The following is a 72089-nucleotide window of genomic DNA, read 5'->3' as shown; positions in this document are numbered from 1 at the left end:
TGTTTGAAAATGTTATATTTGTTTTCCGTCTACATGAATGCATGGCTGCTGTTCAACCTGTAATTTGAGTTACTTTTAAATGTGAGACAGTTAGATCATATTGCGTTTTGGACGCTTCCTCTAGTATAAGAGACACGCCCATCTAATAAGAGACAGCTGTGTGAATCGACATTCTTTTATGTGGAAATTTTTATAGCTGAATGCACATACGTAAAACATATATGTTTGTACGTACACATAATGTGTCACTATAACCCTTTTGATATACTGCACTAAGCTTGCTTGAAATTGAAAACAACAGAATTACATAGTCGAGTTTACAACAGTCATCCTTTCTTGGCCAATAATATTCACCAGTGCAGTCATCATAACCCACAAACCTTATAGATAGATAATGTCATATTTGCTCACTCAGTGCGTATCACTACTGTTACCAAGAACCTATCACTAACTAGCTGAAAACTCTTACGAAAGTTTAGTTTGCTTTCTCTAAACTAAAGGTGAATACTCACTGCCGTCATATCTAACTTGTCCATCATGACACTAAAAACGTTATGTTTATCTCGTAAAGTCAGCGTTTTTGATGAGCGAGGCATTGGCAGAATATTCTTATCCCGTGGCTCACGAAGATGTTCACGAGCGGGAGGGTGTACAGTGGAAGTATCATAAGTAGGCAAAAACTACCTCGCTTGCCAGACAGTAAACAGATTTGCACAATCATCAACACAGAATATTTAAAATCCTACACTGAGCGAGGAGGCTTCAGCTCCCTATTCTCCCCCGCTTACTACGCCGGATTTATCACAGCGGAGTAGCCAGACCTAAAATTTGAATGTCAAATTACTATTTAACTAAGGCTTTTAAATATTGAAATTACAAATTTAATGAGATCAGTATTATAAGCTATAGCTTGCACACAGAACGCTATCATTAATTTGGCAACTACTTTAGGTGTATGGGCGATATATGCACGACCTGCTGCATGACCAGCTTCATGTTACGGACTTTTTAAAAGTTTACTATGCAAGTGCCTTGGCATGATTTTACGATAACGTTACCTAGAAGAATAAATCAAACAAAATGAACTTAACTGGTATGAATAGACTTCACGACACGTTGATAGGTGTAAGTTCGGCGTCTAGCGTGTACACTGTACTAAAATTAAATACACCTCCCTATTTCGGATAATTTCCACATTTCGTCTGCTCAATTCTTTTGCCGCTGATTGCTCAAAAGTTACCATCCCGGTTGTGAGCTATAGAACGGACTTTGTAGCACATGCTAGAAGGTGCTCTGGACGTCATTTTCGCATATTAATGTAAAATAACAAGGATAAATTATTTCTCAAGCAAAACATGCCATTTTAGGTAAGCCTTAATAATGACGAATTTTCAAGAAAGTCTGGCGGAAAGATAGCTCTAGATACTGACACCATTTGCTCTAGAGAAGATTGAAGAAATATTGACGATAAGTACGGCAGATCTTCATGTATTCGTATTACAAAAGCACTGCTCGTACTTGGTCAGGGAAGCGAACAGTATGTATGTGTGTGTGTGTGTGTGTGTGTTTGTTTGTTTGTTTGTTTGTTTGTGTGTGTGTGTGTGTGTGTGTGTGTGTGTGTGTGTGTGTGTAGAGAGTAGCTTAAATTTCAATTGACTCTCTTTATGAGATCTACACTCTTTTAATAACAAATTAAGTCTATTTTTGTTCTAGAGTCTCTTCAATTTTTTTCTGTTTGCAAATTGCATACTTCAACTAATTAATTAATGTCATATTCCATACTTGTAGCATTCGTTTCGTCTAAATGTTCGTCTGTCACAATACACGTGCTAGCAGAGTTGTGTTACGGGTACTGTCAGTGGGAGGAGGTACATGCACGGCGTCTTGAGACAATTGACTCACGTAATAATGATTGGATAAGGCGCGGTTTTAGCCGTAGTACAAATGTAATGATGAGAGAAGGTTTCGTTAGTCTGTGTCTGTCACTGTGAGTCTGTGTGAATCTGTTTCACTTTAGTAGAAAGACGGATAGATGCGCTGAAGTTATTAGTGATTCTCTAATCGACTACTGAGTTCTCAATCTAAAGGGCAATCTAAAACCGACTAACTATGCGCTAACTTTCCATTCGCACTCAACTTCTGGGGCTAGTTGCAGGCTGGGAAGTATGTTAGCAGAAATACAAAAGTACGTACGACGGTAGCTTAACGTGATGGAGCGACTAATTGAACTAGGAAAGAAGATGAACTTGGAAGGTAAGAAACTGCAACAGTTTGTTCGGTAATAGCAAATTTATTAAGCCATTGAAAGAGAAGCGAGGGCCGCGACATGGAACGAGAAGAGAGAACGAAGAAACAAGAAGAGAGAAAGACAACCTATCAAAGAGGGATGAGGAGATTGCAGTTAGAAGCAGAAGAAAGAAGAGCCGAAGAAGAACTCGAGTTTCGAAAAATGGAGCTAGGGATGGAGAGCGGCGTGAAAGAACAATAGCACATGCCGTGGCGAAGCCGCAAGTGGTCGCGAGACAAGCCCGTACGCAGGCTCTTGGGCGATGGAGTTGCCGTGTGATATGCAGTGGTGCTGCCGTGTGATCTGAATTTACGTTCTGCAATATCTTAAAGAAAAATGACGTCTATCTTAAAGGAGGAGTCTTGGGACTCAATTGCAAATTCAAGGAGGTGCTACCAGAGTTGGCGGATTCTGATGCAAAAATGGTGTTTGCCCTGTCAACAGAAAATCTGTTCTCAGACTCTTCAGTCTGCTGACGCTTTGCCGCAAAAATCACATCAATGCTTTTGCAAGCAGAACCAGTCCTCTTCCTCCCTTTCTCCCTCTCTTCGGGTCGACCCATTCTATTGGTGGCAAAAGTAGTATCCGGTTATCCGGGGCACTATAGCTGTCCTCGTGTGCCCTGTTATGAATCGCATCTCAACACTTCGTGTCGTTTTAATTAATACCATCCTGACACGCGTCGCCCTGCAGAAATGCCTGATATTTAATAATGGCTTGTCCTTTTATCATGTGTACACTTAAAAGAGCCTTGTGTATGTAATTATGTTAAGGGACACCATGTAGACGTTGGGTAGCGCAGAAATTCTAGATACAGCGTTGGAAGTTACTCAGTCGAATGTGTTCATGTCATTGCCTCAAGCGGCGAAACACCAAGGAACTGCGGGGGTTTTGTACGGACTTGCGAGAGCAAAGCTACCAAAGCTGCCGCGGCCATTCCAAGATGGTAAGCATGAGTTGGATAGTTATTATTAATTATTCGCAGTTGTTTGAAAGATTCTTCAGGACCAGTGGCTAGGGATATAAGAGCAATGAGCGCCACCGCTCAGCACATTATTGACATGTAAGGCTCTCAAAGTTTATTCGCAACTGACGGATGCTGCGGCGAATGACTGACTATACACAGCACCGAGAAGCCTTATTTAGACGATACGTAAAAGAATAATTTTTGAATTCGTGTCCCAAGGATCTTGCCGCGCATTTGAGAGAGAGAGTTAGCTAACTTTAATGACATGGCAGCTAGCGAATTAAGATTCCCTCGTGATTTCACGGTACATTTTGTCCGGTGGCGTACCGTCAGGTGCGGAATCTCGTAAACAACCCACATTCCTTGCTCATCTCAATGTCATGTCAGCAAACGCTGTTTCCAGAGTTGTGCACGAACAAATGCAGACGGCCAAGCCATACGTTTAGTTAGTCTGGTGGCACATAGCATAAGGTGTCAAATCCCGTATGTGCGCGCCACGTCACATGTTTCGGCTTCGAGGGTTGCAAAAATAGAGCAAAAAAGCCACACGCCGTAGATAGATACGTGTACGTAACGCGTACACCGTAAACGTGGTAAGATAGCAAACTCAGCGATACTATATCTACTTGCGTGCTACGTTTTCTGTAGAGGTTAGAAGAACCTGAAGACGATAGTATAAACGTTGACAAGAGAGTACGAACTCACTGAAGAACGTACGTATATAGACTTCCAATAGCGTAGCGTAGTGCTCTTGGAACGATGGCAGTTTCGACGTCTTCAGCTATGTCGCATCATTGCAGACAAAAACGACGTTTCCAAAACTGATTATGTATAACATGGAGCCAGAAGTACCGAACGGGTATGCAGAATTCTACGCGGATGCGTTTGTAGCCAGGGCGGTCACAGAAAGCAATGAAAGTCTGTCTCTCTCTTTATTGCTATCTCAAACAATAAGCATGGCCACTAGTCCAACTATTTTAGTAATTTTTTAGGTGCGTTGTACTATTATCACATGTCATATGTAGATAGAGCCATGAAACCTAGCTGGCACTCGATCGGGCATCCTCGAACTAGCTGTGTCTTTGGTCGACCTGTTTGTGCAGTAAGTGTATCCCAAGAGATTCGGTTTGGCAACACAGAAATACATGGACACTGTGTACCAACTTCAAATGGCTGCGGCATGTCTAACAATCTCAAATGACTGCGGCAACCCAAGACAATAATTTTCATCAATTAATTTTAATCCACTATCACGTGGTCCTCAACTATAGATCTGAATGGGAAAACGGACGGCTTCATCCACACCCAAGCCACTTTGTTCTTGTGTTTGTGTATCTAGTGTGATGCACGGGCTCGCTCAGATGTTTGAAAATGATGTGGTGGGCTCAGAGTGTGTACACACTCGCTCGCACGTCTCATTGCTACAGTTATCGAAGTGTTGCAACGTCTTTGCTCTCAACCAGATCTCAAATGAACGCAGAAAGAATGCTTATTACAGTATATATATATATATATATATATATATATATATATATATATATATATATATATATATATATATATATATATATATATATATATTTGCCACAGCTAGAATGTCTAACCAGATGTTTCCAATGTCAGGCAAATTCGAAATTGACAGGACATGTTATCCTTTTAGTCAGTCAAAGACTGTTTGACCGTGCAGTAGTAGGACATTTTACTCCTTCCAAAAGAATTTAGATATATCTGCTAGGGTCAATTATAGTTCACTTCTACCCTTTTCAAATAGCATAGGATATTCGTTCGTCTCTAACATAGATAATACGCTTGGGTCAAGCGACACCAGATTCACTGTCAGTGAAAGAGGAAACGGTCCTTCTCCCCCAACATATTGCAGCCTCCTGTCCTAATTAGAGCACGCTTCTCATTTACATTAGCGCCCATGAGATATATAGCAACTCCCTTCTTTACTCCAAAAATGAATTGGTACAAGACATCATGGCGCACTTTCGTTAGAACCATAATTTGCACACGTTCCAACGAGGTAGAACTTTCCCGGATAATTTCCGCAGAAACACTCACACGCGTGTCAGTCTATATACTGTACTAAATGAACTCACTTACACGCGTGTCTATACCTTAGTTATATAACCAGTTCTTGTATTTCGATTATTTTAATTGACGATGAAAATTTCTAACCTAGAGGATAGAGTGCACTAGAACATTCTATCCGGGCAGGATAAAAACCAATCACGATGGGATAAAGTATCCTATAGAATCCTTTATGCGGAAGGATAGTGTATTCTATTCGCGGTAATAAAAATGTGGTTGAATGAATAATACTGTCACACCGGTCATCAAAACAAGCGCCGCAGTTCCGAAGTAAGAATTATGAATTTCAGTCAGGAGCCGGTTAGAGGAACTTCTGCCACGTGTTCGATTCAAGCCGACGCTTCACATGATGACACGTCACCCGATCTCCAACGTGATATAATATACTAGTAATGCGTGAACCTCCGTCGAGCGTAGCTTCAAATGAAAGCTACGAAGCAATACTCATTGGGAGTAGCTTCTATCCGGAGTGGAAAAAATTTATCTCCGCCCGTCCCCCCCCCCCCCCCCCCAATAAAGTCTCCTGTACGTACGCAGAGTGTATCCAAAAACCGCAGCTGCCGACTGCTCCTTCTGTTGACCGTAGACAGAATACAAGCCGGCTCTAATTTTTCCAAAGCTATAGCTATAATTTCTGTATCACTTTGTGTATCGCGTTACGTACATTAGCTACGTACGTATCGGTAGTTGACAACGCGCGTTAGCAAGGAATTCCCGTACGTTACACGCGCAATACTCTTCACGTTTGTGCATACTACGGCAGCAAGATTAGATGCTCGTAGATTTTCAGGTAGCGCTACTTGAAATACAACGTTTCTGTTGTTTCTGATAAAAAATTGACGTCTTTCTGGCTAGATGTACTCTCATGTCGAACAGCGCGTAGTGATTGGCTGCCCGGCCATTGTCCTTCGTTGCCGCGTGCGACACAAAGAAGAATAATGCGTCGTGATTGGTCACTCGCCTGCATACCATACATTCCTGAAGCGTGACCCCCATATATGGTCATTTTTGGCGTACATAGTCAGGCAGCCAGCCACAGAGATTTGGGGCAAATAGAACCCGGTTAGAATACCGCTCCTCGCAAGTCCCGTTCCTTTGACTCGCAGCTTTCAAATGAGGATGGTTGGTTAAAATTAGCGAACGGACGCCGAGTTCCCTACTTCGATCAGTAGCGTCTATGCGAAAAGTTCAGGAATGCGGACAGAGTATAGGAAAATATGCCAGTGGTTTGTGGTCTAATCGGAAAGTCGTTAGGAGTATTATGCAAGACACGCGATGTAGCGCGTTGTAGTAAAACAACAACTAGTGAAACTAATTCAATTTATTGATATAAACATGGTTTTATGCTTATGACTGATAACACAGTGCGCAGGATAACTATGGCAATGGTCACGCTGAATACGCCGTATTACATTTGCACCGTGGATGCATTGCGTCCGTCTGACGCATTGTGTGACGCAATCATCGGCAACATTCCTTGAGCGCGGGCCGCAGAGGATCCTGACTCAACGTGAAGTGAGGCCAGTGGTCAAGGCAAAAGAAAGGTGTGAGTCGCACGTTGGTCGTATCAACACTGTCACGTACAGTGGAAGGACGTAGATTGCGATGAGATACCATGCACGATTGCAATGAGAAGACACATGAATTCAGAATTATATGACCAGAACTAGTCCCATCTTCAAGAGAGATCAGGAGTCACATTCCAAGAAAGAGATAACGTCCTTTATCGAATTTATATAGGCATACAAGGCAGACAAAGTAAAAATAATAAGACAAGTGATTGTATATCTAAACCATTGAAGAATCAAGTAATGCAAGTAGCCCACGAGTCAGTTAGGGGAGGACATTTTGAAGCCAAGAAGGCGATACAAAAATCTTGAAGAATTTCTTCTGGCCCGGAGTTAGAAGCGATGTTTCAAGGTTCTGTACATGTCGCTTGTGTGAAATAAGTCAGAAGACAGTGGCAAAGAAGACAAATGCTAGAGCACCGCCTGGCAAAAGGCCATCAAATATTGCGAGAGAAGACCCAGAAAAGCCCGGCGGAAGTACAAGGTACACCATCATCGCAGCACCAAGAGACACACGTTCTCTGCGTGAGACGAAGTACTGATATTGCTGCCAGCAGAGAGTGACAAGCTACTAATGATCGAGATGGAGAGGACCGTATACTCCTTAATTCGGATCACAAGATTAACGTGGACGACAAGGTGAAGGTGTACAACGTCAATCCACTCAAGAGATTTGTTCAAACGGCTGAATCACACGATCGAGTGGTCTTCTCAACGGAAAGATGGAGAAATTAATGTATATACAAGACTATTCGTTCCTCATAGAAGCCATTAAGGGAAGTTAGAACAGAGGAGCTGAAATTGTAAGTCAAGTGACGTAAGCACTGTGGATTTGATTTGAAAGAAACTGTCGCCAGTGTTTTGATCTGGAGGGGAAGTATGTGACAATCCACGTGCTAGCTGAGTTGTGTTGCGGGTACTGTCAGTGGGAGGAGCTACACCGGCATCTTGAGACGATTGACTCATATAATAATGACTGGACAGAGCATGGTTTGTGTGCGATGAGAGATCTTCGCGTTAGTATGTGTGAGTGTGTGCGAGTTGAGTAGAGAGATATGGATAGATTCGATGAAGTTATTAGTTATTCTTTAATTGATTACTTGGCTATTGAATTCTCAGTATCTCTCAAGTGCCAGGTCACATCACAATTAAAGTGCAATCTGGGTGTTGCACACATACTGGCACCTGCTTAGTAACAGGAAGAGCGTCAAAAGGAGGCTGGACAAAATGACCGACACGTAGGATTGTCGAAGTCTGGCACGCGAATTAATTAACACTATCGATTACAATGCGCTGCATTCATATTCGTCGTCCTGTCGTCAGTCCGTCGATCTGTCCACATAGGTATTGCTGTAACTCGCTTCGGTTTAATAATATTTACATTCAATTATCTCAGTTGTGCAAATATTAATGCAACCAAACTACTCACCTGAGCACCAGGAGGTCCAGCAGGACCAGATGCTCCGCTGTCTCCCTGTAATAACGACGTCTAATATTGTAATATCAATATCTGTTTAGAAAATGAAATTACTTTGGGACCGGCTGCTCCCAATCCGCCTTTGTGACCCTAAGAGTATAAGCACAAAGCACACATGAGCGATTCCACGCAGTAGAATGCATTGAAACATTAATTAGTAAACTCACTCTTAACCCCCGTATTCCAGGAAGACCGTAGTCACCCTTAGACATCACAAAATTCGTAAACAATACTTGCTACAGCTCTATTTTAATTCTTTTGCAACGTCTATTACCTTTTCACCTTTCTCTCCAATGCAACTTTGGATTGATGCATCTCCTGTCTGGTCGCTGTTGCTAACAGCTTGCTGAGCTAGAGCACAAACTACAAGCATGAACTTGAGCATGCTGTTCTTGGTGAACAAAGAAGAACAATGAACAAATAGTTCCGGTCTGCTACGAATGAATCGAATTGACTGAAGGCGGGACACAAAGCTGCGTCATCCAATCACAGGATAGAAAATTTGTACAGTGCAAATATAATAATATTGCTACAGTCAACTGTAAGACATGTTCTATTGTTCAATCAAATGTGTTAGGATACATATCGTTGCTAAATTATGCTGCTCGCAGTATGACACTCAAGTGGGAGGATCTTCAACAACTGGCAACCAAATGGCAATTGAAGGCTCGGCTAATGTTTACTGCATGAAGCACATTTGGTTGCAGAAAGATGTTACAAAAAGGACATTTAGCGGCTAGCAACGGACACAGTCAACAAACGTGACTGCTCACTGCACGAACACTGTATATACGTACTGTTGTGTTTAAATATCAGTTATATAAATTAAACTTATGATTTTTGCAAACAATGTTTCATACACACAAACATCATAAGCTGAAAAGTACATAAAATAATAAGGTCAAATTGTCACACCATGCGGTTGACATTGAACTAGCAAGGAAATAGGAGGTCCTAGCTTGTCACTTACAGCTGCATAGTGTTGCCAGACTTGTTTGGAAGTTCATTTTATGAAGCGTTCTATAATAATTTACTTCTAATTAATTGAAATATTAGAGATTTTGTGTACTCAGAGTAACATGCAAGGTTCGATTGATACATGCATGTTGCCTAGTCTCGGGTAGCCAGACCCCTTTCCGCCGCGTCATCCTTCCGCGCGAAATGGGCGGTGGAAAGGGATCTGGCAACGCGAGACTACATGTTCGCATGCAACTACAGTAGGCAGCAATGACAATTATTGAGAAAAGATATATCTCATAGTCACAGCTATTCACAGCAAGTCAGAGCGAGTCACGGTGAACAAGCGTGTGGGCTGTGTTCGCTCAAGCAAGTCGCCTACTGTTAATAAGCGAGTCGCGACGGGTTGGCGCTGCATTATTATCATCATTTTCCGCGTGTGATTTGCATGTATGAAAAAGGAATTAATGATCTACGTACTTCTATGGCAAGTATACATACATATTCCCCTCTAAGGGCATACCCAAACAACTATCGACAAACACAAGACTACACTATGTCCATACACACTACACCATTTCTACGTACAAATTTATTACTGCAGCTAAAATAATGAACAATTTACTAAATATTATACATGCGAATTTTCCTTCTCTTAAATTTGTACACATTTCAAGTTAATTAAAGTTCTTGTCCCTTATTACATATCCTTTTGAAAACTATCCTTAAATTGATGATGCATAGATTCATATTTCCTCATTCATATTCTACGTCATGACACCTCGATTAACCATGTAATAAAACATCAGCTTAGTCGCAATGTAAGAACTGTAAAGTAAGTGGTAGGTAAAGTGTCTACCATCGTTGAGCACACCATGCATGCTAAGAGAGAACACATTTTTACCAATTTGCCTCACCACAGCATTGATCTATTCCAAAAATTTCTAATTTTAGACTTTACCATGCAGAAAATAGAGGTTACATAGAGAGAAATCCATACTTATATCCACAGAAAACGTGTTATTTTGACTTAACTTAAACATGATCTATACGATAAGTAATTAATTACGATAAGTAATCAACGGTTGCCTTTAAATTGTCTATTTGCCATAGCTTCACTTTGTACTTCCCTGATTTTTATTTTCTTAAAATTCCTACCTCATGTTGAAAGTATGTTAGGGCGTAGTTTCGATCTATCACATGACTTTCGTTATTATCTAACTTTGTGCAAATTTATTCAACCTGCGAATATTTGATTTTATACTAATCATTCCTTTCTAGTTTTCATACACATCATACTAAGTAGCTAAGGCGTCACTCATTTATTGAAAACCCCAATTCCTCCTATGAGTCAAGCAGTACCACTCAAACAAATTGGAAAGAAATTAGAATTATAGTGCAAGTGGAAGCAGACCGATGCTCTTGAGTCGGTTATTGGTTTGTACCTCTATAGTCGTGTACGAACCAACTGCTAGACTTACAAGCACCCATGCACGCAACCACACACTATACAATAGCTTGTTTTGAGCTTTGTAATCACTTGCACATATCTTTCTTGCAACTACATTACTAAGAAGTATTGAAAAAATGGTTATATCATGTATTAAAGCTTCTATTTCAATTTAATTTAGGCAAAGGAATCTGTGTCGCCTTGAACACAAACGACTACGGTCAGCACCTCAATAGATCCAGCTACTCAGCTTGTAATAAACGGTATGACGCCATCTTGTCATATTTTTGTTGTCTAAATAAAAGTGAGCTTCTATTCGCTCAAAAAGTTAATCCTTATGCAAGATCGCGGCTGTAGTAACATCCAGTGTCCTCTTTTCTATTTTTTAGGTCATTTTTAGACCCACGACATGGCCGTTGGAGGGGCAGTGGTCGAGGGACCATGGCCCCTCCACTTTCTGGAAAGTTGAGTTCAGCCAGCGTTACGTTAGAGCATACTTCCGGTTTATTCTATAGCTGATTAAATAACTAATTTATGTCATACTTGATTTGCTCCAACACAACCAGCAGCCTCTACTTTGCCAGAGTCTGAGACCAGATCGGACGGCAAGACGTACCAAACTTTGTGCGCATGCTCATGAACAGATCTGACGTACCCGGATGTGCCTCACCCACCCGGTTTCTGCTAGGTCTGGTTGAGAAGCTCCACAAAGACATGGCATTGTCAACTCTTCGCTCTCAAGCAGAAATGGCACTACCTGATATTGGTGACTCGCCTCATTAACCTCTAGACTTTCAGTTCCCGAAACGACAGTTTGGAAAGAAAGAAATTGTTAGCCGATCGCTTCAGTCGTCTTGGTTCAAGCTACAATTTCGGCTACACTACGATGAGGCCAGAGATGTAGCGTTTTGTCACTCCTGCATCAAAGCATGCAAGGAGAAAAAGCTGGCCGCAGCTGCAGGAATTTTCGATCAGTCGTTCATACGGAAGGGATTCTGCTACTGGAAGAATGTCACTGAGAAACTGAAAACTCACGAAGCATCGAACGTTCATCGCAAAGTCGTCGAGAAAACCATCAGTCTTCCAAAGACTACAGAGGATGTTGGGGAATTATTGTCAAGACTTCACAAGCAAGACAAATGTGAACGACGACAATGCTTCCTCAAAATTGTTTCATGTGTAAGGTTCTTGGCTCGTCAAGGGCTACCTTTACGAGGATAAGGGCCTAAGTAGACTCCAATTTTAGGCAACTACTTCTGCTACAAGCACAGGACAATCCCAAACTTTGAAATGGATCACTGGAGGAAAATCTGACAAGTAATTTTCTGCTGACATACAAAATGAACTGTTGAAGGTCATGGCCTTACGCATATCGCGTGATATTGCGTCAGTTCTGAAGCAGACTTCTTTCGTCACCATCATGGTAGACGAGTCGACAGACTTTGCAAACAAAGAACAGGTTGTCATATGGTTACGGTGAGTGGATGATAATCTGGATGCCCACGAAGAATTTATCGCCTTATATGAGGTAGACAACATTTCTGCAGCCACTCTAGTTCATGTCATCAAGGATACGCTATCGAGAATGGACCTGTCTCTAGCAAGAGCTCGTGGGCAATGCTACAACGAGGCAGCGAATATGAGCGGCGGAAAGTCAGGAGTAGCCAAGCAGTTATCTGACGAAGAACCAAGAGCGGTTTTCACACTCTACTATGGACACGCACTTAACGTGGCATGCAGTGATGCACTGAAAAGATGCAAGATATTGCAAGATGCTCTGGACACTACGTTTGAAATAACTAAGCTAGTCAAATTTTTGCCTAAACGACAGGCAATTTTTGTACAGGAGAAAGCTACCACATCACCTACTACACCAGGAATTTACCTTCTATGTCCAACTAGGTGGACTGTAAGAGCCGATGCTCTTAAGAGTGTGTTGAATAACTATTCCGCACTCATTTCAACCTGGGAACAGTCGTCAGAAGGAAATCGTGACACCGAGCTGAAGGGTAGATTAGGTGGAGTTGCGCATCAAATGACTAAGTTCTGTTTCATATTTGGTGTAGCCCTTGGAGAACTTATTCTACGTCACAGCGACAACTTGAGCAGGACCCTGCAGCGTGGAGATATCTCTGCCTCAGAAGGGCAAGCTGCAGCAAAGATTACTTTACGCACTCTGTTGTCTCATAGGACTGCAGACAACTTTGCCAGGTTTAGGAAGCAGGTGAAGGATATGGTAACACCTCTGCACATATCAGAACCATCAATGCCCCTCAAAAGAAAAATACCCAAGAGGTTAGAAACAGGAACATGTGAAGATGAGTCACCAGCAACGGTACATCAATATTATCAAAAAATGTACTTTGAAGAATTCGATTTGATCTTCAACTGTACCACGGATCGTTTTGATCAGAAAAACTTCAAAGTATATAGAAAAGTTCAGGATGTCCTGCTTAAAGCAACGAGAAAAGATAGTTATGCAGAGGATCTTGAATTTCTAATGGATTTCTACAAAGATTACTTTAGGTCTGATATTTTGAAAGCTCAGCTGGAATCATTTGCTTCACTCGCTCTAGTCCGTGGGCCAAGTCAGATACAACGCCTAGAAATTGAAGGTAGTCCCCACTGCCGCACAACAATTGTTTCTCTATTCTAATAGTTAAAGCACATAACTATACGCCAAACCGCACTTGTTGTCATTCTGAAAGATGGTCGGATTGGCACACAAACGGCAATTTTGATATTAGTGCACGCCCCCAGCGTTACCGGGGTAACACGCTTCTGCATTGCCGGAATCTGCTGTATTCAGAGGTTCTAGCTTCCCTTAGTTGTTTGCTTTCGTTCTGACCTCGTACAATGAGTACTGAGGGCGATCTTCAACAGTAGGAAAGTGAAGTAGACTGGTACAACCAGTGTTTATGCCATTGTCACAAGGACGCGCACGGGGACGTGACACAATTTACTGCCAAAAGCTGGAAAGCTCTTCACGAAGCAGCAGAACAACGGCGTGACCAAATTTATGAGGCGCTTGCTCCTCATTTCCAAAACAGATCTCGTGGTGCATACCACAGTCGCTGCTACCAGACGTACACTAACAAGACCTTTCTGGTCAGACTTCAGCCTCACGGAGCAGCCTGATTGTGGAGAAACGCCAACCAGATATGTCACTGGTAGCACAGCCACTTCATCTATTACTACCTGCGACGACGAAGACAACAGAGCAAGTGCTAGGCGCATGCGCAGTCGCACAAGTTTTCAAGCCACTGATCTAACAGCCTGCATAATTAGTCAAACAACACAAAAGAAGTATAAAGACAAACACCTAAACAAATCACTTAGCTGGTGCTTGACAGAGCAAGCTAGTGCTACTCTGTTGGAAGCAGCTCGAATTCGTAGTGATGAAAGACTTCTTCTAGCTATCGAACATCTGGACCTCATAGCAATTGAGGTAGATATCATCGTTCTTGTTACTCGACGTACACGCACAAGCAAAATCTAAAGCGTTTCATAGAGGCAAGAAATGAATCCCCTGTTGCATGATGTTAATGCTAAGGAAACCGTACTGCGTAAAACCGAAATAGCCCTCTTTCAAAAGAAAAGAATCCTGCAGATCAGTTTTTTGAGGCAACGTTGTTTATAAATAAGGGAACAAACCCAAAGTGGCGTTGTAGCTGATACTGAGAAGTCGTTATATCGTAATGATAAAATAAAGTGAGCTGTATTGTCCCGGTTTGCAGACAGGGTAACGTTCTGGAGTTTGTCTGACAGACAGCAAAGTGATTTGCTTTATGATTCTTGTTTGCCAGCGGGAGCTGTAGCAGAGGCATTTAGAAACCTACGATTGGAAGGTAGCAAATTTTCTCAAGAAAAGTCTCCTGAAGAGGATCATAGTAATTCCGCTGACAACACTGCATTCGTACAATCATCTAATGATGATATAGAGGATATGGGCCGCAGTCTTTTTCACGCGGCAATGCACTTGCGTAGTCAAATTTTAAGTTTAACAAATTGTATGCAATGGCCTCCAAGTTCCAACGAACTAAGGAAGCCACCAAACATTCCACCCGACTTGTTTAACTTTCTAGCTCGGGTAGTAAACGGGGACGATGGCACTAATGAAGCTATTTCTAGCAGAAACAGAGTAAGAGTCACGTCTCAAAGAGCAGAACGCTATGTCACCTCTATTGCTGAAGACCTAATTCATTGTGCTACTAACGGTAGAGTGAAAACACCAAAGCACGTCTATTTGCCGATGACTGTTCGAAACCTAACCAGTAACGTACAGATTGTGTCGTTACTCAATCGATTTGGCCACGGTTTGTCCAATAGTCAAATGCAAGAGATCGATACGGCAATAGCTGAACAACGACTGCAGACCGACAGCAGTGAAGTATTCATTCCTTCAAACATTGTTCGTTGTGAACAAACAATCAGTTTCTGTTGGGACAATAATGACATTTTGGAAGAAAGACTGTCTGGCATGACAACTACTCACTGCACAAATGGAATAATCTTGCAACGACAACTATGTGGACCGTTACCTCAAGCTTTAATGGAAATGGTCAGTTGTCATTGTACTAAAGGCTGTTTGACGCAACGATGTTTGTGCAAATCAAATCAACTGGCTTGCACCGACATCTGTGGCTGCATCGGCTGTGAAAACAAGTCAAACGCAGAAGACGCAACGAAAGCCGGCTCTACGCTTTGTGATGACGGCTATGATGACGACAGTGAAGAAGAAATGTGACAACGTAATGTCGTTGATTCTCATATTAAAAATAATTCACCTGTTTTGATATTTCTGCTGGACGAGTTTTGAAAATTACTAGTAGCTAGTTAAGTAAAATGGTAACTGAAATTAAAGTGTTTACGCTTTATTTTTATTGCGCATGCGCATTGTGAGCAAAATTATGTTACCGGTCACAAAAATTTTAGGTTTATTTATATTGGTGCCGTTTTCAAAGTTTTAAGCGTAGTAAAACCAGTACACGAACGGTGTTGCCATGGTAACAGCACTTGCTCACTTACCTTCAATTATAAAGACTTCGGACCTGTTGCCTCTTTGACAACAATCAAATTCCTGTTTTTCCTTTTAACTTCTATTATTCAAGCCAATAAAATCATTGTTGTGAAGATGTGGGGACCAAAGTACGTCTTACACAACTTGGCCCATGGACTACTCACGAAAAAAAGATTTGCACGATAAGCGATATCATTGCCATGTTGAAGTCTCTCTCATTAGGCCCAAGAAGCCACTTGAATGAAGTCTTTAGGTTTGCTAAGCTTCCATTGGTAATGCCTGCACCTAACGCTGTCAGCGAGAGATCGTTTAGCTGTTTGAGGCAAACTAAAACCTATCTACGATCGACAATGCACCAAGCAAGGTTAAATCACTTGATGTTACTGCACATTCATAGAGACAGTACAGACAAATTTAAATTGGTAGAAGTTGCCAATGACTTCGTGAAAGGTTCGGAGAATAGACTAAATGCTTTTGGCACGTTTCTTGAAAGTGATGCTTCTACATTGCACGCAAACTTCGGCTACGCCGTTTTCAGTCCTGATAATAACGTTTCATTTCAAGGTAATTTAGATTGTTCTTGTGTTCAGTGTTGAAATAGGCATGTTGCAGTTTGCTATTACGTGGCTAGTTCGAATGTGATGACTGTGATCAAGGTAATGAAAGTTGGAATAATTTTCACACGGCGTGCACATGCACATTGATCAATCACCTAATTGATAATGAACAAATATTAATTAATTATTTAAAGCGCGTTATGTCACCACGCCTCCTTAACGTGCGTTAGGCCCCATTCACTCTTTATTTGCCTCCGACGGCCCTACACGAATAGGATGGCCCTACTCATTTGGTGTGAGCAGAAACTGCAAGTGCGAAAAGAAATGGGACGGTCCCGGAGGTACAGAGTGCGCTGAAGGATACATAAAGGACTCAAACAATAACTGTGTTGCCCGGACAGGATCCCAAATGCTAATCCGTAAAAACGCATTGAAAATAAATGGCGAAGAATGGACGACATTTTGGAGAGTAGTCAACGAGTCCAAAGTTACATACAGCGATTACGTAGTGTATAAGGGAAATGCAACCACAACAACAGACGGGAATCCTCGGTTCATCGGTAACTTCAGTTTGGTTGACAACGTGACCGTTTACAATGTTTTTGCCTGGATGCATTATTATGCAACGAAAGGAAATTATGGCAGTCCGCCAGTACAAAAGCAATGCGATTTTGCGCAGGAGCAGTCCAGGTTTCTTACTTGGCATCGCGCCTGGCTACTTTTTGTTGAAAGAGAATTGCAAAAATTGAGTTCTACGCCGGAAAATTTTACAATTCCTTACTGGAACTGGGCAGACCCGAGCTGAGTAGCTGCACTGTTTACTAACAACAAGCGATCACGAATGGGCAAGAGCTACTTCTACGACGGTGTCGTCAATACGCCTAAAGTCATAGAGTACACGGGTAATAAAGTGGCCAATTTGAATCAGACCAATGGCAAACGGTTTGCGTCAGTGGAAGAAACGAAGGACCGAATATCGAGTCCGTGTGCGACCCATCTAACCCGGATGAGGACCATGTGAAACGATGTCCTGGATGTATTGTCGGAGCTTTGGATAACAGAGAGCTATCAACAGCGGACGAACAAGCAAAGATGTTAAACAACGCGACCTCGTTTGATGCACCGCCGTGGAACAAGGAGCCCAATGGTGTCCAGAGCTTTCGAAACTCACTGGAAGGCTGGGTTCACATATCTACAATCGATCAGCAGGAAAGTCAACTTATCACGAGTTTCACAACAGGGTTCATATTTACATGGGTGCAATTATGGCTGACGTTTCGCCAGCTCCCAATGATCCAATTTTCTTGCTCCATCATGCCAAAAACGACCGTCTCTTTGAAGTATGGTTGAGAAAAGAAGACCGAGGACAGTATGTGCCGAATAGTAATGATGCCGTTCATCTGGGACATGCCAAGAATGATTGGATAATACCAATTGTTCCCTTTGTAACGCACGGAAACATATACAAGACTACACCGATTCTTGGATACGAAGACGACAATATCGAGTTCCCAGATGAACCAACTATGGCTACTAAACCTAGTACAGCTACTGAAGCTACACGAGGGACTGGAGCAGCTGTACAGAGTACGTAAATTTTAGTTGAAATTGAAACTATGATTTTTTAATATCGATTTTTTGGTTGCAGTTGCTGTTCCCACTTTGAAGGAAACATTTATGGTTGCTTCTGCTGTTCTTGTTGGCTTAGTGTGTCACTATTTTGCTTGAAAAGTTGGACGACAGCTGACTAATGAATGCGAGATTATTGAAGCTGCTGGTGTAGATTGTAGAGGATCGCGGTTGGAAATGCATATTTGCTGTAATAGTCATGCATGCAGTACTGTGTTACTAGTCTAAGAGCAGTTCGCCCCTCTGAATGTTGCTTTTTGCAATTATGCAAACTTTTGAATAGAAATTATTGTCTCTAGTACCAGCAATTATGTTGTTCGTAGTTGCGTCTAGCTGGCCTTATAACTTCGCATGATCATCCGCTGCTTTCAGAATTCCTTCATTTCTGATCTTTCCCACCTTGCAACTCCTAAATAGCCATAATGCATCTCAAACAAAAGGTTGAGGCGTAGACTATCCGTCCTTATGGCCAGGTTTCTGATCCATACAACTACGTTGGTATAACCACGTTTCAAAACAATCTGACCCTCGCCTGTTTGCTGAAGCTTCTGTTAGCAAAGCACCTTTTTAACAAGCTCTGCGTAAACGCAGGTAGAATACTCAAAAGTTCAATTTGCAAAGACATCCTCTAGACAATCTCGTTGTGAATCAATCAAGCTATACCTACACACTTCAATGAATATATACTTTCAACGTTGCCCTCTATACAGAATCGGAACATCCCGTATCCAAGAACCTCAGCTGTTTGGGATTGATAACTATTCAAATTAGCAGACGTCTCAAAAGCATCTACCAGTTTCTGAAGCTCTGACTGAGATTATGCACACCAAACTAAGTCATCTGCATATAAAAAACTTGATCTTTTCGCTACTACTCGTATACTCTTATTCCTATAACAAAAGTATACTAACCCATTCATTGACATTGCTGTTAGGTGACCTTTATCTATCTAATCTTCTGTAAAACAAATCTGTATTAAATAATAAATTTATTGATCATACTATAAATGGTTACCGTTTTTTAACGAAAAATATTACTTATCAATAGAGAAAATTCTATCAGATATAGAAACTATTGTAAGCAATAATTTAGTAAACCTTGACACTGTTGATTTCATTCTAATGTCAGTCGTTCTCTTTTCTACGTTCACTGAAATAAAGAATTCTACTTCGTGCTCCATTCCTTTACGGAATACGTCAAAGGCTGTACCATGATCCAATCTTTACAAAACAACCATAACAAAAACAACTTAATACAGACAATCAAAAAGTATCAAACTGCACACACAAAACACACTCACACACACACACAGACAGACAGGCAGACAGACAGACAGACAGACAGACAGACATAAAGACAGACAGACAGACAGACACAAACACACACACACACACACACACACACACACACACACACACACACACACACACACACACACACACACACACACTCAATCAATCCATTTGCTGCTTGTGCTCCACGATTACCATAAGGGTACAGGAGATGGAGGCCAAAAGCATCAACTCTACACTGCTCAAGGTACGTCTCGACAAAACGCTGGTGATTATAAAGACCTTGTTATTTGAAAGTCTGAACGACCAAATTGACATGCAATCTTTGAGGCGATTCAAAACACACACACACACACACACACACACACACACACACACACACACACACACACACACACACACACACTCACACACACACACACACACACACACACACACACACACACACACACACACACACACACACACTCACACACACACACACACACACACACACACACACACACACACACACACACACACACACACACACAGTATCTTCCGAATCCTTGATTCCTGTACGACCATACCATATATTCCTAATTAACATATGCTGTTATGCCTGCAGAAACCTAGGCTCGATAGTCCAGCCGGTTATCTCTCACACACACCCGGCGGAGAAAGACCAGTTAATATATCTCTTTTAAAACGTGGAAAACTTTTCCTTACAAAAATCCAAGAGTTTGTAAAGTTTTTACACAAAAACCAGTCACCAGGGTCATTTTTCTCACATGTACATGTGCAGTCACATAGAAGGGGATAGATTGTGCTTAACGGGCATGCTAGAGTGTACGTGAAAATCGAGAGTATCTTGATTTGTTTGGACATATGCTCTTTGAATCAACCTAAGCTCACGCACGCATACAACACGACTGCACAAACACCACCACATCACAAGCACTCAGGCACAATTACAAAACACAAACTTAGATGTGTGTTTATCCACAAAGGAACTCATTCTGTAGTTGGCATTAGCATTTTGCTGCACAATCCAAAACGAGTAACTGTTGGTAGCACTCACGAACGGTAACAACTTTTCTCCCAACCAATTCCATAGTCTGTCACAAGGCAGCAATGCAATAATCACATTATAAGGTGGCAGGGTTAGAAAAGCCTCTTCCATAAAATTCTTGTACGCTTCAGCGGCGCTGTTCAAGACCACATTTGACGGATCACTAATGTGCCATTGTGTAAGCATATTGGTAGCCTCATCTGACCATAATTAAAATGGGATAAACGCAAATTTATGGCAATACTAGTACTATACAATCATCAATATCATATATACATAGTTTCTAATTTATATATATATATATATATATATAATTTTACATAAAATTTCTATTTATTACAAGTCACATGAGGCACTAATTGAACTATCTATACTACATCTAGCTAGTATCAACATAGATACACCTACATAATATACCATATGTATCTATATAACATATATCTCGACCTCAATTGACATGACAAAAGACATGCTAAAAGAGCAAGCTAGAAGGACAATAATGCACTCTCTCAACAGTCCAACGCTAATCTACTAAAATCATATTGGCATTATATATATGTTAACGCATGGCAGGGAGACGATACTCGCCAAGGCTAATTATCGAGGAGAAAGCCTGAAAAGACCTCGGTCAATAAACTGGATATCGTCGACCCTACCATGCATTAACCTATTTGTTGCATGTTTAACATCCTACTGTAATTAGAGTTCATAGATTATTCAAGTTGAATTAGAGTGGTTGTGTATTGCAATCACAGCTAAAGTTTTATGTCAAACAAGCACATTTTGACAGCTGTGAAGTGTTGTTGACGTGCACGTCAGCCCCATAAGGCCACGTGCTCAAAAGTATTAGTACAGTACAGTATCCACGTGTTTTGCCAGCGTGATGTCAGATCAGAAAGAAGACCGTAATAATGACCAGGACGACGACTTTCAGCCGCCAACAAAGATGAGACGCATTGGTTCCAAAAAGCTTACCACTAGTACTAGCCAGCTTGACAGCAGATTTGCTGAAAAGACGAGTACGGACAAAGCATAGGAGTACAGCAAGAGTATGGTTTGCAAGAACACGACTGCCTGCAACAGTTGGATGATGCGAACATTTGAAAGTACCGACAGACAAACTTTCTCTCAACGAAGGATTCACAACTAGATGCAGCAAAACCACAGACGGATTGTCAAAAAGTCTGTTACATTTCGTTGAGCACGGATCCAAAAATCATAGTGGTGGACTAAGTAATTTACGGCATCCAAACAAAAAAGTCACAAGGTAAATTATAGTCAAGCTCCAACGTGACTCTGTAAGGTAATAGCATTTTGTGGTTTGTGGTTTATCAGATACACTAATGAAGAAGATGGTGTAACGTAAAATTTTTGGATCTCTACATCTAGGTAAGTTGCCGGCAGGATTTTCTCGAGAAGCCTTCTATTATAAACCTTTGTCGTCTACTCCTTCATTTGGTCCTTGGTATTCAAAGCAAGTAATCGGTCATAACACGTTGGCTACAATGATGAAAGTGATGACAGCTGAAGCTGGTCTTCCAGTTCGAACCAACCACGCTCTTCGAGCTACTAGTGCGACAAGGCTGTTTCAAGCGGGAGTTCCTGAACATGTAATTCAAGGCAGAACCGGCCACAAAACCTTGCAAGCACTGAGACAATATCAAGAGCCATCTGAATTGCAGCAAATGGCAGCGTGCAAAGGTTTGGACAATGGCCATGGACACACCGATTACACTGACGCAAAAGTCAAGGAGTCCGAAGAGACAACGAAACAGGCAGATGAGCTGAAAGTAGTCGAGGTTGAACAGCCGTCTGAAACGGGAAGACAGAATCCGGCGTCATTTGTCATTTCTGACTGCGTCTTTACAAACTGCAGTACTGTGAACATTATTATTGGTAAAGAATAAGCTTGTAATCTAAAATAGGTATGCCCATGTATTGATTGCTAGTTGGTTTGCAGTATACAGATTCTGACCGGTCAATATACGTTTATTGACCACAGGTCAATTGTAATATAACGAGAAAAAGAATCCTAGCAACGTCGGAATAAACACCCAAACATGCAACAAATAAACATTATGTAATAGACAGCCGTTCGTGCAAGTTAGTGGTACCATTGCTCATTGCTATATTTCCTTGATAGGCAGGTCTTTTAGCAATAATGACCAGCAAACTATGGCTGGTCAACAATTCAAAAGTCTCAACGACTAGTCGATGGAATGTGGCACCAACAGCATTCACAAAATCATCATGACAACTGTCTTTTCAACCTCACCTGCTACTGTTGCTGCACAAGCATAGTGTGCAGCTTTGCTGATGTACTGTGGTTCAAAAAATATATAGCAACAGCCTCGCATTTATAGTCGCCATTTGCAATACAATACAGCAAACAGTAATTCTAATCAATTTGGTTAATACAAGAAATAGGTAGAATCCAACACTTATCTTTGAATATAGAAAATTGATACACCTAAAAATTTACTGAATGCAACTAGCATTAATTAATTATATAATGTACTTTAGAGTAACTATCAAAACATAAACAATACAAAATTGTTACATTAATTTAGAATGTAATCAGCTGACTGTACTGTAATTGATATTAATGCATGGAGTACCTTTAACTGTGTGGACGCAAACATCTCCAAATCTTCCAAATTTTCTTGCTTGCTGACAGTAATGAGAGATGATAACAAAGAAGCCCTTTTTGACATAAACAGAATCAAGTTATGTACTCATGTGACAGAAACAATCATGTACCACTATATACATAAACTGCGTCTTGAGTTGCATAGTCTTTGTAAACCGTAGGATCGAGTGTTCCTGTTTTAATTCCTTGTATGAATTCTGTGTCAAGTGCTCGAATAGCCAAATCCAGGCAACTGGTGAAAAGATTGTCAGCAAAGCATATGTCACTGCGGTCGGTCCTGTCTGTGATAACACTTGAATTGAAGTCACTGCAGGTGTACTTCACAGCACAATCCGCATCCGCATTCATCATTCATAGATGTCAATCGCCAATCCTACATGAACGAACAGTGCATATATATATATATATATACGTATATAAACACACATCCTATGCCGCCCTCTTCCCTTCGTCTGTAGTGCCATTCCATTTAATGTTTTCCCTTCTGCCCTCCGTTCTCTCCTTCCTGCCTCCCTTCCTTCGCTCCTCTCTGATGCCCTCATCGTCTCCCTCCACATCTTTCCTCCTTATCTGAACTACCAATCCCTTCCATCTCTATCCTTCTCATCCTGTCCTAATATCGACCTACATACTCCCTCCCCCGTCCCCTCCCTCTCTCCCCATTCCCTGCAATCCTCCTCCCTACCTCTTTTCACCATCCTCCCCCTCCTTCCTTCCTACCCTCCTCCCTTTCACCCCTTATCTCTTCCTCCAACAGTCTCCTCTTCCTTACTGCCCTCTCTCTACTGTTCCCCATTCTACCTCTTCCTTCCCCCTCTCCCATTACTCATTTCCTTCCACCCTTCGTTCTTCCCTCACTTTCTCCTTCCATCGCTCCTTCCTTATCTCTTTCTAACACAGAACAAGTCACATCAATGACCAGTTTAAAATATATAATTGTACCCTATTTAAACAAAATAGTTAAGTTCATCTTGCAATAATGCAATCTTGTCGGTCAAATTTGACAATGTGGCCCAAAGACCACAACTGTTTATATGAAATTGATTCGAAATTATTGATATTAAAAATGCTAAATTCTTAATGCCTTAACTCCTCTCCAAGACTTGCTGTAGAATATAGAGGTGCCACTAGGCTGCATGTTTAGAGTTACACAGTGGATAATGATCATAGGCAATCCCTCAACAATGATTATCTGTTGCTATATGACAAGCAATTGACAGAAGAGTATCACTATTGCATTCAGACGACACCTTGGTGTGTTTTTAACATAACGGTATGAAAGTTGAAACCACAGTCTGCCATTACGAAGTGAAAAGCAAGAGTGTCACAGTAATCCAGCAGTCCCATCTCATTTCTACGCTGTCATTGCAAGTGTGCCAGGTCTTCCATAAACCTCAAAACTCTTGATGGTACAGTACATCAAGAGTTTCATCGATTGAGTATGTTATCAACAGTCTAAATCTTTGCACCATCTTTTGGATAATTAACTATTTTGCTTTGCAATAAAGATTTTTCTGTGAACAGGATCCATATATGCATGGTATTTCTCAACACACAGTTAAGCTCTTAAGACCTTGTTGCCTAGCTGATAACTATCATACAATCATTCTTTACCTTTCCTGTTTTCTGGGACCACAAAATTTTAAGCCTGGATACACAATTTACCCCATCAGCATGAAAACGGGTGATGGGGTTAATTGTCCACACGTCAACAGGACAATTCGCAAATAATTCCATCGTTGCTCCGCAATATAATGCTATGCAATTAACCAAAACTAATTTCACTCCTCGAGAAAATAACGTCTTGCATGTTATCGTAGCATCTGATTGTAAACATACTCTTACCTGACATAAATTGCCTGTATGTTTACAAACTAGAACACTCCAACCTGTACTGCCACTAATTGGTACCGATCAGCTACAGAATTCTTCTCGTGACTAACTGCGGTTACACGTAAAGAACTATAGCGCATCACTTTTTCACGAAAAGACTACGAATCGTAGAAATCGCAGACTAGACCAGGTCTATAGCTAGACTAGTAGTCCAGTTCAAACGACAATAAATACATGTACAAGTCCAATTATCCAACCAAGCTCTGCTATTCTTACCTGCAGGAATCGAGCAGACACCCGTCTTTTGTGTACACAAGCAGGCAGACGTAAATGCGCATGCGTCATCTTTTCAGTGGAACCTTTCACCTAGGAATTACCTAAATTCAGCTTTAAATAAAACGTGCCTGTCTTGCATGTTTTGCAGAACACGCTTACACTGATTAAAGTACTTTTAGACTGTGCTAAAGTACAAAAACCATTATTTCATGTGCACTTTGTATACTAGTTATTTACTCCACAACAAGTTCAAGCCTGGATCCAGATGGGGGGTTCAGGAAGTTGAAACGCTCTCTTTTCCAATAGGCGTGGTTCAATACTTTCATAAAATTTTATTAGAAAAGAGAAAATTAGTAATGCTATAAATAACTGCTACCAGGTAAACTCCCTCTTTCAAAAATTCCTGTATCCGGGCCTGAAGTCAAACCGCAACAGACAACACTTACCCACATTGATGGATTCTAAAAGCAGCTCATAAATATACACGTAACTCTTACTTGCATTTCTAGTTGACTGAATTTTCAGTTCGTATGACAATGTAAACATCAGTTACATCCGTCGTAACGTTGCTGCTGTAGAACTTGAAATCTGATTGCACGTAATCTCGTTCAGAAAGTAACATATCGTAGCCTCGGCTTCCCAGACCCGTGCAGCGCAAATTCAAATTCGTCCTTCATCGGTCTGGGATGGTACCTCCTCTTCTCAATATATTGCGGGTTGGTCCTAGAAACAGCATTATTGTTCACTTTTACAAATGCATACCTTTCTAATTACGGCTGTAATACAAGAACGACGAAGACATGTCGCGCTAGAATTAACATCGTGTTGCATCTCGCATGGGTACTTTTGTGTTTACTGTAGCTACGGTTTTGTCTAGTAGACGTGATCACGAAGTCGTTGAGCATGAGTATGCAGCTGGCTATATATAGTGTAGATGTCAAAGCAACAGTTCGTTAATTAGAACAAACGGCTTTAGATCTGCTACCAGAAGGTGTCGTTCCTGCCATTGACAGGCGAAGAATACAAACCACAAAGTGTAGGGACGTGATTATGCGTGAAGAGCGCAGTGCAACTCGCCGTTTGTGTACAGTACTCTTGATAGACAGCAGATCACTACCACGCCATGCATGTGTGATGTAGTAGACTGTTTGACAGTTAGAGTGCTAATTAGATTAGTATTGTATTTAGAAGAGACATAGAAAGAATGCATTGCCTTCTTAGTCAAGTGCCTTGTCTAGACGGTTGTACGGTAGCTCGCGTTCTACAGTCGAATTGGATCCTCTCGGCAGGTATCCAGTAGCGTGTGCACAGGTGTGATAGTGTAGGCTTCTTGGAAATCTACTAGACAGCAATGACGACGCGTAACGTTGTTGCATTTGGTGATGAGGTGTGGGATATCGAGCAAGATATCAGAACAGAATTCGGACTGATCGTTTCTTGGATCAGTGTCCTCGGATTTAAGTTAGGGTTGTCGTGTTGTAACGTGACACTTCACTTGTGTACGTGTGAGTGCTGCGTCTTACGTAGAAAAGCGACATCATAGCGGAAGGCAGTGCAGTTGATCAGCCAGGTCAAGCAGCATTGTTGCCTGGGCGAATTGCGGCAGTACCAGAGAAATATTCAGACGGAGACGTTGAGTGATGGCTGGAGCGCTTTGGTTTGTGTGAGACTGCTAATAGCTGGAATGCGAAGGCCAAAGCGAAGATTCTCCCAATGTACTTGAAAGGAAAGGCATATGCAGTCTACCGTCGACTAACGGCAGAACAGAAGACTTCGTACGATGTGCTAGCTACGGCGTTGAAAAGAAACTTTTTTTGCCTGGAACAGGAGAACGACGTCGGTTGTAGAGAAGGCAGTTCTCAGAGCGATCGCTATGTGTTGGGGAAGAGCTTGAAGTGTATGCGAGAGAATCAGAAGAATTACTGGATCGTGCTATGCCTGGGCTGGGCAAAGATATGAGAGAACAACAAATCATTCTTGGCTTTGTTGAAGGTCTGCTACCGCACGCCAGGTATCAGCTGGGTTTACACCAGCAGGCGACATTCCAATGTACAATTGTTAGAACTCGTGAATTGATGTTGTTGAATGATGGACAGCAGAAGCGTGGCGGTCGCAAGTTTGTTAGTGTTAGCGCAGCTTGTGCAGATAGAGAAACAAGTGTCATCGAAGATCTAAAAGAGTGTTTGAACGAGATGGAAAAGGCGCAAAGTACGCAGGAGTTAGTGTGACAAGTGATAACAAGCAGTCAGGATCGGGTCAACTGTCGGTGACGCAAGACGTTTATCACAGTAGCGCTGGACGAGGACTTCGATGTTTCTTGTGCACCGAGCAGGGACATATGAAAAGAAATTGCCCACAGAGAAGTATGCAGAAACGTTTAAGCCCTTGTTTCAGGTGTAATCAGATGAGTCATTTAATGAGAGATTGTCCAATAATTCAACAGACAAAGCCACAAATGCCCACAGGGACACAACAACAGCAACAGTACATGTATGCACAGCCAGATTACAGGAAGCAATGAACCACAGGTAGTAAGACACCAAGAGGGGTGTTAGAAGTGTGTCTGGTTAGTTGATAAGGTCTGTGATTGTCACTGGTTGTGTGAATGAGGTGAAAATGTCTTTTCTGATTGATTCTGGCTCTGTAGTTTTACTGTTGCCTTAAAGTCTGTTTGGTAACAAGAGCACATCATCAAGTGCGACCAGATTACAACTGAAGACAGTGGATGGCAGCAGCCTGAAGTGCGAGGGAGCTTGTAAGATACTTGTACGTTTGGCTGCTTGAAGGTGTCTTACACCAATTTATGGTAGCAGATATAGATATGCCTATCTTGGTAGCTGAAGTATTACTTGATCATGGGATGATCACCGAGATGGCTAAGCACCAGTTGGACTGGATAGGACGTACACTACCTCTAACAGGAGTAGCCGAGCAAATTTAATGTATCTTGAAGGAAGAATTGAACTCAGTGGGAATAGAAAGGCGGATTGCTATGGCTTGTCGTGTAGACAGAGGGGGACTGGCAGTACATGGGTTAGTTAACTGCTTGCTGGAACCAAATCGAGGTTTCATGGACAGAACTAAAGTACTTGTAGCCAGAGTGTTAGTCAACACGACTTTTGCAAAAGTATCTGTTCAACTGACTATAATGCATGAGACGAAGCTGCTGAAAGGTACTGTCTTGAGAACTAATTTCCAAGTAAAAGAAGTAGAACCGGCAAAGGTAGCTTTTGTACAAGGTCTGTCTAGGAAAGTCGATGGTATACCACCCAAATAGCTTTTAAGTCAATTTGACTCTAAGAAAGCGACTTGATAGACAAAGAACAGAAGGCTTTGAAGCAGTTGTTGTTGTCGAACCAACAGCTATTTACAAGTGGGTCAAGTGATCGTGGAAGTACAGAAGTTGTAACACATACTATTAGGACAGGAGACACGTTGCCACAAAAACAGATAACAAGAAGATTACCTCACGCTCTTCAGTGGTTTGGAGAGAAACAAGTAAGTGAAGTGCTCAGTGAGTCCATGGGGTTCACCTGTAGCCTTGGTACGTAAGAAAGACGACACGTAAAGGTTTTGTGTTGATTACATAAAATTGAATAGCATAACAGTTAAAGATGCTTATCCCTTGACAAGAGTAGATAAAACGTTACAGTCATTTGGTGGAGCTTGCTATTTCTCGACTTTAGACTTTGCGAGTGGGTATTGGCAGGTAACAATGGATCGGGAGGATAAAACACGGCTTTCTCCACCAAACAACGCCATTTTGAATTCAACGTAATTCCATTTGGTCTTTGTAATGCTTCTGCCGCTTTGCAGAGGCTCATGGTATGTGTTCTAGCTGGGCTACAATGAAATTAATTATTGTTTAATATATCTTGATGATATAATTGTCTTTTCTACGACCTTTGACCAACATCTGTAGAAGCTGAGAGCTGTGTTTAGCAGACTTAGTGCTGCTGGGTTAAAGTTAAAGTCAAGCAAGTTTTGCTCTGGGCAGAAATAGGTTAATTATTTGGGTCATGTAGTTGAAATGGAAGGATTGCAACCTGTTCAATGGATAGTGCAAGCAGTTATGGACTTTCCCAGGCCAGTGGATGGTACCAGAGTACGTCGGTTTTTGGGCCTAGAAGGATATTATTGCCCCTTGGTTCTACACTTTTCGCCTGTTGCAGCTCCGTTGTTTAAGACACAAAGTGGTGGTGCTAATTTAACTAGACAGATGATTGCCAACAGTCATTTGAAGTCCTGAAACACAAGTTGAAAACTGGTCCAGTAATGGCTTTCCCCAGGTTTGAGGAAGACTCTGTGTTAGCTACGGATGCGAGTAAAGTAGGGTTAGGTGCAGTGTTGTCACAGAAGTACTGTGGAGAAGAACACGTAGTAGCCTATGCAAGTCGAGTGCTACAAAGGGCTGAGAAGAACTACAGCACAACAGGGAAGGAAGCATTGGCTGTAGTTTAAGAGGTGACAATCTTTCGTCTATATTTATACGGAAGGCGGCTCAAACTCCGGACAGATCATTGTCTATTGCAATAGTTACGTCCATGCAAGGAACTGAGAAAAAGAATGGCGAGGTGGTTACTCACACTAAGTGAATACAAATGATTGATTCAGTACAGAGGAGGAAATCAGAATCGTGCATTGTCCAGAATATCATCTACACATCTAGGAAGGAAAGATGATGGTACCAATAGACTTGAAGAGTCGCTACGTCCTATCTCTGAACAAAAGACAGATCAAACAGAAAGTAGTCAAGGATGTGCAGCAGTTGGATTACACCATCTTGGACAGGTGAAGAGTTACAGATGAGACAGCTGGCAGATCTTTTACTGTCAAACGTTTTGAACTGTTTTCCTGCTATGCCAGTGCAAGATCAACTAGAGAATAGAGAATAAGCAATAGGTGCAGTGCGGTTGCGAAGGTGTGACATCATCTAGGGTTGTATCGATTTCGAACAGTGAACAGAAAGGACAAGAAGAACGACAATTGTTGGTAGTACCTGACTCTATGGTACCTGAAGTTTTAGCAACGTTGCATAACCATGGCGGCTACTTTCGAGTGGATAAAACGCTTAATAGAGTTGCTAAAACGGTTTTGTAGGCCAGGCTAAACAGGTGCAGTTGAGAGCTATGTAGCAAGTATTGTAAAGGGTCAGCAAAAGAAGATGCCAGCAAAGAAAGCTAAAGCAGCTTTGCAGACTGTTCCAGTTGTAGGACCATTTGAAATGCTTGCGATCGACTTTCTATGACATTTACCAACGACAGAACAAGGCAAAAAGTAAATTTTGGTTGCTGCAGACTACTTCACCAAGTGGACTGAAGCATTTCCGTTACAAGAACAAACGACAAAAACAACAGCAGAGACCTTTGGTAAAATGATGTCATTACGCGATTTTGGAGGCCTGTAGTTCTTCATAGTGACCAAGGACGCAATTTTGAAAGCGCTCTATGTTCGTGAAGTATGCAAACCCTTGGGAATTCGTAAGTAATGAACAACAGCATATCATCCACAGTGGGATGGGTTTGTTGAACGAATGAACAGGACTTTGGTAGAGTCTCTGTCCAGTATGTAGACACCCATCAGAAGGATTGGGACAGGTGGACAGCAACTGCATTGTTTGCATATCGCACTTCAGCACAGAGATCTACTGTGTACAGTCATTATGAATTAATGTTTGGAAGAACAGCACGGTTGCCAGTGGATACAGAGCTGGATCAGCGACCCCTTCGCCTGATACAACAGATGAGTACTTGAGTAAGTTGACAGGAAACCTGAGACAATCTAGAGAGATTGTAGATGAAGAGGTCACTGAAGCTCAAGACAGACAGCACAGGAATTATGATGGAAGTAAAGGAGCTCAATATGAAGTAGGTGATTTTGTGTTGCTGCATAGTCCAGCATTGACGGAAGGTACTGTTTGGAAGTTGTACTGCAGTTACGAAGTATCGTATCAAGTCATGAGGCAAGTAGGCCAGAATAACTACGAGATTCAAAAGGTGGGAAAGGAAAGAGAAAGGGAAACGTGTTCATAGTAACGCACTAAACGTGTTCCACAGAAGAGCTCGAGAAGTGAAATTACCAGCAGATCAGCAGTTTTCTCTGGTAGCCTGCATGAAGAGACAGTGAAACATGTCCGATATACGCACCAATGTCTAGGCTTCGTAACGCTACCTGTACGACTAGAATCGCACAACGTTAGCTAGCGCACTAGCAAAATATAAAGGATAACGTCTGTAAACAGCTTGGACGCGGGTGTATCCTAATTGTGGACATTGTTTTCTCCGTTACAGAAAGCGACTGAGCCTGAGTAACAGCTGGACTAGATACCGGAATGGTTGCCTCACAATCTGGTATTTTGGGCCGCAATCAAAACCATGTTCTGTGGTGTATCACCTCTGTGTAAAATGGCGTCGTGCCTTTCAAATTTTGCAGAAACCAAGTGTTCTGTTTACGATACAATGCAGGAGACGATCAATCATGTTTAGATGAACGTCTGAACTGCAAACTGTGGTTCTAGCATCTTCTTGTGTTGCTGCTTGAGCTGATTATCGATATCAGACAAGGTAGTTTTGACCTTCCATCTATCCTAAGTGAGTCTGTAGGTTATAATTTTGTGTCTTATTGTTGCCAGATCTAGTAGCAGTGAAGACAGTCAAATTCTGAATGGATTACGAATGTCGCTGATATTGACATTGCACCTACTTTGTTCGTTCTCCAGATGTAGCAGCAGTGAAAACAGCTAGATTGTCAGTGGATTACTGATGTCTAGATCTAGTATGAGTGAAGATATTCAGCTGTTTACTGGACTGGAAATACACGTTCGCTCCATGCACATAGTGCGCTTCTTTAGCACGTTACAGTCAACGTAACTATAGGCTCAAAACTTTACCAAGGTACTCGATAATTGCTTAAATAACGTCAGGGCACTTTCATGATCCGACAAAAGGTCGATTCGTATACCTCAAATTTGTGGACGTGATGGGAGGAACCTTGTACGTGCTAACAGTTTCACAGGTGAATCGTCGTGATACACAACAGAACATGGTTGTGATTGCGGCGCAAAATATCAGCTTGTGCGGCAACCATTCAGGTATCTAGTCCAGCTGTTACTCAAACCCAGTCGTTATCTGTGGCGGAGAAAAAATGTCCACAATTAGGATACACGCCGTTTGGGCTGTTCACAGACGTTGTCCCGTATATTTTGCTAGTGCGATAGCAGACGTTGTGCGATTCTAGTCGTACAGGTATTGTTCCAAAGCTTAGACATTGGTACGTACATCGGACATGTTTCCCTCTCTCTCCGTTGCAGTTTACCAGAGAAACAGCGTTTGTAACTCAAATTATCGGGGAGTGTCCACAATTAGGAACACCTTCCCTACTACGGCAGAACGTGAAAGCTGAGAGACAAAATACTCGCAAGTCCGGGATCATATCTCGATCTCTCTCGGTCGCTTTTCTACAAGACGAATTGAGACGATAGTCGTGTCTGTTGAAAAGTTCGCTTTGTATTTTTATGCCACTGAATAGCCGGTTAACCGTTTTTATAAATTTAGCTTTTACTGTTGCATGGCGGTGAGAAAGGTGATAGCCTACGGGATCCGGATGGACAAAATCTCGGTCACTCGAGTTTGATAAAGACGGGTTCCTCAGTAGGTTGTATTGTGTGATTTTTAGTCTAGTGTTGTTCTAGAGCTACATTAGACTAAATAGTGTCACAAATGTGCTATATTGTCACAAGTGTGCCTGTCTAATTAATTTTCTATTTCTATCACTTCAAATATGCATGATTGCAATGTGATGTCGGAATTTTGCATTTGTTGACAGTTAACCAGAGAGTAGTCCTATAGATACATGTTTCTACATTCTTGACTGGCAGATATAGTGATTCTTTATCTCGGAGGGGATGATTGATGATTCTATGAAGCAGAATTGCACACAGACTGCTTTATATTTATCGTTACGAGAGTTATAGATATATGCTGAGAACTTAAGAAAATGGTGACATGTTGCCAAACAATAAACTATTTTTCTCATAACACAGTTCTGAGTTCCATGAGCCAGTTATGAAGTTGTGAGAAAGAAAGAGTCCAGTGAAGATACCCAATTAACCATTCTGTATAACCAAGCAGTGTTGTTGACAATAACTGCTGTAGCTAAAATCTTACAATCAACGAGATCGTAGTACATACACAGTTTATGCAGAGTTCTGGCATACTGAAAAGGCATCTTGTGATATTCAACTTGTACCAGAATGGATTCAATGTATATCTCCATGATGATCAATCTATCACTCACAAATCTGCTAGCTATATGACTAAACCAGATGTACAAAATAGATTTTATCTTAATTATTATTCAAAAACATAATTTAGACAGAGCAGCTATATATTAAGCAACTGTTTATTCATTGTTAAAACTTTTACCTGTCTCAGTGACAAATAATATCACACCAAATATAATAAGTTAAAAATTCAAAAGATCTCAACAAGGGTAATAAATTGTTAACTACTAGTAGGTGTGTGCTTTGTTGTGCATGCATGCAGTCTCAGGTTTGTTTTGATATCTAGTCCTAGGATACGGAACGGCACAATCGAAACACGGCCTGCATGACTCGATCTAGTTGCATACCATCAAGTTATCTACATTCTTGAGTTCGTCAGTAGCATTAGTTAAACTTTAATCGACTGCCTTTTGGCGTCTTTTGCAGACATGAAAAACCATTTTCTGATCTCTGTCGTGACTCTGCACGTCATTTTGAGTGTTAATGTAACATTGAGACTTGACAGACGTGAACTGTGGGTACGAACTTGCGTACGTAGTACGATATATCGATTGTATGTGTTCTGTGTGGTATACGCACTTACCAAATGGTTTAGTTTGCACCTCCTGAATACTTCCTAGAATGTGCGTCGTCTAGGTAATGATCGACATGAAGAGGAAGTCTTTAAACTAGTCTGGTGGTATTCTTACTGAGAGGTAGGAAGGGAATGCATGATTTCATCTTGAGTTCTGACTTTGCAATGCATCATTTTGGGAGCTGCAGCAGGAATTGAAGGAAAGCAGAACTGCATCAAGTACATATGTATATATATATATATATATATATATATATATATATATATATATATATATATATATACATATATATACATATATAATATACAAGAACATATATATATATACTAATGCTCAAATAAATTTTTAAAAACCTTATTCATCTTTTCCAATTACTTAAAGTGTAAGCTGAATTTCAAATTGAAAAATTTTCGCACTTCTCTACTGTATGGCTCTCAATTCTTTGAGTAAAGAGTTGAACAGAACCGGTTACGGCTACCGGATGACCGCTGGGCTTGGTGAGACTGCAAAACGTCAGCTCATCAGTCATCTACTTTACATTGATGATCTGAAGCTGTATGGCAGAAACTCTGATCAGTTGGACGGGTTGTTGCACACGGTTGGTACCTTCTCTGATGACGTCCAGATGAAGTTTGTTCTGGACAAATGTTGTGTTGCACACTTTGTCAACGGCAGGCTATCTGGACACAACTGTGGAGTGACAGTAGGAAAAACGGAAACCAACAACTGTCTGGGACCGGGTCAAGTCTACAAGTACTTGGGTGTAGATGAGAGTAACGGTATCATCACAGCGTAATTTGGGATAAACTCCGTCGTGAGTACTTCCGCAAAGTGATGGTAGTTCTCCAGACTGAGTTGCATGGTCGGAACAAGATTCTAGCCATCAATGGGTTTGCACTACCGATTCTCACTTACAGTTTTGGCGTCATTCTTGGGGGTGCACGGACCTGCACCAGCTCAATCGACGGACAGGAACGAATCAGCCACATGTGCATCAGAAACCTGTATACGCAATGTTGACTTCCTGCAGCTGAGGAGGGGCTTCTAGAGTATTGGAACCGAACTATGGGGACTACCGTGTTATGGCATCTGTCTACACAGAGTACTTTACCGCTCAATATTCTGGTGTCTATAAGTAATATTAACCATGGATCAACGAATCAGCTCTTCCGTTCTACTGTCCACTGCGGTTTGCTGCAAATTTCCACGTATAAAATTCATAACCTAAAAGGCAACGCGCAACGCCATCCGGCATAGAAAATGAGCCGAAATACGTCACATATACAAAGTGCATGCACTATACAAACGGTTTGTTCTATATCTAGAAACATGTAGACTACCAGTTGACTCGATAGAGATCAGATCACTTGCCTGCTCACTCACCTAAGCTGAGAATTTCTGATCGACCAACATGGTTTAGAGATGCATTGCAACTCGAGAGATTTATAGAATAAAACTTGTCTCTTATACAAGATCTGTTCAAATGCGATCTTTCTGTGTACACCCGTCATTATGTATCGAGTTCTACTGACTTTTGAAACATACCGATACTGATAATTCTAGACCAACCCCTCTCGCATGCTTCTACGTTTCCACAAATATTCCATGAAGAAGTTAGTCAACGGCAGGTCAAACCGCAGCAAATGTGCAACGCCTACGAATATGGATAAAATAATGCTGCGGTGACTAAATAACATTGATTTGCATGTATTTTGGGTTTTAAAGACAAACCTTGCAAAGTACGATCGAGGCCAAAGAGTCGGACTAGATTTATTGAACAAATAGCCAATCAGAAATGTAAACAGAATTTTGATGTTTGTTCGTGAAGATTAGACAGAGCATTAATAGTAATTATTAGAGCCGACGACTACTTCTCAAACCGTCTAGCCAATTCATCCCAGGTTGACTTCCACATTTATTAAAGGTTGTAAATTTTTAGTGTTTACTAAATTGAAGTTAGTGGTGCCAGGTTGATTGATGTGTTATGTGAACTACACATGCAGGAACTTCCATTGAGTAAGCCAATAGTATCTGAAATCAAAATCAATGGCCCGTAACAAGCAAATACAAAGAAGTGGACCTAACGTGCGCTAGCAAGATTGGCCTGATCAGTGATTAGAACACGTTAGAGTACATGGCTAGTTGTCTGGCCAATAATCAGTTTAACATCTATTTACAAAATAATTTTGTGACTATCTTGCATAATGTGTAGTTAACATGTATGTGATCAATAAATCTATGTTGTTTGTACTGTAGATAGGTACATTAAAAATCTGAAATTGAATTTTTCGAAATAGGCATCTTGTAAAATGTTTACTCTAGAAAATATTGGTCAGACCTGCTCCTACAGCCCTGAATCAATAATTCAAGCATGTGATTAACCTTTTGACAGGGCGAAGACCGAGCAATGCAGCTAGTTTAGTAAATAAACTCCAAGTAAAGGTTTTACTTTATACACATGCCAACCCACTCAGACAATTTCAACACAGCGCCGTAGGGAAGTAAAACAAACAAACCAAAACTCTCCACCGGTCCGTCAAAAGTAGCAATCTACAAGCAATCACCATAGTTTATGCTGGAAGTCAAAATCACCAGATTTACGCAAAGAATATGAAATTAAATGCATATATCAATTATCTTAACCTAGTATGTTTTCAGGCGCGTCAGAGCTCCATTTAGCAATACTTCCGAGTGCCAACTCGATCAATTCATAATCTATAGGTCAGACCACAGGCTTCCTCGTTGTCATTTCTTAGCACCTTGTGTTACCTTACAGAAACGTGTGTAAGTAAGAGAAGAGAAGCATGCCAGGACATATTGTCTGCGCCATTCTGTTTCCAGTATAGAGACACGCGTTCCGAAGACATCAGATCCAGTCGTTGAAATGGCTTACATTTGTTGTATAGATGCTGGTGGGAGTGTGTCTCGCAAACGACCAGAGTTGTCTCGTAAGGACACTGTTCCAAGAGGTACGTGCATACAACAGAAAAGCAACAATGTGACTATACGTACCTCCTCTATATATGTATACGTGCTAGTTTTTGTTTGGTGTGTGTAGGTATCAGCATTGCAAGGAAACGTAGAGGTAAGACAGTTTCATTGCTGGCATGCTTAGGTGTCAGTCAGTAAGTGTCCGAGGAGGGCGGCGGGCAAATTTGATATGTGAACCCTGCAAAGTATGGCTGCTGACAACTTCTGGCCACCACTGTCTGTTGGCTAACTTTAGACGACCCTCTACATGTGCATATATATATATATACATGCAGTCTATACATGCAGTATATACATGACCTCAACAGAAGATGACCCAAGTACTTAGTGACATTTGCAAATCACTGAATTTCAAACTTATGGCTCCCACAGTACGTTTGCCAGCCCCCCTCCGAAACTTAATAATGACCGGCTCCTTCTCTACACATGCGCGTACTCAATTGCTTGCATGGGATGTGATTCAAAATGTGTTGAGCAAGCGGGCACTTAATAATAAATCAAAGCATGCGAAGTCATTTTGCCTTATGAACAAGATTTGAGAAGCAACTACTGCATGAGTTCAGATGCAGCCCAATGACACTCTTCAAGGATCAACACGCATGTGTATAGTAGGCCTTCATTTGTTTTCGGTGATCCTTCAATACAACTACCGTAGCAACGGAGTGATATCACATGATCTTGTCTCCGAAAAAGAAACCGGATAACACGTGACAAACTAGTTTGACACCCTACTGATTTCGTGAATGGTGGTTGGTCGACTGTAAATATTATCACATTTGAGTTGCTTTGGAGTATGATAACGGGTACGCAGGCCCGAATCCAGATGGGGGTTTAGGGAGTTCAACCCCTTCTTTCTAATAGGCGTGGTTCAATAATTTTACATAATTTCATTAGAAAAGAGAAAATTAGTAATGCTATAAATAACTGCTACCAGGTCAACCCCCTCTTTCAAAATTCCTGGATCCGGCCTGGGTACGGTAGGGTCTGGCTACGCGAGGGTTAATAAACGACCAAATTTGGTAACCATTTCCATAACTAATTGCATTTAAGCTGCTTAGCTAACTCATGCGGAGTGTTTGCACTGTAGTTCTTCTTCCTTTACCTTATTGCAGAAGTTTCTTTTAGAAATCCACAGGCAGAAGTGCCTGTTTGAAGACTGCGCAGGCATCCTGAGATGTCCACATAGTATACGGCCCTGTTGAGATCTAGTTTCTAATGCGTCGTCTTCTAATCCACGACAGGAGACGAGCAGCACAGAGAATCTGCGCGATGCTCCTGAGCGCGACGTCAACATGACCTTATCTAACGTGGAGTCCCTGAGCTCGCTTCTCAACACAGTAACTAGCATCGTGAATGCCTGCATGCATAGCTACTAAATAAAAAGCGTTTTGACTTTCCGTTCAAGGTCTTTGTTGCATGCACTGCAGTCCTACTAGATTTGGCAGTTGCAAGTAAAATAGGATGAGAAATAATATACAATTTATAATTATTGACGAATATGTGGGTCTCTTGCGATTGTGGCTAACTTGCAGTTCCCATGCAAAAGGAGTTCAAATTTCTACTTCTCACAAAAATAAATATAGAAATCTCAAAATATATTATTTATTTATTATTATTGTTAACTAACCTGTGCAGATACAGGGGCCAGTGAGATAGTACAACTTTATGGCAACAACAACAAAACCTGTTAACACTCTAGAGTAATAAAGATATTTGTATTACAATATTACTAGCCTTTTAAAAGTATGGCCACCAAGACCCGTTTTTTACTTTGACTAAAAGTTAAATGTTAAACGATTAATTTTAACGAAAGCCATATTTTTGGAATCATTTGGTTAATCCCATACCATGCACAGCCTTCCAGATGAGACTGCGACACCAAACCAATTTGTTGTGTACATATTCTAGAATTTCATTATTTTTCATTGCAGGAATTAACAGCAGACTTACAGAATGAAAAAGAAGAGAGAAACAAACTGCAGGTCAACAATTCTGCTACGTTACAGATTGTCTAATTAATACATACTTTGACATGACATTAATTTTATAGAAAGAAAACGCTGAATTGAGAAACATTACTGCTCTGGTTCTAACAGACAATATGCTTCTTAACCAAAACTTGACAGTGAGTTGTTATATTAGCGGTTAAAATGAATGATTGTATGCATGTGCTTGTGTGTGTATGTCATGGTTTGCGCTTGTGTGTGTGTGTGTGTGTGTGTGTGTGTGTGTGTGTGTGTGTGTGTGTGTGTGTGTGTGTGTATGTGTGTGGTGTGTGTGTGTGTGTGTGTGTGGGTGTGGGTGTGCGTGGGTGTGTGTGTGTGTGTGTGTGTGTGTGTGTGTGTGTGTGTGTGTGTGTGTGTGTTACGCGCGTACTCAGGATGTATTTGGTAGGATTTCCAGGAGTTAACATTAATACGAGAAATTAATATCCATAACACAATGTGGTAGTGGTTATCATTCATTTTATATGCATACGGGTCTTAATTGAACCTTGTCGCTATCACACAGCGTCAACAATTGTTACGTACAATTCTAAAGAGTCTCGTTCAGTAATCGCGCTAGTAGTCACTGGCGTAAAAGGAAAAGTTACGCACACCTTTTCAACACACATGCAAGGACAAAAATCAGGGTACTTTAGTCACATTTTTGAATTTACCACTAGATCTGGTTGTCTCAAACTTCCAAACCAATTTTTGCACCTCGCGTATTTCGATCCCCGAGGCAAATGAAATACGAGGGTATTTTACGCGTGGTAGTTAGCGCACGTTAGGCAGATCACTTTCTTGCTTGTTTTGTAATGAGCCTGGCTGTCATACTACTGCATATCTAGAGAACGTGCTTTTGTTTGATTACTTTTTTATTCTCGTAAATTCATTATAAGAGAAGCATTCTGTGGACGGTCTTGCTACAGTGTGAGAGAACTCAATAGTTATCTAACCGGTATGCTTACCTATGCACTTTGTTTTGCAGCTGAATCGGTTGATTATTAGAAGGTTACAATACCTGATGTGTTAATTGGGACGTGTCCTGTAGCAAACTTTAGACGACACTCTAAACGCTTTTCTCTGGATATTAATTAAACGAAAAAGCTAAAACTAAACAATTAACCAAGCAAATAGCTCGTTCTCTCCACGTAAGCCGTAAATTCTGCTTGAAAGTATGACGGAAGAATAGGTCTACTGAAGACAATTTTATTCAAGAGAGGTACAAATTACGGCAAGAAGGCAAATCTTCCAAATATCTTCGCATTCACATTCTGCGTGCATTCTCGATATCCAACGTAAGTTAGTACAGTGGGCGAATCCTAATCTATAGCGGGGCAGCATGTGGGGGTTGCACATAATATCGCTTACAAAAGCGAAGATGACGGAGTAACTTATCCTTTCGATCATTTTTCTACTCATAATTCTTAAGCTCATTTTTGTTAGACTTATTCATTAGGAATGCGACCATACATAAACGGTTTTTGAATAATTAACCAAAGTTTGGCAAAATTGCAACTTTCTATGATCGCAAAGAACATAAAGAAGACCGTTGAAGAAATGACAAAGAAACTAGAAAAACAAGAAGAAATATCTAGTGAGCTGAAGGTTGTTCTATTTTTGACCATTTTTCTGGCTAGTCAACCGATGGACCTAAAAATGTTATAGAATGTGTCGTCAGCATTGCAAAGAGACGCTGCACAAAGTAAACAGGACATTACGGTACAAAACAGTCTTAAAGAGTGTGCGAGATACTGTAAGTAATTTGCTTTTGTTTTAGTCTCTAGCAGCTGTTGTTGATCAACTTCAAGTTTCTGCAAATACTACATTTCAAGTAAGCCAATATTAAATTAAGTAATCAACCCAGGCTGAGAAACTATAGATGAAATATGCGAGGGCCAGATGTGGGTAACAATACTACTTTATATAGAGGTCTGCAGATGTTTCCAATTCTACGATATCTGTAACGTACGTGAGGTGGGGACGCACATCTTGTCCACAACGTGCAAATCTGGTGTACAAAGGACGAGTTGGCGGGGGACTTTATATTAATCCCGGAAGTGGAGTTAATGCGCTGTGTCTTCCTGAAAATCCAATCTATGACAGCGTCTTCAATGATCCTCAAACTGTTGATCGCATATACAACGCAGAGTACGAACTGCACGACTACAATCCTTTTCCTGGAGTTCAACCGAATGACGACGTCCCATGTGCCGTTTGCAATGTCGATTTGAAGAGTACAAAAATTATGATTGCCGCAAGAAACGAATGTCCTCCTCGATGGCAGAAAGAGTATGCAGGATATCTCATGTCTGGCCATTATAATCACGGTCACTCAATCGAGTATCTGTGCGTTGATCATGACGCAGAAGCTGTGCCTGGCACCGGTGCCAATCACGACGGCATGCTTTTGTACTTTGTTGACGGAGTATGTGGAGGTCATCTTCAGTGTGGTCCTTACATCAGTGATCAAGATCTGACGTGCGTTGTCTGCACTAAGTAAGCAAGACTGAAAAAGAAAGACAATTAACGGATTCTTCTAACAGTGTACGGGAATAAGTGCATGCTAAACAAGTTCTGTCAGTGTGGTCAATTCTAGTGTAATTTGAAGTTGTGTCATCGTTTAATGAGTTTATATACTTGCTAAATGTTCTCTTAAATCACATAATTAATATAGAACTAAATAATTGGCATAGTGAACTAATTAATGATGTCCGGGAGAACCGTACTAGTGGTAGCACCCCTTATGTATAGTACCAGTACGGATGCAAATAATCTAAAATGGCTGCCAATTTGTTGGAAGCCAGTTCCCCATAACTCATTATAGTGTTTGAGCTCACACGTTCCTAATGCCGCGCCTCCCAGAGAAGGCATGTCCACGAGCATGCGTGCAATTTTCCGCCGGGCTTGCGCAGTCTTCATCCGCATTGTTTTCGTTGGCGCCACGAGCAGTGGGCTTGATAGCTTCCAGATATCCGATCACCAAACTACGGCAACCGGAACTGTACATCTGAGTGAAGCTCAGCTAAGTTTACAGCGGAACAATTTCTCTGCGCGAGGTCCACCAATGAGCCGGGCAATCCACCAGAGGAACAGCAACACAGATAATCGGGTACGAATAACAGGCTAGTTGTGTTGGTAGCGTTGCCATGCCTCAGAAAAACGCGGGAATTTGGATCTGGACTTGCAAGAGCTAGGATAGGTGGGCCGCAGTCCGTTGCTGGTGACGCCGTAGGAGGCCATGAGTTTAGTGCGACTCAAGTGCGTAGAAGTAATAGCCCGACTATGAATCCTACTCCATGACACTCTCCCCGCCACTCAGCAGCACAGGAGCATGACGCGGTAATCGGAGCATGGTCGTAATAACCATGACGGGAGCGGTTGATCGGACAGAGTTACAATCTATGACACGTGAAGGAAATGCGTGGCAGCAACAGCACTAGAATATACCCAAAGTCTGTATGCGTACTAAAGTTGGTTGGGCTGCAGCCCGGGGATCTTATTGCCGAGCAGCTTGTCATGGAGAATTGCGCATTGGCAAGGCGTGACCGCAGCAGCCGCCATCGAGTATACAGACAGCGTAGCTGCAGCTCCTGGGTGGCATGATCTAACAGTGGTTGCGCCGCAACCTTGCTCTAAGTGGCTAACAGTGGTTGGGCAGCAGCCATGCCCTAGCTAATTGGTAAATTAACAGTAGTTGGACAGCAGCCCAGAGACATATACGTATTTGATACGCAAGGCATTGCTTGGCAGCAGCAGACTCGAGTGTAGCCAAGTTGGTACGCGGTAATTAAGCATCCCTGAGAACGTACATCACATAGCTGAGTGTTCTGTCATGGAGAATGACGCGAAAAGGAAGACGCGGCCACAGGGAATATGCAGCGAAACCTACGTAACCTAGCTAGGCTATTCCATGGGTTTTTTGGGTTCCTGTTAAAAATAACCTATGTAACACAACGTGCGGGAATCTGACACCCTCCTAGCTCACGACCTGATGCGTACGCTGCAGCTAGACAGATTGCAAACCAATAGAATATAGCGGAGATGACCTCATGCAACTGTTCTGTGCTTTCTAGCAGCATTGCACCAGTGCAGACAAGTCTGTGGACCGAAGTCCACAGAACCCACTGTAACCTTCGCAACACAAGCAAAAGCCAATGCAGTTGAAACCAACTATCTCTAGACAGCGCTCGAAAGTACAAGAGCAAGCTACCTGCAGCTGAACGATGGCAAGAAATCAAGTAGGTCTTTCAGCATTCGGTCTATGCTAGTAACACATAGAGATGAACTGCGATTCACCTCGAGCTCGTGTTCTAGGACAAATCAAAAACCATTTCTAGCACATCGGGACGATGGATCTGTTCTCGCAATCGAAATGTGTATCTACACCCCAAAACGGCAAATCGATTGGCCGATCGCGAGTGCTACAACAGCGCATTCTGTCAACGCTAGCTCTAAGCTCGTGGCGGGAAAATCAAATGACATTACTAAAAAGATCATCAAAGGCGGCACGCTTCGACCGCTTTAAATTGGCACTGAAGACAGCAGGTTAGCTGCAGAAATGAACTAAGTGTATACAGACGGTAGGCCTACTGGTCATGTAAGAATGGCGGGATTCCGCGGCAATAGACATGCAGCGCGTATTTACAGTTACTAGCCTATATCATAGTTATGCTCCATACCAAATAATTCAAATCGTCGATAGGTACAGCAAGCCCTACCGTGTAGCCAAGCCTAAGCGAGGTACCTACAATCCGTCTGAATCAATGAAGTGGATTCAGCATACGTGTCATTGTTGCAAAGAGTTTGTGCGTTTCTTCCAAACAGAAGAGCAGCGATTAGCGCTGATGAAGTGCCTTCGTCACAAACCTCCTTCTCTTCCACCTCCCAAACACCTCCGGGCTTCTGGGATCGAGGCACACCTTTTTGTCCGCATGTGGATGGAAGTCCGAGGGCTCTGAAGATAAGAAAGGTTGAAACACTGCCAGATACACCAGGAGACATGTTGGGGTGGGATTCTGAATAACAGAAACGTTAAATTTTGACACATTTAACTATTTCATTTTATTTCCAAGTTTCAAAAGTTTAGCTAATAGCACTACTAGTAGATGTGCACCTATCATATTATGTGCACACCACACACAGACACAGACACACAGACACGCAGCAGGAAGAATGACCTTTATTGATGTACACAAACAGCCTTTAATCCAGTTGACTGTGCACTCCCAACTTTCTGTACGTGTCTGCTTCCACAGCTACTTGGTGCAAGTCTCTACAGCAAACAGAAAAAATTCTGATCTCAAATATAGTACCTGTAGTAGTTTTGTAATGTGACCATTAGGCAAACATGATGCCATTACTGTGTTAGCAGAACGAATCACCATGCCATAGAACCTTGGAAGGACTACCTTCTTGCAAACTGCAGTGCTCACTGTCGCGCTTGACCCAGGTGGAAATAATCGCACCAGGAACTGACAAGCCACTTGATGATCAGGTTGCACTTTGCCGCTAAAACAGGTTTGTTGTGTTTTCAACCATATCTTGAGCATATTCGACAATCTCTTGGCCCAAAGCTATATAACAGTCATGTTCATAAGCGACATTATACAAGAACTGCGAGACAGTATATATATATATATATATATATATATATATATATATATATATATATATATATATATATATATTGATATATCATGTGCTTAGTTACTCCATGCGCTTCGTCTTCAGCTTCAGTAGTTGGCAATGCATCATTATCCTTGTAACATTGGACAAACTCTCATTGGATTTCACAGAAAGCCAAAGTTCGTTCAATGTTCTTGCCATTGTTGGGTGTTTTTGTATAACGTTGCACTGCCCGCTCATAACAGTAGCACCAATCATTATCTAAACTCCCGAAACGCTTTACACAATCCCGCAGGTGCACTAAGTTATGTACTATGACTTAGCAGGCCTTGAGTCCATATTCTGCTTTAAGCAAACTGTTGTGTCTCAAGCATAACTGATAGAGAACGTTTGCTCTCTCTTCAGTCGAGCCATTGCGCCCATCACCATACAAATACTCTATGATCCTTAACTTGCATTGCCAGATCTCAGAGCGCTCCTTTGAAGTCAGATCATAACGGAGTGGTTCTGATACTGGGTAGGCCAACTTTTTCCATTCTTCAGATAAAAATAATCAATTGATAAAACCATTGTAAATAGATATAACTGCGCTACCTTTCCAAAATCCAATATGTAAAGTATTTGGGGGATGTGTAAAGCCCTCATTTCTAAAGCACAATAATCCACATCTTCAGCAACCCAACAAGGGAGCAGAATTAATAAATAAATAAACTTTAAGCAGGCAGACTGACAAACAAACAGACAAACAGACATAGACTCTTAGGCTCCACTTTCGGACTATTATTCTTTCTTGTGTTTGCATGCATCTATAGTCTGAAGATTTTAGAACCTTGTAATTGATGTGTTCACAGATAAACACACATACAGCCAGACAGACAAACAAACAAACAAACAAATTGACAAACATACCAACAGAAAAACATTGCAGACCGACAAACAAACAAACTGTCACATATGCAGAGAAGCAAACAGACTCACCAATAAGTCACATACACTGCAAAACTTAGAACAGCTACCTGCAGTCCATGACAATTTGGCCAGTCTCACTGAAAGCAGTTTAAACATAAGACTTTGAGCTGTGCCTTAATTCTTCACCCTCTAGCTCATCGAACGTTCGTTGGAAATCGTGTTTGACAACCCCTAGTGGCAAACTATGCTGCGCATCAATTACGAAGTCTGTTGTCAAGTTGAATCCATAAAGATTGTAGAACTGGTGGAAAATAGTAGTGCCCTTGAAACCTAGTTCTTTAGCAATGCTGTGCGTCACTGACTGTCTTTCCTCTTGATCAACAGAGGCCAGTGAATCTAAAAGTGCTGAAGTAAGTTCTCTCCTCTGCTTAGACGGCTTGCTAATTGATTGTAATTGCCATAATTGTAATGTGTTGACCGTAATGCCATCTCTCCTAAACACAACTTTTAAGTGCCTGTTACAAAGGAAGTACACACACACACACACACACACACACACACACACACACACACACACACACACACACACACACACACACACACACACACACACACACACGGTTTACACCTTCAATAGTACAAAAGCGACAAGGTTTCTTCCGGCAAAATATCCCTTTTGACACTTTACATTGTGCAACGTGATCACCAGTCCACATGAGAAGAATATGGTAAAGCTTTGCAGGTCTTTTTACATAACCGGATAACGATAAAGCATTGTTGACATCAATACCTACAAAAAATTTCCAGAACTATTAAGTCCACCATGCTCTATGCTAAGTTTAAACTATATTTATGTTATGATATATGCGTGATTCACAAGCATAACTATTATTATAACCTGACGTCGCACTCATTAAAATGCATACCTAATTAACTATGCATACCGACCTTCAATAAATCCATTAATAGTCTACTCACAAAACGGAGCCATGAAAGGATCGAGTAAGACAGATAGCTGCTTTGGAAGCAAGTAAGTTGGAATAAATCCAAGTACAAACACTTGATCATCATGATTTTTATCCTTCTTTGACATTGCTGCTACACTGACTGTAATTGTTCCTGTGTCATTCAATGACACACAAACACAATGCGACAAAATCTCACAAATGAAGAAAAACTGATACTGTCATAACAAAGTTTCTCTACATAGATAATGTATGAATCATAAGAATGGATACTGGATAACTAATTGCATGCACATTATTCTAAATATAAATACTAAAAATCATAATTTAGTAAATCTATGATTGCACATGTAAATTATCTAATATTGTTCCAACCAGAGAAAACAACACACAAATCAGATTTCCCTTAACACAGCCATGAGAGGGCTTTTTAATGGTTGTCATCCATTCCAGTGACCTAAACAATCACAATTCGTTTACACTGCCTTGCCAGACACACTGAGATAATAACAAACCAACGTAGGCAATATTTATTGGATCTCAAAAAGTGTTCTTAGACACTATCTTGTTCTCACAGTAACACAGTGGACAGGTCACTGATATTAGTCCTGAGTCATCAATCGAGTGAGATCCAAGAATCAACTGTGCTGATAACATGCAGACCATTGCAACCAAGTGTGATGCATCTAGCAGGCAATGTCCGCTCCTTAGAAAAAAAGTGTTTGACTTTATAATAAATACTATAAACCGCACTTCAACAACCAGCACAAACCATGTCTGGATCCCAGAAATGAGACCTAAGGAAATCTTTGATCATCCCACACTTCCTTTTGCAAGAAATAACCCAAGAGTTGTTGTCATTTTCCAAGTGCTCTTGCTGGAGCCAATGAGCCTTTTCTTTCCAATGGCCAATCATTTTCTCACACATATGATTTTGCAACATCCAATTTCGAAGTTTGTCGATCACACTTAAATATTAATATTTAACAATGCCTTATATCCGAAATATTCGCAGAAGTCACTGTCAGAGGACTAGAGATCGTAATGACATGGATGATCACTGTGAAGGCAAATGTAATAGAGTCGTGGTTGACTGTACCCAAAACTTACGAGATCTTTCTGCACTGATTGCCAAGAAGTTGGAAAAACAGGCATATCAGGTGTTTCTCTAATACCTTTTCAGGTATTTCTCTGATACCATTTGCCAATTTCAAAAAATCTTCAAAACACTTTATAGACATATTGCACAACCCCTACAGTTGCAGTAGGTCCATAACTGCTTTACAATAAGAAAAATTTTGCCCATTTCCGTCTCCTTCTTCGTATTCTTGAGGGAACTGTTCTTGTTCATCGATTTTCTGTTGAGGGCTCTGGGGCCTACACAAAACTGCAAATAGTTGCTGTCCATTCTAACATTCTAAAGCATGGCGATATGCTGTCTTTCTGGACACTGGCATAAAGTTGCAAGAATCACAAGGGCAGTGACAATGCTGGACAGACACACCTCCACAGTCACAAATCATGGAATTTACCAATGGGAGCAGGGCACACTCGTTTAGCAGCATGAAGTGATGCATTAGAAGCTACACGTGCAACATCACAGAATTTAGATATCTATATATACAAAGACACTGCTAATTGTTCTTACCAGCCATATCCTTTGCCACCAATCTCTATCCTAAGGTCATAACAGTGTTTAGCTTCAATTAGACGGTTGAGTCTTGTCAAAATCAGCAGATTGTAGCCCAGAGAGTAACCTACTTAGCTGTACATTAGGGAATAAAACTATTACTACTCAGTGAATTTGTAGGACAAAATACAAAGCATAACTGAACCAAGCCACTCTATAGACATCAACTACCTAGAAGCAACTTCAGCAATAGGATCGAAAACGCACCAATCAGCTTCAAGATACTGCCTGCGGACCTGAACGGGAGCCTTGGCCAGGCCAAACCTTTGATCCTCTTGATAGCCAATCACTATCAAGAAGTGTTAGATTACACAGATAATTAATATGCGGGAATTTTAATTCAACAGGCAGCTAAGCCAGTTCAGCTTGTCACCTTCCCGGCTATATTAGCCTTCACATACACAAATTCAGTAAAGACTTCACCACGATTGCCTTCGCAGAAGAGGATACCGAACTCCAAGAGCAAAATTTTGCTGCAAAAGAGCAAGAGATTGATGCCATCGACCTCATTCAGCCAACACACAAAAAAGTGTCGCTAGAAAAAGGTAATTTGCTAGAAATTTACTCACCAGTACTGTACTTACCAACATTGCAACAATTTTTCACCCATGCCCTTGCATTATTATTTCTTTACACTTTTGATCCTGGTCTGTGAAAGAAACGGCTATATGGCTAAGAACAGTTGGATGTGACGAAATTGTTACAGCTTGTTTTATTGGTGGGTTTGCACAGTCACTGCATGCTTGAGGCATTAATGAACAAAGTTGCACACTCCCTGTTGTTCTAGACTTAGGGAAAGAATTGAAGCACTAAAGAAACAAATTACGGTTAGGCAAATCAGTGGCAGCAGTCTGTCTAGATGTTTGGTCCACAAATTGCTTCTTCTTGCATGTAGAAGAACAGGAGAAAAGCGAATCAAAACCTATGAAAGTCGATTGCGTGTCAAATGCATATGGCAAGCTAACAAAGGAACGGCAAGCGTTTCTGAAAGCCCACCGTCCTTGGCTGTACAACTAGTACATGCAAAGTAAACGTACATTCACGTTCAAAAATACGACCTCCGTTGTCTTTAAAAATTCACCCTAATATGTTGATCTAGGCAAACGGTTCATCAAAAGCGAAGTGCGCAAACGCTTCCTCATCGCCACCACATTTGGGTCGGCGGAAGAGCAAGAGAAGATGGAAGCGCTGGTCAAAGACCTTGAAAACAAGTGCTCTGTGCCAGAAATCGGGTTTGGGCTAGGTACGAAGTCTCTGAAAAACAGTCGTAATTACAGTAAAATTACTATAGTAATTAGTATAGTGTTCTCACTTCATTGATTTGTAGTTGGAATCCACTGCCATGCTATTCACACAACCAGAGAAGCCAGGAGACGTCAGCAAGAAAAGGCAAGAAGGCCGAATGTAAGACAATTTACAATGTGCCTCTTTCCACAAACATGTTTTCACAACAACTTGAATAGTGCACTTGGCTCATTGTCCATCGTCGTGTAACTCACATGATGATCGTCAACAGTTGGAAGGTTACTTATCTAACATAGTCTGTCTGATGCATTCCGCTGCATATCATTGCCTGCCATTGAAAGATCAGTGCCAAAGTAAAAAGATTGGTATTAATGGTTGGAACCAATATGTTCGTCCTTATCAGGTGGCTGCACGACAGTCTTTTGTCAGTGAGCAGCGTCTGGAAAGCCAACCATTGGTCCTGTCTATGAAGTAATGAAGAATGATAAGAAAAGATACAAGTATGCAGTAAGACGACTAAAAAGACATAAAGAAAGAGATACGTTTAGATAGAATAGCCTGTCACATGTTGGGGGCTCTAGCTCTCAGTTTTGGCAGAGAGTTGATAAGCTGAAATCTTCAAAAATCTCACAAGCAACATCCATTAATGGGTTATCTAATGAAACCGATACTGCGCAACTCTGGAGAAGTCACGTTTCTGAGATGTATGACATGTCTGGTACAAGTCAAAATAGACAATCACAATGTCTACACAGGGAGGTACCTTTTGGATCTGAGTTTGTAGTAGAAGATGACATGGTTGAGAAAGTCATTCAGTCTCTAAGGAGCAATAAGGCTCCCGTTTCGGACAATATCTGTGAGGAACATTTGATGTATGCCCCAGGTTGCGTCATTGCTCATATCTCAACTCTTTTCACTTGTATGTTGATTTATGGCTATCTGCCCAACTCCATGACAGATGGGATTATAGTACTAATAGTGAAAGATAAACTTGCCAGCAGATCTGACATGTTAAATTACAGGGATATAACTATGTCTTCAACAATTTCTAAAATCTTGTAACTTAGCGGACATGCGTAAGTCAAATCTTTAGTCAAGCGATCTTCAATTTGGCTTTAAGCAAAAACATAGTACAACTATGTGCTCATTTCTAGTACTAGACACTATAGAATATTTCAATATGAGAAGATCTCCTGTATTTTCTTGTTTTATGGACACCTTTAAAGCCTTTGACAGGATCGGTCATCATAAATTGTTTAGCATCTTGGAAGATCGAGGTCTCAATCCATTAATTTTACGGTTACTGGAATACTGGTACAAAAATTTGAAAGGCAGAGTTAAGTGGGGACGAGTCTTATCTGATACATTTGCTGTAACTACTGGTGTGCGACAAGGTGGTGTCCTTTCACCAATATTGTTTTCTATTTACATCGACGATGTATTGGTAAAGATTAACAGGTCGGGATATGGTTGCAGTGTTGGAAAAGTTAATATAGGAGCAATGGCATATGCTGATGACATCTGTCTCTTATCTGTCTCCTCATATGGCTTACAACAATTATTATATATTTTTTCTACGTTTGCTGTTGAGAGACACTTAGTGTTTAATTCTTCTAAGACAAAGTGTATTCGTTTTTTCTTCAATAGAGCATCGTGGTTGTCAACGTTGCCACTACCTAAGCTGATTCTTGACGGGAATATTTTGGACTTTGTTCAAAGCTGGAAACATCTCGGGCATATTATGTGCGCTGATATAAAAGAGTCATTGTCAATTGAGTTTGAAATGAAGAGTTTTTCTTATCCTTCAACTCTTTTTACCATCAATTTAAAGGAGCCACTCCGATTGTGTTATGTCGTCTATTTTTACAAGCATTTTCAGCTGTATTTTATGGGTGTCAGTTGTGGTGTTGCAGTGATAGTCAACTACATAAAGTACGTGTAGCGTGGAATGATGCTCTAAGAAATATTTGCAATGTCAGAAGAAGAGGATGTCATGTCGATACAATGATTTATTCCACCGGTCTTTGCCTTTGCCCGAGATGCTGAGGAAACAAAAGCTATAGTTTTTGTCTTCTCTAATTCAGTCTGAGAACAGTGTTATCGCGTCCATTTCGTCTCTTATGTATAATTCTCCGCAGTCGTCCTTTTTTACTTCATGCCTGGAATGGAAATTGCATTACTGCCAAAGCCACACCAGGGTACTATCGAGACAATCAATTGCTCATGACATTTGGAAGAACGTTGATTTATCTCTATCTGAGTCTAGGCGCGAGGCTGCAAGCTTGGCATACCATTGGTTGTTTGAACCAGCTAGAAGTAGTAAATCAGTACTAGAAGACTTGTTTCAGTAGATTGATACCACAGTAGTTATATTACTTGTTTGTTTGTTGGGTTTTTTTGTTTCTATTTTTGCACCATTAATTTTAATGAGTGCGACGTCAGGTTATAATAATAATAATAATAATAATAATAATAATAATAATAATAAGACCTGCAGCAGCTCGATCGACGGACCAGAAAGCTTCTCTCTATGCACGGTGTCCACCATCCTGCTGCAGACGTTGACCGACTGTACGCTCCTTGCAGTGATGGGGGTAGGGGGTTACAACAGATTGAGTCGACATATCAATCTTGTATTGTAAGGCTGAGCTGTTACCTTGCTGACAGTTCTGATCCTTTCATGCAGATGATACGGGAGTGTGACTCTGGAAAATCTTTACACTCGATCAAGCGCATGGCTTGTCGGTTTACTGCACAGCTGCGGAGGAGTCTTGCTTTGGACGACAAGTCGCAGAACTTACACAGGAATGCATCCATCTCGGTTGAAGGTGGCTTTGAGCAAGCGCCTAAAACAGATGCGAGACATTACCGTACGTGTTGCAGTTCTCTTCGTGTGCGATCCTGGAGCGGGAAGCCTATGCACGGGCAGTATCGTCGTCTCACTGAGCAACCGTCTGTGGACATGAAAGAGACCTACGGATGGCTAAAGGCAGCGAATCTTCCTGCTGCAACTGAGGGACTGGTTGGTGCTGCTCAAGACCAAGCTCTTCGGACTCGGTACTATGAGCGCAAGATTCTACATCGTGATGTCAGTCCTACTTGCCGCATGTGCAGTGTAGGCCTGGAGACAGTCGACCACATTGTGGCAGGCTGTAGTGCTTTGGCACCGACGGACTACACTGATCGACACAATCAGGTGGCATCCATCATTCACTGGGACGTTTGTCGCCATTTTGGGGTTCCAGTGGAGAGCAGATGGTACCGGCATCATCCTGATAGGCTTGTGGAGACGGATGACATTACTATGATGTGGGATACCACCATCCCCACTGCCAGGAAGATCAAAGCCAATCGTCCAGACATCTGTCTCAGAAATAGGAAGACAAACACTTGTCTTCTTATTGATATCAGCTGTCCTGCTGATGGCAACATTGGCAAGAAACATGCTGAGAAGTTGGCGAAGTACAGCGACTTGCGAGTGGAGATAAGCCGCATGTGGCATTGTCGAACACTGGTGGTTCCGGTGGTCTTGGGAGCTTTGGGCACAGTGCACGCAGGTATTGCACGGTGGCTGGACATTATTCCAGGTCATCACAACCTGCAGCACTTACAGAAAACAGTGCTTCTGGGATCTACTCGGATCCTTTGTAAAGTCATGTCTTCTTTCTAGACAGCCGTGATGGTCTAAGTACTTCTGAAGCAGGGTTTGCTTCCGGTACTTGTAATAGACTTTACAAACCAGACTGATCTGGTTGAGCACGACACAGAAATTAGGTCTCAAATGGTGAAGCGAGGTGTTGCAGCTGGCTGTTCTAACTCAAACAGCGACCAATTCAGCTTGTCTTCTTTTCCACACGACCCAGTTTTTCGAGAGCGATGGACAGAACAGTACAGAGGACTAGAGACAAATGGAATGATTCCTCACGGTATTCCGCGACCACTTTACAGAGGACAGTTTTGAAGTCGAACACCTTTGGGCCTCATCATTTGGCATCCCCAGACAAGTACGCCTGAAGCCCGACGCCGTTCCAACGCTCTTTGTCAGAGAGAATTTGAGAACAGGCGCTACTGGATCGTCAGCTATGTCTTCCGAACGAACACGGAAACGAACGTTCACTGGCGGTCACAGTGAGTTGACAAGCGAAAGGGGAGCATATGACAATAAACAAAGAGCTAGGTTATGTAGCTTTGTGTAACGTCGTATTGACAATTGATGGAAGTGTTGCATTGCGAAAGCACCTCAACGTGTGATTTGCAGTGGGCGTGTTGCTAGAAGTGTGGTTAGTAGCGTTAAAGGCTTGAAGTGTGAAAACAACGTCGAGGCTTCGCTGATATTGCTGAAATCAAAAGGCATCCACTGATAAACAGGGCTGAGGGAGGGGATTGTGGTCTTGTAATCTAGACTGATCTTTATGCCTGTAATTTGCAGCTTCTACAGGAAATTGTCAGCACTCCAAAAGCACCCGTGGAAAAAGAAACAAAAACAAAAGAAATGGAATCTAAATAGCAAGACAGTGAAGACAATGAGAATGAGAAGAGTGCAACTCATGCAGATGTTGGTGTACAGGCAGTATGTCTACAGGATATTCCACGCAAATCCACAATAAATGTCAGAGTTCAAGTAAAGCCAAATACTTTCTCCATGGGTGAGTGACAGGATAGTTTAATTACTGACTGTACAAAGTAGAGAATTACACATGCATGCGTGTACTAAGTTTTAGAGCTATATCCACATGTCACATCAAGTGATTGTATACATGATAACAACACAAATTTTTATGCTTGCCTGTAGGAAGTTTGGCCTTTGAAAAAGTACAGACGTGCAATGCTAATGTCCAGTGTGAGCTTCTGTTAACTCCAACCGTTTCCACCCCTATCAAGGACAGACCACCTCCTGTCTTTGAACCTGACCTGTCTGAAGTGGAAGCTGATGTCACTTGACTCGACTCCAATAAAAGCTCAGAGCATAAATAGAGCAAACAGTGAGTACATGACTGTTAGTTCACAAATAAATTAGATAAAATAAAATTTTAAAATCAAGGTCCGTGGAATATCCGATTTCTGATTCTAAAGGTACATTTCATGGCCCTGTATTTTCTTGTATATGAATTGGCACTGTTACTTTTCATTACTACATGTGCTGTCTGCGACAATCATGCCACAAACATCAAGAAAGTGGTCAAGAGTTCGTTTCTTTAAATCACACAATTTAGCAGTGGCTGCAAATACCAACCTGTTTGGGAGAGTCAACTTGTCATTGGCAAAACATCAGCAGGAAACATATTGACATCAGCAGCAAATTATTTGGCAGGTTCACTGCCAGCAAGTGTTGAGAATGTTCGGATTTATCAATTGCTCGATGATAACCTTGAGAACCATCTTTAGGTACCAAGAAATGTATCTGAAACCAGCAGTAAATTTAACTTGGGAAAGACATGGTTACATCAGAAAGCATTATTGGAGACACTCAAGAGAAGGAATACGTCTTAGTGGTTGCTGGAGATGGTCGATGTGACAGCCCTGGTCATTGTGCAAAGTCCAGACAATGAAAGAAAAGCTACACATTACTACCGTTACGGTTGCAAATGTCTATAAGTTGTAGAGCAATTCAAGATTTTCTTCAGAGTACGAATGAACTCTCACTATATCAAATCCAAAGAGTCGGCATCTGGTTCTGACGTCGACTTTCTGTAGTTTAGGCTATTCAGCGAAACATGCTAATGGAAACGTTAAGAGAACCGTCTGTTTTAGAGATTTGTCATTGTTTACGTCATTGACGATTTGGACAAAAGTCGTAATATTATCTATAGGATAGGTAGACCCTCACGATTGCGATTCATGCTTCATGTGGTTGCTTGTGCTGTCTAGACTACATAGACGTATACACTACTCTTGCTAAGTCATATGTATACGGCTAATACGTTAATTGATGCTGCTACTCGACTTGTTGTTGTCAATTGTTATTATTGTTGGATATCCGTAAATAAACTAAGTTTTCTTACACATAGGCGACAAAACCGGGAGTAAAGGGGGTGTATACGAAAGTATGTCCAAACGATGGGTTTCATTTTGAGGCTCAAATATAATAGAGTCAAAGATAAAATGCGAAATTGGTGCCAAACACGTACAGCGTATCACGATAATGTTGCGGGATAACTATTGTTATCGCAGTTTGCTGTCACGTGCATGATCGTGGAGTACATTGTATACGGAACCAGAATGCTCGGAATGTTATTCCGGATGTGGCCAATCGGTACTTTGACTGCTAGCTCTACACTATTGGAAGAGAGCCGAAGGTACATACATAAGAGTACCATTTTGGTTGTGAAGATATCTACAAACTACGCGAAAATGTCAAGAAATGCTACTTCAAATTTCGACGGTCTGCGCGGACAACATTACTTCGTTCCTGCGTGAGTTGAAACCATGCAGGCACCCAGGCCATTGATGTCAACACGCTTCATGTTAACTGAGCCGAAACAATCTCGCGCCAGTGACACCGAACCCTCCTCAGTTCACACATGCAGGAAAACAAGGCAGTCTAGTTGGTGAGTATGTTAGGCGAGGTACGCGAGCGCTGGTATTTTCGGGCACACGTGATAGGGCGGCATTTAATTAACTTAAACCGCGAAATGTTGAATCGTACTACACTATTGCGGGTCTGCAACAAGCCATTCGCTTTTTTCTCTAGCAAATGACCATTGCATGGAAATGCGAACTATGATGACGAGAGAAGAAGAATCGTGCAGTGAAGCAATTAAAAGTGCTTTCAGTGAACGTTTACTTTAGACAAAAATCCAACAACACATTCATAAAGTACGATAAACAACACGTATTTTATACAAACTGCAATCATTTGGCAAAGAAACAACAATCAGTTGACGTCATTGCAAAAGATATTGCACCGTCTAAGCAACACGGAAGGCTCCCAACTTAGCGTAAGAGGGAGACATATAAGCGTACACAGAATATCTAAACTTTATATAGATCCTGTCTCCCTTGCTGACCATTTTTAGAAGACCAGAATAACGAGTGTAACCTTGATTACCATTAGCAGATGGATGGTACTGGTAGGTAAAATCAACGCTTTGACTGTCCAAGTAGATGGAGAATCCAGAATATGTTTGTCTCGACCGTGGATCAAAACGTATCATTCGTAGATATAGTAAAGTCCATCTTTCGGCACGGTAATGTATCCGTTACTGTATGTCATTCCACCTCTCAGAATAGGAGAAAGCCACTTACCGCTAGCAGTATACCAGTCCATAATAATGCTGTCTGATTGCAATCAGCAACACAAAATGCATTGTTTAATATATTTTAATCGTAGAAGACAAGATCAAAACAAGAACTTTACCACTACTATATGTGCCAACATTATTATTCCCGTGTAGATGAGCAGCGGGTTGATCGTTATTTGCCTGCAATAAAGCATTATAATAATAAAAGTGGGTAAATAGACGATTTGTATGATTGCGTACCAAAGACTGCAAAGTGAGTTTCATGTTAGATACCTATGGCAACACACAACGTCGGCTACATTGACCAACTATACAGCTAGTAATTGAAACTGGGTTTACACCGTCGATCACTGTGTTTACACCGTCGTTTTTACAACCATAAACCTTAATTCTGAAAACCACGATTGGATGGTGACGAAAAATTACGAATTAAATATGCACTCTTTTTTAAAAAAGAGTTAATAATAATGCATCTAAAATCGTACAAAGCGACTGTCGTTTTACGTAACTGCAAATTCCGTAAATATTATATGTGTACGTAGTGGTAAAAGTGCAGTAAAGAGAGTTATTACATACGGGACACAAATACCGTTTCCCTAGTTACGCAAATGCTAGGTTTCCATTTATAAATGTCTTAAGGCGTGAAAATGATTGATTTCGCTGCAGAAAAGTAAGTTATGATGTTGATTTCATCAATATTTGGCTATCCTAAACATGAATCACACCGTTCTTGTAAAAGTCTTTCCTAAACGTTTCGCAGATTTTCTTGCTGTTTATCCATTTTCTGTGCCTTTACAGCCATGTACGACATATTGCAAATAGTGTTCGCTGATTGGACTAAAGTAAGAATGTGCCAAATTCCAGTGGCGAACTAATAGTTTGGCTGAAGAGGCACAAGCGACTACAAACTGGTATGACGTCATCAACCTTATGACCTCACAACTTTGCCGCCTGACTCGGCATCCGGACAGGTATAATTATGAACCATTTAGGACATACGTATGTTATATACTGTTATATTGCAAATATTCTGGGCAAAAGAGTTTAGTCATGACATCATTTTGTGTTTTAATCTCTAGAGTGCAATGTATTGTCATATACTTTCTGTTGAACGTAAATTTGGTTATACGAAATTATTGACTGCTTAAAGACATAATTAGGTGTCAAGACCGCAGATGTGATGCTCCTTTGCTGTTTCTCCGCAATCTACAATCAATTAAATGAAAAGATAACATGCACCGCAGTACATCGGGAGCATGCAGCCAGCAGAAGGGCATTAATTAATTAATTAAGCTTACTAGCTACTATGTCTTATATATATATATATATATATATATATATATATATATATATACAGCAACATTCAGTATATTTATTTCGACACAGATATTTGGCAATAAAATATTTTAGATGTAACTTCAAGTGGTTTGTTCAGTATGTTCATAACTAGCATCAGCAAGCAGCATTTGTCTCGGATTCCTCCAGGCAAATGATGCAATGACCACTGCGTAGTGTGCCTGAATGTCCTTGTGCACGAAAAGAGTATAAATACAAACTTGTCGTTGAGCCTCGTAGCGCTGCGAAGCTTCGTCTAAAGTCTTGACATACGCGAGGGCCGTTTCTTCTTTCAACACTTACAGTGACCGTATAGTCAGAGGAGCCACATATTATACCTAAAGCCAGAGCAATTGAGGGCGCTTCTGCATCAAATTCAGGGACGGCACTTGCCGATTGTGCCCATACCTGGATCCGCCACTGCCACATTACTGATTGCAAGAGGTGTACAGTAATTAGCAAGCACGCTAGGTAGCCCGCAGACTAGAAGTCTTCCTAGCCGAATGCAATTTAGATACGTTTTTTCTAACATTTATTAAAACAGGTCCTAATACCAAAAAATTCAGAATGAACTGTTTTAATCCATGTCAAAAAGTACCCCGGTTTAAAGTTTAAACTTGTCAATTAGACTAACATAAATAATGTAGACATCCTTCTTATAAGGGACATTGTGTTGATGATCAGTACCTATGTAGAGTCCAGAATCTTTGTACTTTCCTAATTTGCGGCCAGACCTAGCTGCTACGCTAGCGTCATTGTCCTAATGGATAGCTACTAGGTAGAGCGTTTTACATCGGCATCTTTCGTAACGTTGCTGCTGTATAAATTGAAATCTGATTGCATCTAATCTCGTTCACAGAGTACCTTAACTTAACCTCGACTTTCCAGACCCGTGTAGCGCCGATTTATATGCCTGGGATGGTACCTCTTCTTCCCAATATATTGCGGTTGGTCCTACAACCAGCATCAGTGTTCAGTTTTATAACTGCATACCTTTCTAATTACGGATGTAATACAAGAACGACGAAGACATGTTGCGCTAGAATTAACATCGTGTTGCATCTCGCAGTACGGGTACTTTTATGCTAACTGTAGCTACGGTTTTGTCTATTAGACGTGATCATGAAGTCGCTGAGCATGCATATGCAGCTGATTAGTGTAGATGTCAAAACATCAGTTCGTAAATTAGAACAAACGGCTCTAGATCTGCTACTAGAAGGTGTCGTTACTGACGTTGACAGGCGCAGAATACAAACCCCGAACGGGTAGGGATGTGATTATACGTGAAGAGTGCACCACAACTCGCCGTTTGTGTACAGTACTCTTGATAGACAGCAGATCACTACCACGCCATACATGTGTGATGTAGCAGACCGTTTGACAGTTAGAGTTGCTAATTAGATTAGTATTGTATTTAGGAGAGACATTGAAAGAATAGATTGTCTTCTTAGTCAAGTGTCTGGTGTAGACGGTCGTGCGGTCGTAGCTCGCGTTTTGCAGTCGAATTGGATCCTCTCTGCAAGGTATCCAGTAGCGTGTGCGCAGGTGTGATCGGGTATGGTTCTTGGACAGTCTATATACTGGAACGACGACGCGTAAAGTTCTTGCATTTGGTGATGAGGAGCGGGAAATCGTGCAAGATATCGCAACAGAATTCGAACAGATCGTTTCGTGCATCAGTCCTCGGTTAAGGTTGTCGATTTGTAATGTGAGAATGCACTTGTGTACGTGTGAGTGCTGAGCCCTACGTAGGAAAGCGGCATCATAGCAGACGGCGGTGCAGTTGATCAGCCAGATCAAGCAGCATTGGTGCCTGGGCAGGGTATGCGAATTCTGGCAGTCCCAGAGAAGTTTGCAGACGAAGACATTGAGTGATGGCTGGAGCGCTTTGCTTTGTGTGCGGCTGCTAATAGCTGGAATGCGGATGCCAAAGCGAAGGTTTTCCCAACGAACTTGAACGGAAAGGCATATGCAGTCTACAGTCGACTGACGGAGAACAGAAGACTTCGTACGATGTGCTAGCTACGGCGTTGAAAGAACCTCTTCTGCCTTGAACAGAAGAACGATGTCGGTTAGCGAAATGGCCGTTCTCAGAGAGATCGTTACGTGATGGGGAAGCGCTTGAAGTGTATGAGACAGAACTAGAAGATCTACTGGGTAGTGCTTACCCGGATAATCTTAAAGCGCAAAACATCAACGAAAACGATCGGTTGTCTTGAATTTATAGCTGTTATCAAATGTGAATGCTCACGCTGGGTTACTTGCATTGCTATGGTAATATTTCGCGACAAGGACCCCTTTACGAGTTCGACGTTCTCTTCCCGACGTAACAAAGTTCAGCTACAGGTAAGATAGAGTAAATGTGCTCGTACAACGTTGTACAGCTTGTGACTGTCAGGGTGCTTGTACAACTTTTGCTAATTGAAATACGAGGAACAATGAGTGCGGGTAAGCATCTGGCAAAGCTCAAAAACCTAAGTCCCGTCTACTACCATCAGCCCCGCCTACTGTTTGTCACAAGAGCTTACACGAGTAGACGAAACTCGTATTTCATGCAACCGATAGACACCCTCACAAGCACCGGTTTGGTGCTGCTCTTTCAAAGGTAAAAGAAAAACATCAATGCAGTAGGATGAGGGAAACAAATTGCCTTCTAGAGGTGGAGCTAAATGCACAGGAGGTTCAAAAGTTGGCTCTCGACCAGCAAGGCGCAAAGCCATCTAGACATAAATCGTCTTACCTGTACCCTAGACGACAATAAATCGCCTCCAAACCATCAACGCACACCTGAAGGCCTGAAGATTCATACAAAAGCGCCCGTACTTCGTTACTTACCGCACACCGTGCATTTCAAGATCAGCCATTTCCGCCGTTTCATCTTCCTCTCCTGTGCAAAAGGAATTCCGAGACCAACGCAAACTGCTGATAGCAATCGAATAAGATACACTGCATCCTATGCTGATCGAAACAGGGTAGCTGTTCATCTCATTTCCTGGCACAAAATTCACGAAGTGAGGCGCCATGGTGGTGACAGCATCAAAGGGTGTCTGTCCACTTCCGTTCCTCTCCTACGAAAACTCGTTCTCAGTTGCATCCTACCTATCGTTGAAATTATGCTCCAAACCTTCTTTTCACTACATGTTGCGACAATGGAGAAGAAAAAGCTCTGGTGGCTACACAGATTATAAGTAAAGTAGTTGACATATCAAGTAACCGAATACGGGACATTGTAACACAACGAGATGTATATAATCCGGATCTTGTTTTGAAAGATAACGCGCGGGCTGTTTCCTTAGCCTGAATGCGATTGCCAAAGTACTTGCAAGATTATGACCGCAGTTAGTTGCAATTTTTGCTAGTGTTGAGTTGTGTTGTGTTACTATTGTTTGAGACTTGAAGTAGAAGTAACATATACGTTTTCTTGGCGAACAGTATTGGAACTTTGGTGCAGACGTTTTTGAAAAAAGAGGAACCTCAAACTTAGCAGGAAGAAATGTGATGTAGTAGATTGTTTGACAGTTAGAGTTGCCAATTAGATTAGTATTGTCCACGTATTTAGTAGAGGCATTGAAAGAATAGATTGCCGTTTTAGTCAAGTGTCTGGTGTACACGGTCGTGCCATAGTAGCTCGCGTTCTACAGTCGAATCGGATCCTCTCGGGAGGTATCCAGTAGCGTGTGTACGGGTGTCATCGGGTAGCCTTCTCGGAAAGTCTGTACTAGACAGCAACGACCACGCGTAACGTTGTTGCACATGAGATGTCATCGTTGATTACATCCGTATTGGAAAGGTATGCATTTATGAATCTGGACACTAATGCTTTTCCTAGGACCAAGTGCAATATATTGAGAAAAGGCGATACCATCCCAGACCCGTGTAGGACGATTTTAGATCGGCGCTACACGGGTCTGGGAGTTCGTCTCGGTCAGTGCTTGCCATCTCGTTTCTACAACTCCATTTGAGACGCAAGTCATCTCTATCGATAGGAACATTATATATGACTTCCTTTGTTAGTAGTCTTGTCTTTGTCAATCTCTACTCTTGCAGACAACGAAGAAGACGAATGACTCAAGGGACATAATTTCGGTCACATGATCTCGAGCGATTTTCTCTCTTCAGACGTAGATCTGAGGCGTTCTTTTTGGCTACTGTTAGATTCATCACCTCTAGCTATTGTACTGCCGTTTCGGCAGAACGTGAAATCTGAGAGACAAGTACTCGAACATCTGGGATCATATCTCGATCTCTCTCAGTCGCTCTTCTACAAGACGAATTGAGACGATAGTAATGTCTGTTGAAAAGTTTGCTTTGTATTTTTATGCCACTGAATAGCCTGTTGACCGTTTTTTTCTTTTCATTTTTTACTGTTGCAGGGCGGTGGGAAAGGTGATAGCCTACGGGATCCGGATGGACCTAATCTCGGTCACGCGATTTTGAGAAAGAAGAGTTCCTGAGTAGGTTGTAATGTGTGATTTTTAGTCTACTGTTGTTCTAGAGCTACATTAGAGTAAATATTGTCACAAATGTGCTATATTGTCACAAATGTGTCTGTCTAATTAACTTTCTATTTCAATCACTTCAAACATGCATGGTATTGTAATGTGATGACTCTGAATTTTACATTTGTTGGCAGTCAACAAGAGAGTACTGTCTGTTCCCCATAAGTGTGAACTTTGAAAATCATCAATATGTCCGCTGTATTTTGGACCTTCGTGATGATCTCGGTATCGTTGGAAACCGCTATGTCTGGCATTTCTGTTTATCAAATCATCTAGGCTCTTCCTACAAACGAAACGAAAGGGTAATATTTTTGCATATCAAAGACAAACGGATGGAGAAATGTTTATTATCCAATTACCTTGTAAGACCAACGGATCAGCAACTGGAAACATTTAAGATAATCAGTGTAACATGGTCCAACTGGAGCAGCTTTTAGTGCTCTAATGAGCACACCTGGTGTGACCTCTACTTCATCACTCACTTCCGATTTCACACTTACGGGGAACAGACAGTAGTCCTACCTGTTTCTACATTCTCAACTGGCAGAGATAATGATTCTTTATCTTGGAGGGAATGATTGATGATTTTATGAAGCAGAATTGCACACAAAATGCTTTAAATTTATCGTTACGAGAGCTAGAGATATATGCTGAGAACTTAAGAAAAATGGTGACATGTTGCCAAGCAATAAATTATTTTTCTCATGACACAGTTCTGAGTCCCATGAGACAGTTATGAAGTTGCGTGAGAGATTGAGTCCAGTGAAGATATTCAACTAACCCTTCTGTATAACCAAGCAGTGTTGTTTATAATAACTGATGCAGTTAAAATCTTACAATCAACAAGATCGTAGTACGTACACAGTTTATGCAGAGTTCTGGCATACTGAAAAGGCATCTTGTGATATTCAACTTGAACCAGAATGGATTCAATGTGTAGCTCCATGATGATCAGTCTATCACTCACAAATCTGCTAGTTAGCACTAAAACAGATGTACAAAATCCGTTTTATCTTAATTATTATTCAAAGACATAGTTTAGACAAAAAAACTCTAGATTAAGCAACTGTTTATTTATTGTTAAAAATTTCACCTGTCTCAGTGACGAATATATCACACCAAAAATAATAAGGTAAAAATTGAAAAGATCTCAACAAGAGTAATAAATTGTTAACTACTAGTAGGTGTGTGCTTGTTGTGCATGCATACAGTCTCATGTGTGTGTTAATACTTATTTCTAAGACACGGAACGGCACAATCGAAACAAGCCTGCATGACTCGATCTAGTTAAGTTCGTCAGTAGCATTAGTTAAACTTTATTTGACTGCCTTTACTGCGATATGGTAGAACTCAGTAACATGGACGAGGCTCAGAAACGACTGTGAGCAAGTGCTCAGCAAGGCACTGACGACAGTAGTGGTACGCCTAAAATTGAATTCTGTTGTCTCAGTGACGAAGATGATCTTCTCGGTCTCTTCTTGCCATTCTAGTATTGTGCATCGGGACTCATAAATAGTAATCACAACGTACTCTAAATAAACAGCACTCAAACAGCCATAAGGTTAAGATAAATACGTAACTTTGTAATGGCCAACGTATATGTGAGGATAGAGTTACAAGTGAATTACAAACCAGTGAAAGGAATTAGTAACAATAGTCAAACAGCAGTCTATATATAGGTACATAGTTACCATTAACCAAAGAATTCTTACGTCCATAGACCTAGGCGTAGAAAGTATATTTACGAGGTTGGAAGCCAAACACTGCCATCTTGTAAAAATATTATTGCGAAAAATTATTGGGGTTAGAGTTTTTGCTCTCTCGGTTTTATGTGCACTTAACGCGTGAAGGTCTGTTTGCAATACAAATTGACGGCCATACGGTATATGTGTGCCACTTTCCGGCAGACGTGCATGTAGGAAGAGCGAGCAGACTATGGGAGCACAGATGACGTGCCTCTACGACACTACTCACTACCACGATAAAGAAATCGACACTGCATGGGGCAAGCTGCGACCGACCAGGTGCATGCACGATAATCAATTCGACTGCTGCAGGAGATACCTCCGGGTCAAATACTCTCTTTGGCTTGGGCAACAATGTATATAGTATTATATTTACCCTAGAAATATCTATATTTCAACAATAGATGGTTCACAAATACAATCTACGCATGCCATGCACACATTTTTAGTGATATATGTGTATAGATTATTGACATACGTTTACTCCTAGGACGACCTAGGAGCAAGTTCGTGTTGTCCAGACTGCATCTCAGACTTGTACTGAGATATTTCCACACTCAGGATGATATTGCATTCAATTTGTGGAAGTGTACAGTTACTGAAGATGTCAGCGCCAGATTTGGTTTGGAGTCATAGTTTAGTGCCATTGCTTTTTCGTTTGAGCACGCGGCCCATTGAGTGTTTCTTCGTATTTGATAACATTCCTGGTAGATCGGACATTCTATATGTATGTATCCGACTACTGTCGCTAGTAGTAACAGGACCGGCGAAACGGCCACGACTTTACGGCAATGGCCATATCACTGCTAAAATGATTGGTTTAATTTGAAATTTTGATGACAGTCTGTCGCGGTTCGGTTTCTCGAGGAATAGTTTGGAACACGTAAACAGCGTGTTGTTCACGCTTTCAATCAACTTTGCCAGATTTCATTTACGCCCACGTTGAACATACCTATCATCTTGCGTTAAGCCGTAGCACGTTGGATTTGCTTCCCCCGAGCTTGAGTAATTTGTAACTCAATTGCTCGACTCCATTTTGTTGTCCTAATTGATAAGCGTGACTACATGTACAGTGTAAGTGTAATACCATGCACCAATCTTAAGTTAAATCTCACAGATTGAAACTATAGAGATACAGCATCAGTTGTAGTACAACTCACTTGCATGTGGTTTACTTTATATATAAGTAAGATGACAAGAAGCAGACAGCGTATTTAGTTAATCGCATCAGAGTAGTGAAAGGTATTGTTTTGATGCTTCTTAGAGACGACAAAGTCCCGGATTCATTGCCAAATTAGTTTCCAAACTAAATCCGCATATTCTAGAACAATTGGATGTTTGCAGTAATTTTTCTTATGATTTTATTAATTAATTAAAGAACTATAATGTAAGTCCCTTATACCAAACAGCCGAGGCTGCAGCAATAATTCTTGCTAGTTTACTGTAGTTATATTACTATGCTAATTTTATTATTATTATTTTAGTAATTAGTTATATTATTATAATAATTATATATTATTATAGTAATTATATATTAACCCGTTCACAGAAGCATGATACATGCAAACTGAGCCGAAACAATCTCGTGCCCACAATGACATCGAGTCCTCCTCAGTTCACACATGCAGCTCTTCTGGAAAACAAGGCAAACAGTCTAGTTGGTGAGTGTGTTAGCCAGTATGCGAGCGCGGGTATTTCCAGTCACGTGTGATATGGCGGCGTATGTCGTGAAATGTTGAATCATCTTACTTGTATACACCTCGATGAATATTATGTGCCTGCAGCAAGTCGTTCGTCTCTTCCTTTAATTAATTAAGAAATGACCGTTGGAAATGTGTACTATGATGACGAGACAAGAATACTCGCGCAGAGAAGCAATTAATCAATTAAGTGATTTCAGTAAACGTTTACTCTAGACAAAATCCAAGAAGATATGCATAAAGTACACAAACTGCAATCATTTGACAATGAAACAACAATTAGTTCACGTTAGTGCAGAAGATATTGCACCGTCTAAGCAACACGAAAGGCTCCAAACTGAGCGTAATACGGATGCATATAAGCGTAGACAGTATAGGTAAACTTCATATAGATCCTGTCTCCTTTGCTGACCATTTTTAGAAGACCGGAATAATGAGTGTAATCTTGACCACCATTAGGTGATGCAACGTACTGGAGTGTACGATCAACATATTGACTGTTCAAGTAGATGTAGAATCCAGAAGTCGTTTGTCCCGACTTTGGATCAAACCTTATCTTTCCGTAGATATAGTAAAGTCCATCTTTCGGCACGGTAATGTATCCGTTACTGTATGTCATTCCACCTCTCAGAATAGGAGAATACCACTGACCGCTACCAGTATACCAGTCCGTAATAATGCTGCCTGATTGCAATCAACAACTCCAAAATACATTAGTTTAATATATTTTTTAAATTGTAGAAGAACAAGAACTTTACCACCACTTTTTGTGCCATGATTACTATTCCCGTGTAAATAAGCAGCAGGTTGATCGTTACTTGCCTGCAATGCAACATTATTATATGAAAGTGGGTAAACAGAAAATTTGTATGATTGCATACCAAAGACTGCAAAGTGAGTTTCATGTTAGATACCTAGCAATACACAACGTCAGCTACATTTACCAACTATACGGGTAGTAATTAAAGCTGGATTTACATCGTCGATCACTGTGTTTACACCGTCGTTTTCACAACCATTAACCTTAATTGTGGCTAAAAATTACGAATTAAACATATACCCTTTTTAAACTGGGGTTACAAGAATAATCTATCTAGAATCGTAAAAGCGATTGTCGTTTCACGTGACCACAAAGTCCAGTCCGTAAGTATTTATTATATACGTAGTGGCAGAATTGCAGTAACGAGAGCTATCACATACGGCAAACAAACCCTCTCTACGCAATGTTACGTTATTCCCCTGTATAAATGTCTTAAGACGTGCATGGAAGTGATCTATTTTGCGTTAGCAGTTTTGATGTTGATTTCCATCAATATTTGGCAATCTCAAACATAAATTACTCTGTTCTGGTAAAATCTCTTTCCTAAACGTTTGGCAGATTTCCTGGCGGTTTATCCGTTCCCTGGGCGGTACAGCCAAATACGATGTAAAGCAAATACTGTTCGCTGATTGGACTAAATTCAGAATGCATGGCGGATCCAGAGTTTGACTGGAGGGAGTGCAAGCGACTACAAACTAGTATAACGTCATTAAAATTATGAAGTCACAACTTCGCGGCGTAACTCGGCATTCAGACTAGTATAATTATGAATCAGTTTGGACATACGTATTTTATATACTGTTATATTGCAAGTACTTTGGGCAAAGAATTTTATATTAAATTACAAGACAACATGCACAGCAGTACATAGAGAACATGCAGTCAGCAAAAGGGCATTAATTAATTAATTAAGCTTAATAGCTACTATGTCTTATAATATATATATGCAAAAATATTCAGTTCATTCGTTTCAACACACGCCCATTTAGCAATAAAATATTTTAGACGTAACTTCGAGTGGTTTCTTTAGTAAGTTCATAAATAGCATCAGCGAGCAGCATTCGTCTCAGATTCCTCCGGGCAAACGATTCAATCATCACGGTGTAGTCTAACTAAATGTCCTTGTGCACGAAAAAAGTATATAATCAGGTCGTTGAGCCTCGTAATGCTGCGAGGCTCAGTCTTGACATACGCGAGAGCTGAGTTACTTCTTTCAACACTTACTTTGGCCGCATAGTCAGAAAAGCCACGAGATTATACCTAGTACCAGAGGAATTGAGGGCATTAATTTAGGGAGGCCGGCAAGTGCTGATTGTGCCCATGCCTTGATACGCCACTGCCAGATAGCTCGCAAACCAGAAGTCCTTCTAGCCAACATTTTAAGTACGTTTTAATTTAATTCACGTGACTTTTACAAATTTCTGTTTCTAGCTAAGGCCAAAATAGTAAACTTTCGTTTTTCAAACCAAATTAGAATTTACAAAATTTATTGCACTAACGCAATTGAATGAAGTAAAGCCAATAATCAAATGCAAATACCATCTTTTTAAAATGATGTGTTATTACCGATTAATTAAATTGTGACAGTCCGTCATCCTCGTACAAACTTGACAATGACCTACCTCTGTCTGTAGCGCCTTCACAGGACTAAAGTACTTTTCAAGCGTCTCCTGGTCTATCTAAAATAATTAAAACTTTTGAAATGTTAAATTTACTTAATAAATTAAATATAATACTGGTTCTCCGGGAATGCCTTGTGGACCTCTTGGTCCTGTTATACCTGGTACCCCTTTCAGTCCCTATACATGCAAATAAATGTCAAGTATAAACCCAATGTTCAAAGTTAACAAGTTGCTACCTTTTCTCCTTTTGAGCCTCTTGGGCCAACTGGTCCCGGGTGACCGGCTGCCCCCTACACCAAACAAACGGTACATAATAATACTTATAATTTAATGTTATATTCTATCTAATATCTTTGTTTCTCTAATGTAAGTATAACGTTACTTGAATATCTTGGTATAATTTTTTTAAAGATTCATATATATAGAATCCATATGTAAATTTTAAAAATTATTATTTAGTACTAAAATTTTAAACTCTAATTGGTATTGTATTCTAATAGTAGTTGTGTAGTTCAGATCTCTCTATATCGATCGTAACTCACAGGATCTCCATCAGCTCCTTCAATACCTCTCGGCCCCATACTTCCTTTTTGTCCCTATTTGAAATTTACACATAAAATAAACAATTGCGGCCACATCGTTCAACAATGTATATTTATCTACCTTAACACCGCTTGATCCTTTTGGTCCAGATGGGCCAACAGAACCTGTTGAACCCTTAAAATAAATAATAGATGTTCCGTAACCATGTTAATAACGGACATTCATTAAATACTCAAACACTAAAGGTCTGCAATCAAACACAAAATGAATCAAACATTTCAGTTATGTTTTATAGTATATATAAAGATTGAAGATCTATCTACACGTATAAAATAATTTACATATTCAAATTTTTGTTAAGATTTACCTTGTTTGTACGTATTTTACATAACAGCGCATTTACAGTAAAGGATTATCAATTAACTTGTATATTTTTTTGATCTTTATTTGAAAATTTTATATTTGTTTTCCGTCTATATGCATGCATGTCTGCCTGTTTAACCTGTAATTTGAGTTACTTTTAAAAGTGAGAGGTTTGGATTATATTGCGTATGGGACGCGTCCACTACCATGAGAGACCCGTCTAATTAGAGACCACTGTGTGAATCGACATTCTTTTACGCAGATATGTTTACAACTATATGCGCATGCATAAACCTATATATTCTTACACATAATGTGTCAGTCTATTCAACCTTGGCTACGTATCTATACTGCACTAAGCTTACTCGAAGTGCATATTTTAGTAAAGAACAGGAGTACATAGTCGAGTCTATAACAGTGGTCCTTCTTTAGGCAGTACTATTTACTAGTGCAGTCATTTTAACCCACAAACCATATAGTGTCATGTTGCTCCCTTAGGCCTATCACTACTGTTACCAAGAATCTATCACTAAAATCCGAAAAAAGTTTAATTTGCTTTCTCTAAATTAAAGGTGGATACTTACTGCGGTGAATGCTGTCATATCTAGCTTGTGCATCATAGCACTGCATTAATTGCACAAGCAGCTGATAAAAACTTTGTACTTATCTCGTAAAGTCAGCGTTTTTGATTTCCGAGGCATTGGCAGAATGTTCTTATGACCAGTGGCGTAGGAAGAAGTTCACGAACGGGGGGCTGTACCGTGAATGTGATCATGAGTAGACAAAAACTTCTTCCCTTGCCAGACAGATTTGCAAAAGTCACCAGCACAGAAACTTTAAATTCCTACACTGAGCGAGGAGCTTGAGCCCTCATCCCCTCGCCTTCTACGCCCGTGTTATCACAGCGGAGTAGCCAGATCTAAATTTTTGGATGTCAAAATTATTATTTAAAGGTTTTAATATTGACTTGTAAATGAGATCAATACTATAGCTTGATCACAGAACGCTATTATTGAATTTGCTAACTGTGTATGGGTACTATCACCAGGTTGATGGTACAGACTTATTAAAAAGTGAACTATGCCGGCATCTTAGCATGATCTCACAAGAGAAAATTAGTAATGCTATAAATAACTGCTACCTTGAACTCCCTCTTTTAAAAATTCCTGTATCCGGTCCTGACTGCATTGCACTAGCAGATGATAAAACTTTATACCTATCTCGTAATATCAGCGTTTTTTTATGTCCGAGGCATTGACGGAATATTCTTATGACCAGTGGCGTAGGATGAAGTTCACGAACGGGGGCTGTACTGTGAATGTGATCATGAGTAGACAAAAACTACTTTCCTTGCCAGAGAGATTTGCAAAAGTAACCGGCACGGACAATGAAAATTCTTACACTGAGCGAGGGACTTCAGCCCCTCATCCCCTGCTTTTTTACGCCCGTGTTATCACAGCGGAGTAGCCAGACCTAAATTTTTGGATGTCAAAATTATTATTTAAAGATTTTAATATTAACTTATAAATGAGATCAATACCATAGCTTGATTACAGAACGCTATTATTGAATTTGCTAACTGTGTATGCCAGTATGGGTACTATGACCAGCTTGATGGTACAGACTTACTAAAAGTGAACTATGCCGGCATCTTAGCATGATCTCACAATATCGTTAATTAAGGAAATCTGCAAGAAGATCTGACGAAAAGACAACTTTAGCGATACTATTTACTCTATGAAGAAGATTGAAGAACCATTGACAAGTAGAGCGACGCCCCTGTTATCGGACACCATCAATCATCGGACAGCCGTGCAAGAAGTAAACGAAGTAAGACTGAGCTTTGTTAAAGCCCACAGTAAGAAGGAATAGTAAAGACTGATTCCAGACGCGGGACTTCCAAAGGCTTGAAACGGTTATGCTAGGACGGTAAACGTGATTCTTCTCTGCGACCCAGGTCATCGGACACCACCATCATTCACCGGACACGACCTCCCCCATGAAAACGCAAAGGCAATTCTGCAACTTCGTACCAGAGATAGGTTTATAGGTGACTAGCTAACACAACAACAGTATCACTGTGTTCCATTTGCTACTCTCCAAGAGAGATAGCGTACGCTCATTGAGTCGAGGTAACGCCCCTTTCGTCGGACAGTCGTTTCTTCTTTGCAGCAGCAGTCTGCAGGTAATAATGTCATGAGAGAGAGTTGGAAGGAAATATCGTACGGCCCCCAATTCGTTCGACCTTTATTTGACTCAGCAACGGTTATTAGCAGAAACTGCTGAATTTTCTCTGCTGACAAGCTCACTCTGTTGGCATCTACTAGCCCTCCGGTACTGTCTAGTCTTCCCAGGGTAGGAATTTGAACTCCTGAGTGTCTTGCAGCACAACTGCACAGGCTTGATGCACCAGATGTAGCAGACGATTTCACGTCATCCATGTTCGAGCTTTGCGGTGAGCCCATTCTCCCAACTCGCACAGGAACAGCCCGTGCTTTTCTTTCAAGACCCCTAAATTGTTACTTGACTCTGGATAGGACGTGTGCAGGTGTTTCTATCTCAGTTTGATATCTACCTTTGCCTGACTTTGCACCATCACGAAGTGCAGCACGTCATCGTTGGTACAACCAGCTGTACCGAATGCAGGAACTTTGTTTATTATTAGAGCAGCTAGAACCTTCACCCCTGCTTCTTCTAGGTAAAGTTGAATTAGATAACGTCAAGTCCTTGTCAACGCCCGCTACGCAGCGATCGACTTTCTTTGCAAAGGGTAAAAGAACGTTTTAGCACTTCAATCCTGCCCTCTCATCGGTTTCGGTTGTCGTCTTCTTTGTTGAACGGCTA

At 41.1% G+C, this 72089-nt stretch overlaps 4 protein-coding genes and 1 long non-coding RNA gene across 7 annotated transcripts in view; 2 read left to right on the top strand and 3 right to left on the bottom strand.

The window, feature by feature from the left end:
- Positions 1-8786, bottom strand: part of LOC134193122 (collagen alpha-1(VIII) chain-like) — an 11988-nt gene extending 3202 nt beyond the window's left edge. For 2 of the 3 annotated variants that reach the window (XM_062661913.1, XM_062661914.1), the window contains exons 1-4: positions 8668-8786; positions 8561-8596; positions 8448-8483; positions 8346-8390 (exon numbers count right to left, since the gene is read on the bottom strand). In XM_062661913.1, coding sequence (XP_062517897.1) covers positions 8346-8390; positions 8448-8483; positions 8561-8596; positions 8668-8778 — 228 coding nt within the window. In that variant the 5' untranslated portion in view covers positions 8779-8786. Of the gene's footprint in view, positions 1-8345; positions 8391-8447; positions 8484-8560; positions 8598-8667 lie in introns of those variants that run through there. The other variant, XM_062661915.1, reaches the window with a different exon arrangement.
- Positions 8787-11209: 2423 nt separating this feature from the next.
- On the top strand, positions 11210-12021 carry LOC134193513 (uncharacterized). Its single transcript, XM_062662341.1, has 2 exons — positions 11210-11264; positions 11591-12021. The coding sequence occupies exons 1-2, from the start codon at positions 11210-11212 to the stop codon at positions 12019-12021; spliced, it is 486 nt and encodes a 161-aa protein (XP_062518325.1).
- A 31825-nt stretch (positions 12022-43846) lies between these two features.
- On the bottom strand, positions 43847-44448 carry LOC134192929 (uncharacterized). Its single transcript, XR_009971989.1, has 3 exons — positions 44352-44448; positions 44121-44215; positions 43847-43958 (listed from the first exon to the last, which is right to left on the bottom strand). It is a non-coding gene; the product is annotated as an uncharacterized LOC134192929 (long non-coding RNA).
- A 7969-nt stretch (positions 44449-52417) lies between these two features.
- Positions 52418-53143, top strand: LOC134193411 (uncharacterized). Its single transcript, XM_062662245.1, has one exon. It carries the CDS (start codon positions 52484-52486, stop codon positions 53045-53047), a length of 564 nt encoding a protein of 187 aa, XP_062518229.1. The 5' UTR covers positions 52418-52483; the 3' UTR covers positions 53048-53143.
- Positions 53144-66058: 12915 nt separating this feature from the next.
- LOC134193512 (collagen alpha-1(XXVII) chain-like) overlaps positions 66059-72089 on the bottom strand; it is an 11820-nt gene continuing 5789 nt past the window's right edge. Inside the window, exons 9-16 of the mRNA XM_062662340.1 lie at positions 69003-69056; positions 68882-68935; positions 68576-68629; positions 68454-68516; positions 68340-68396; positions 66779-66811; positions 66656-66719; positions 66059-66581 (exon numbers count right to left, since the gene is read on the bottom strand). Of these exons, the coding sequence (XP_062518324.1) occupies positions 66211-66581; positions 66656-66719; positions 66779-66811; positions 68340-68396; positions 68454-68516; positions 68576-68629; positions 68882-68935; positions 69003-69056 (750 nt within the window). The 3' untranslated portion in view covers positions 66059-66210. The remainder of the gene's footprint in view (positions 66582-66655; positions 66720-66778; positions 66812-68339; positions 68397-68453; positions 68517-68575; positions 68630-68881; positions 68936-69002; positions 69057-72089) is intronic.

The sequence above is a fragment of the Corticium candelabrum genome, chromosome 17 (assembly GCF_963422355.1).
Source record: "Corticium candelabrum chromosome 17, ooCorCand1.1, whole genome shotgun sequence".
NCBI lineage: Eukaryota > Metazoa > Porifera > Homoscleromorpha > Homosclerophorida > Plakinidae > Corticium > Corticium candelabrum.
Note: the sequence above shows the minus strand (reverse complement) of the source record. Positions and strands in the feature narration are given on the sequence as shown.

Bases quoted from the DNA above. Each gene is read 5' to 3' on its own strand.
- LOC134193411 (XM_062662245.1), top strand. From the start codon at position 52,484: ATGTGCAGTGTAGGCCTGGAGACAGTCGACCACATTGTGGCAGGCTGT.
- LOC134193513 (XM_062662341.1), top strand. From the start codon at position 11,210: ATGGCCGTTGGAGGGGCAGTGGTCGAGGGACCATGGCCCCTCCACTTT. The intron at 11,265-11,590 runs GTTGAGTTCAGC...ATTAACCTCTAG, and splicing joins GCCCCTCCACTTTCTGGAAA to ACTTTCAGTTCCCGAAACGA.